The following is a 64,562-nucleotide window of genomic DNA, read 5'->3' on the forward strand; positions in this document are numbered from 1 at the left end:
TCCAACTTGATCATTTTATTCGCATTGCATATTGTATTGCATCCTCAATACATAGCATTTGGTTTTACTGTGCTTCTGTATTGCATAACCTGATTAAGGTTGACGGTATTCGTGGACTCGGTATCTGATATTTGGCTTACTATGTCTCCGCATTGCATAGCTGATTTACATTGCTTCCTCAGTATATGATGTTGGTTTATTATATTTTTACATCGTATAGCCTGGATAAGGCTGATGGTATTTATGGGCCTATCAGCATGTTTTCACATTACTCTGATATCGTATGATTTATGAACTTGTCAGTATTTCTGATATTGTATGATCGATGGGCTTATCAGTATTTTTGCTTACTCTGATTACTCTGGTATTGCTTACTTGGCACTTACCTTATGCATACACTTTCACCACCCACTAAGCTTTCAATAAGCTTATGCACGATAGATGCGTGCAGGTGGCGTTAGGTCGCAGCAGCGCTGAGCTTGGAGCATGCAGCGGACTTTTAGAGCTTTGATTTTCGATATATGTATTTTCCTTTCAACACTGTATTCAAATGTTCATATTAGTGGATATGTGATGATGATGTTGCCTTTGTGATTTTGGTAAAGTTGTGGTTGTGCTTCTTATGAGATAAATGTACGTTGGAAAATCCTCCTTGTAGGATCCCAGGATCGGAATCTGGCGTATGGGTGCTAGAAGTCGAGAATGGGGTACTACGGAGGCTGTCGACACAGGATTCAGTAATCGAAAATTTTTTGAGCCTGATTTCCGGGTTTGGGGCGTTACAGTATGACTTATGCATTTTGTATCTTATATGTCACGATCACTTTAAGCCCTAGCGACATCAGGGCTTATGGCCTTCACTGACATATCGTGGATGGCCAAATTGGATACCGAAAATATCTGTTCTAACATTAAGGCGCTATGGATGTCCTTAGGTAAAAGTTCATAAACCCTTGTGGTACCAATATGATGTTTCAACGTCGAGACTGAGTGGATAACATGAGCGCCTGAGTGCCGAATACCAGTAGGTTACGTCTCCCACTGTGTCGTGGTCGGTTGAAAAGGGGTGTGATCTTATCCGCCCGAGGGTAGGGGGCTGTAAGCAAGGTTGAGTTTGACCAGCTCGTAAATGGGTCCGCTATCGACGAGTCGGGTGGGCATTGGCATACCACTGACAAGGCGGATAGTGAGGTCTCTTCCACTCACTTGGTCATGCACGAGATGGGGTGATAGCCAGTGTTGGAGTGTATTAGACCTCGATGATGTTTCCATGATGAACCGTTTTGATATGTGGACTAGTTGAGGATTGACATGCTTGCGTTGCATCTCTAGCATATGACATTCGATCATATAGGCCTTACATCGCATAGCCTTGGTATGACTAACATCATTTATGGACTTATTAGTTTAGCCTTTCATCATTTCCGATTACTCTGACATTTCTATGCTTGGCACATGCATTGTGTACACATGCACGCACTCTCTAAGCTTCGTAGTAAGCTTATGCACATTCGTCATATACAGGTTATGCTAGACCGCAACAACATTAAGGTAGGAGCATGTGCCCGATCTTTTGAAATTTTGTTATATGATGTATTTTCCTTTCAGCACTGTACTCAAATATTATATTGGTGGATGTGGTGATGTTGTTTTGTGACTCGGGTACACTTGTGGTTATGCTCCTTTATAATAATAAAAAATTCACACTGAAAATCCTCCTTTTAGGATCCCAGGATCAGAACCTGGCGCATGGGAGCTGGGAGCCGAGAATGGGGTACTACGGAGGCTGTCGGCACCGGATTCGGTAGCCAGGAATTTTGTGAGCCCGGTTCCTGAGATTGGGGGCGTGACAGTTAGTGTTTGTAGTCTCAGATATGAAGGCTCTTGCATCTCGCCTAAATGTCATTGCTTTCAATATATTAAGGAATGGAAAGTTGCAAAAAAAAAAAAACTTACAACTTGATATAGAAGAGATTTTTCTTTATCATGGTTCATCAATGGTGGGACACAACAGAGCAATGAGTTCTGTCAAGTAAATAGTTAGGAGTTTTCTTTGACCCCAACTGGGCCCACTTGTAAGAAGCTTATAAATGGTAATAGGTAGATTTAATCCCAACAAAAAATGCTGGTTGTAATAATAGGGATGAAAACGATGAGAACCCGCCAGGCAACCTGAGACATTACAGCAATGATTCCCAGCAGCTGAATGATTGGAAAGACATTTGACCCAATTTGAAAGGGAGTGCTTGCATCTACCGCACTTTGATCAGTCGATGCTTGTACAAGAAAAAGGTAGCTTACATAAAGAATTGCACTTAGATATTATAATTGATATTTATCAATTTAAAGCACGTATACAAGGTCATAATATATTGCTACCACCAATTCAAGACTCCATCGTGTCCAAAAATAAAATAATAATAAAAATAAGCTTCTTACCTTGTGGATTATTTCATGTGCAAGGCTCCCAGGCTTTCATACGTCGGCTGTGGAGACTGACATGAAGTCAGTGACAAAAGCGAATAATATCCGGTCTTCATGTGATCTATCCATGAGACTTCACAAATTATTCAATGCTTTCCCAAGTTTATAAGCTGCAAGTGAAATTACTGATATGAAGTCAGTGACATATATGCATGATCAGAGCATTGTATAATAATAGTCTTGAACGTCATCAACAACAAGCTAGCTACACTTGATAAAGACAGATGCAGAACAAACATGTAATCATCTTATTTCATTCTATCAATATTTTCTACAGTTATTTCCTTGAATTGATGAAAAATCACATTTACCTAATCTCTCAAAAAAATTAGAAAGAAAGAAAGAAAAAAGAAAAATCTCATTTGCCTATTCCAAATTGAAATCAGAGATGGTGCCACTCCAATTTTGTTGGTAGTCAATGTTAAAGGAAATTAACTATGGCAATTCCCCAAAACTACTCCATATCAGCAAATAAGCTACAAAAAGACATGTATCGAAAAGCTAAAATCTCATAATACTAAATTAAGCTAGTAAATAGCAAAACTATGGCAATTCCCCAAAACTAATCTATGCAGTAGTACTGTGGAATGCATATAACAAATAATTGAAAAACAAAATTAGAGACGATGCAGAAGCAGAGATCTTAAAATAAAAAGCACTAAAACTAATCCCATTACTTTATATATTAAGGTTTGATGAGGGTCGAATATTGCATATCAGACCCCAGTTATTACCTGATTTTACGTACATGATAATGTTTAATGTCATATTTTAATTATGTTTTTCTTGCAGGGAGTAATTAGGAGCGTGGACTGAAAAAGAGTACTACAAGCATGAAATTAATGCTCCGAAGTCACCAAAGCAAGGGACAGACTCTAGAGGACGAAGATTGACTGATTCACACGCAAGGGATCCGAGGAAATCAAGCCGTTCACATTAAAGAGGTCTGAAAATGGTCCAGAATGCAAGATCACAGGGTTCCTGCCATCCGATTGGCTTGAAACTTCACACATTTGCTAGGGGCCATAAATAAACCATAAATATTAAATTTTAACCATTGGATATCTTGGAAAGTGGCCCAACGAACAGATCAACCCCTTAATTCCCTAAGTGGGGCCCACCTGCTATATAGATATGCCTCAACTTCGGATTCAACATCTTAAATGGGAAGACCAATTAAATGGATGGATTAGATTTCTCAAGAACATCGCAGTGGACCCCACCAGAATAGAGTGTGCATTGTGCATTATTTCTCCAGCAGTGCACGGAAACAAAGAGTCAGTCGAACTGACTCTTGACCGCGTCATCCTCTCTAAATAGAAATTTCCATTTTCGTTGTTGCGTAACGAATGGACGCTGTCCGTTTTGCGGAAGCCAGTGGGCCACCATCATGGCCCGTAAGAATGATCCAAGCCGTCCATCTTGTTGAGGGCCTCGAAAGGATCGAACCCAACTGATATTTTGTGCCCATGCACACATACGTGTGCGCTACAGAGGTTACAAGCGGATTGCCCTACGACGTTCAAAAAGATCTTAGTGTGATTGCTTCTCTGGGCTATGTCAATGGACATTTAAAACCAATCATTCCTAACTAAAATTTCGTCCTGAATCCAATGGACTGGGTGGATTTCCTTGAAAACACTCTTGTGGGGCCCACCGATCACGTCAGCACAGTCACGTGCGTAAGCTTACGCACGTTCGTGAAAAATGGATTTCCAGGTGGTTATGGCCCACCATCCTTGATCAGATGGAAGATCTGATCCGTCCATCATGTAGCTCAATCAAAAACGTCCCAGGAGACGTTGATTTTACGTACATAATGCAAGGAACATGGGACGTGGGAGGCTCCGATTTTTACTGCGCAAGAGTTATACACGAATCCGATTTTTATTGTGCGAAAGTTCCACCGACTCCAGCAGCTATAAAAAGAGCTGAAAAGCTTGGAGAGAGGGGGATTCGGGGGGAGAGCCAGATCTTGAGAGCTCGGCTGAGAGCAGCAGAAGGGAGAACGAGATCCTGAGAGCTCGGCTGAGAGCAGCAGAAGGGAGAACGAGATCCAAAGCTGGGGAGAGAAGAAAGAGAAGAGAGAGAGAGAGAGAGAGAGGGGAAGAAAGAAGGGAAGGATGTTCTTATTGTTTAAATTTTATTTTTCCTTCATTATAATTGATTTTATAGATTGCTAATTTCTTGCCTAGGGCTAAGATGAAGCCGGGGGTAGTGAGCTCGAAAGTCAAAGGGACTGTAGATGTTGACTCAGGCGCTTCAGCTGCAAGCACATGTACTCGCGCCTGCTGAGAACGGTTCAGTTGCGGTACCATAGGTCGTTGAGGCGGCCTAAAGCGAGGTGCAGGTGGCCGAAAAGATGGATGGGCTGGTGCTGACCGTAGAGGTGGGCTTGTAATGGCCTGAGGAAGCTAGCGATTGATCCTCTGAGGCGGCGAGAAGCTAATATCCCTCATCTTGGTGAAGCAATAGGTATCCGTGTGGCCTGACCTATTGCAGTAAGTGTGCCATAAGTTCGCTCGCCTCGTCGGGGCTGGTGGAGCCATAGGCCTGGGAGGTGAGTCTGTACGAGGCCTCTTACAGAGGAACGGCCTGCTCGGTAACTCTGGTCGTGGCCTAGGAACCATAGGAATGTGAGTGCGGGATAATCTGACCCCATCATGCTCCTCATGCAAAGACATGCCCACTAGCTCAACATAGGTGGATATGCTAGCGCAACACATCTTCGAGCGTATCTCGGGTCGCAGACCCTCAGAAAACTCCCGCATCCACATCGGCTGGTCGGCTAATATCAGGGGAGCATATCTGGCCAACTCCGTAAACATGTTCTCATACTCCGCTACTGACATCCCTCCCTGACAAAGGCAAAGAAATTTATTCTCCTTCTCATTACTGTAAGTGAGAGAAAAATACTTCTCATGGAAGCGTGTCTCAAAGGCTTCCCATGTCCACACATACCCTATGGGAACCGTCTGCAGGATGTTATCCCACCATAAGCTGCCTCCTTCTCAAACATGTAGGTGACCAACTCCACCTGCTCTACCTTAGTGCAGTGCAGCGACTTCAGCATCTTAGAAATGCGATCAAGGCAATATTCGGCCTCCTCGAGTCTGTGAGTACCCACAAATGTAAGAGGTAGAAAGCACTGGCATCGCTCAAACAAGCCACTAGCACCGACATTTTCGGCAGGGTGCACGGGTGGTACAGGTGTGAAACTACACCCATGCTCTGGGCGAGGGCTTCTGCGATGGTGGCCAAAAACTGTTGTTGTTGTTGCTGCATTGAGAGCATCATCTGCTCTAGCCTATAGTAGGAGGAGCCAACTGAGGCACGTGTAGCCTCGAGGTAGACGCGCGGTTCTGCTCAGGAACCGACGGTGCAACAGGTGTCGGCCCATTAGTGGGGCCAGTGGCCAGCTGCGAATCTGGCATAGTCTCGTGAGTCGGGCCCGAACTGGGGTCCATGTGGCTATCGCTTAGGGGAGGAGCCCCGTCAATCGAGTAGCCAAGTGTGAGACGTGTCATACTCTGTGTGGCCTTAGGTGGCATTTCCTATATACAACATAGGGTGCAACCCATGAGATTTAATATAGAATCATACACGCATCCATACATCATTCGCATTTCAAATCCAAGGAAGCTTCATGCATTTCATTTACTAAAATTGTCACAATACATGAGATGCAATATTACATGGATCATGACAGAAGATGCATGCGAGCTAATCTAAGCAAAGCCTTAAATACAAACACATCATCAACCTACTCTACTACTAAGCCCATCAAGGCTAAAACATAGAAACCAAGAAACAAGCAACAAAGCAAACTAAAAGACAACTGCATGTATGACTAGTCGTCCGAGTCTGGCGATGGTGGAGGTGCTCCCTTATCCTACAGACAACACAAGATAACCCTCAGGGTGTGAGATACTTTACCAAATTTTCACTTCATGAAGGCTTTGTTCTCGTCAAGCTTAGCTTGGGTCGTTATGATCTCCTGACGTAGGGCAGTCTAACCCTCCTCAAGTTGAGTCAAACGGGCTTCTACAGCAGCCCGATCACTGTCACGCACCTGTGTAGCAGGAGGAGAGCCCTCATCTTCCTCTTCCTGCTCTCCTTCTTCCTCTATCTCATTTTCTTCCGCTTCCTCTTCTTCTTCACTCTCCTCAGCCTCGTCGCTACTTTCCTCGTCCTCGGACCCAACATCGTTGTAGCGGCCCGATCTTCATGTTGGTGAGTGTGGTGTCATTTATGAAGCGAATCGGTACCACCACATTAGGGCAAAGTCCATAGCCGAACTCATGAGCAAGCTTGCATATGAGTCGACCAAATGGAAGTGAATTGGATGTTCTGGTAGAAGAGGCAGCCAGGACTATCTCTCGTAGGACGAAGGTAGGCAGGCAGAACTTGTCTCCCTGCCCAGCACGTTACAAGAAGTCTACCATCAAGCGTGTACACTTGCTGCGATTTCTCTACCTGGGATATACGTTGTACGTGAAGATGTGGTGGAGCAGGCGAAAGTTGTCGGCCATCTTGGACGCTAAGAGGGTACTATTTGGATTCCAGTGGGCCAGTCGGCCACAAAGGAATCACGTGCAGCGGTCTCTTTCATGCTCACTCCTGAAATAATCCTCGCTGGCGTGTACCTCACCACACGGTATTCCCATGAGCCGCGATATCAGACGGACGTCTACAACCGCTTCCCACCTTACCACGGGGATCTTAAATTATAGAGGCTCTACCAATGGGTCTTGTATATGGGCGTAGAAGGCTCGGACAGTGTTCGCAGTTGCCCGAGACTTGCCTTCAAATATGGGCCCCCATCCAGCATCAGACAGGCAGTCCATCAACGGATAAAGCCCAAACAGTCTCTCATCTATATGTGCTTCGAAGAGAACCCTACGGCCTTGAAATCTTCCATGTGACAGGTTCGTTAGTAGAGCTCTATCGAGAGGAGCCTGGGGATCGAGGTCTCACTTTGTCCTTATCTCCCGATCAATGCTTGTACTAGCCTCGACGCCTTTCTGCCTCCTTGAACAAGCAGGGCAGCTATGCCCGGCTTCATCCGTAGGAGCCCTCTTCTTCCCCATGAGAGAAAGATGTGTAGAAATGGAGAAAATAGCCGCCACGAGCTTAAAAAGAGCCATAAAAGCTAGAAAAACCTAGGAATATGGGGGATTTGGAAGTCTTGGAAATATGAGACACAAAGTTATGGACTTTGTGCTCAAATGAGTAATAAATAGGTAAAATGGAAATGATAGAAGATAGGGTTTTGAGGAGGATGAGAGAAAGAGTGTAGGTGGTGAAGAAAATGAAAAAAGATGATAGAATAGAGGGGGATTTGAGAGAGAGATGAATATTTGGGAGGTTTGGAAAGCTTGGAGTGGTGTGGGAGAGGGAAATGAAGCAAATGGAGTGATTAAAAGGGGTCCCACACAATTTTGTGGGGCCCACAGCCTTGTACACAAGCCGGCCCGACCGACCTGCATCGGCCCGGACCAAGTGGGCGGCGAGGGCTCATTGATCCGGTGATGGCATTGCCGGTCTCTGGTCTTTCCAGCAATGGCTCGCCCCTCCAGCAATGGCATTCACCACTTTTACAGGCCATTCACCACTTTTACAGTGGTATGGTCCAGTAGGTATTTGGATCTTATTGAGTTTTGGGATAACGTCCCTAAATGAACTGAAAAAAATGGATGGGCAAGGTGGGCCTGACACAGAAAAAGTAACACCCACTGCCTTACTAATGAGTGCGGGATCACCTGTGTTTCTTTTCACTGGCGGGCACACACGTCATGGTGGGATTTCCCCACCCGTGGGTTCTCGAACCCTTGACATGGTGTTGAAACTTTTGCGAGTCTCAAACAACACTTATGTGTTATATCCACGGGGTCTAGATTACTATAGAGTATGAGATAAAAAATGAGGCACATTCAAAGCTCAAGTGGACTACACCACGTGAAGCCGTGGAGTGACAAAACTACCGTTGAAACCTTCCTAATGCCAACCTTGAGGTTTATCTGTCATCTAAGCTTTTTATAATGTCAAATAGACCTGAATGAAAGGAAAAAAAAAAAATATCATATTAATCAGAACCTTCTATGGCCCCAGAGAGTTTTCAACAATAGGCATCGATTTCTATTGTTTCCCATAGCGTAGCCTACTTAGCTTTGAATCGACCATGTTTTTGGTCTTATATCTTAGAATGATCTACAAAAAAAAAATATGGACAGTGTGGATCTAAGAAATATATCATCTTGAGGCTCACCTAAATTTCACAGGAGAAGAAATTTCGTTGCTTGCTGGGTGGTGCAGGTAGAAAAGAAAACCGGAAGTGTTGACATGTGGAACTTCCGTAGGTCCTATCATGATGTATTTGTTAGATTCACATCGTCCATCCAATTTTTCACATCATTTTCAGTTGTAAGGAAAAAAAAGAAGCAAATTTAACGTCCAAGTGAGCCACATTACAGTAAACAATGGAAATTGGACTCCTACCATTTAAAGGCCACAAAAGGCTCTAATCAAGCTAATATTTGTTTTTTCCCTTCATGTAGGTCTTTGTGACCTTATGAAGATGTTAGATGGCAAATAAAACTCACAGTGGACCCTAAGAAGGTTTCAACAGTAGTCTTTCGATCCCTATTACTTTATGTGGTGTGGTCTACTTAAACTTTGGATGTGCTTCATTTTTGGGCTCGTGCTCTAGGATGATATAGAAACACTGATGGAAAGTGTATACCTAACACATAAATCATGGTGGGGCCAGAAAAGTTCCACACGTTAAGAGTTGCCTTGTGTAATACCTAATCTCTTTGAAAGATAGAAAATCTGTGTTTTGTGAATTGGTGTCATCAGCAATGACATGGACCAATGAGAAGCGATGACCCCGAATTTATCTATGCCTTCAACATAGATGATCGGCACTCAAACTAAAATGTTGATTGTTTTCCTATCCATGCCCACCTAAAGAGTAGGCCAGACTGATTGTTTTGGCTGGGCCTTCTACCCTGTAGAGCCATCTTGATGAACCGCTCGCAAAAAGACTCATAAATAGAACGTATGTATTTGCATAGGCATGTCTTGCCTACTTTTACATATATATTATATCACAGTATATCACTACAAGCTTTGAAAGTTCTGTTACAACTGAAAAGAGCCCCACACAAGTAAGCATAGTGATCTAAGAGGTGGATTGTGACACGTGCATGCATGGCACACGTATGTGCGACATCCACTCCAATCATTAGGTAGGGCTGATCGAGCCGGCCACACTTAGTACGACTGAAATGGATGTTTCACAACGAAAACCTACATGTGTGGCCCACTTGATTAGTCGACCACCATTGATTTTGAGACATTATCTTCACGTTGAGCCCCACCTTCTACATGGCCTGGATGTCATCCACTTGTATGGCCACGATATCACCATGTCCTCTCTTCTGCATTTTCTCTTCCTTTCTTGATACACACATGCCCGGGCTTAGATTGCTGCCGGAGCTTTATAACTCCGGTAGTGTATGTACGGATCCCATTTCCTACCGACGATAACTGGATCGCTCTAGTCTTTCTGATATGAACCTTTCGGCAAGGGGAGCGTTTTGGCAACCGAACGATTGTAACCCTGCATGCACTGTCCAATCTTGGGATTGCATGGAGGCGGGAAGGAAGATCAACGATGAAATCTCCGTACTTATCTGTGGCTCCTTGTGACCAATTCAACTTCCTTCTTTTCCCGCCAGTTTTGCATGCGACACCTACCAATGCACCTTCAAACATTGCAAGCGTAATGTTAGATGTGGGTCACTCTAACTTGCACCGCGGGTGATGATATAGTTTCATTTGCAGTCCAATTCTCTAGAAGCACTATAAGTTGTAAGTGCTACTAGTTGAATTAGGATACTTGAATGGTGTGATAAAGGATTTGAACGGTTCATTAGATTCAACATACATTTTATAGGCTACCGCCCAAAAATCATAGTGATCTCATCATTCCATCAATCAGGTGAGTAGCTCATGGAATGGATGGTTGGACCGTTTATGTTAAAAAAGAAAAAAGAAAAAAAGAAGTATGGCTTGTTTGGATTGCAAATTATATCACTAATGTAATATAAAATGTCATCATTATTGATTTTATAATATTTGTTTAAATAAGTAATTCAGCAGTCAAATGTAGATGTAAAAAGAGATTGGATTATTTTTTTTAATAATTACAATTTTACATTGCATCCTAGTGAAAATTTGTAGTACAAACATTCATATTAATATATTTTTCTTGTTAATTTCATATTTCAATAATATAAAAGTATCATCATTATGATTTTATCATGTTAATCTAAACACAAGAATTATTAATTAAATTAATTTTTTTCTTGAAAATAAATATTATAATTTATAATTATTACACTTTTACAATATATTACTAATGTGATTAGCAATCCAAATAAGACCATAATAGAAAATTCAGACATTGATTTTTTAGGACGCATCATGAAGACTAGAAATTTCTATTGCTTTCATAGCATTATAAATTATAGTGCCCATAATTGCATCATTTCACTTGAATATTTTCAACTGATCTAAACTGTCCATTAAGCCTAGAAACACATTCGATGGGGTTTGATGTGTCGCACTGATCAAATGATGTAATCTATCCTCGATTTGTTTTTATTTTTATAGCCATTCATTTTCAAGCCGTGGATTAGATGGTTAAACTTGCCTAACTAAAGGAGTTCTTCAGAATCATACGTATTCCATAATAGGTCTTAACAAATGAACTGATCAAATTAATTAGTGGAGAAATATTTATGTGAATGACCTTAACCATCCGTATTAAAGGCTATCGATAAAATGGTTATATTTTTCATATTAGCGTGATGTTTGCATGGTAACCCATACGTGGGTTGCACCTAATGAACAGTCTAGATCAATAAATTGGATTGTCTAAGTACCCCAATGCAACTAGGAGCACCAAAACATTGCTCATGGGTCACGTATGGTTCTAAATAATCAACTTTTATTTATCAGATAATCCTGACCATCCTATCCATTGCTCGGAAAATGGATGGCCATGAGGGAAGATCACGGATGGATCAATCGATTGGACCATTCAAGTATATTGGAGATAAGATAGGAATGGTTAGCAAAACTTGAGTTTGACTCCTTCAATGGAGTATGCTTTCCAATCTCTCCAAAAAAGTGTGCCTACGCAACTAGAAGCACTTCAAGTTACAGTTCATTGAGAGTCTCTTACTGAACGTAAACGTTTAGAAAGATGTTTCTGCTTACAATGCATAAATCATGTAAACAAAAATAAGCTCCTATTTTCCATATACAGATCATACTTATCAAATGATTTAACGATTATATCAATAGCATGTAAAAATGGACGGTCAAGATGGCTTGTATAAAAATAGCTACAACCAAAAATTTTAACCATCGATTTATTGGGGCCTGTGATGGACAGCTTATGGTTCCAAAAACTAACCTAAGGCAGACAATTCCAACCATCTCATCCATGGCTTGGAGACTGGACGGCTATAAGAAAGTGGGCCAACTTAGGAATGGATTAGATCATCTGACCTTGTAATTTCTACGTGCCAAGTCAGGAAATGTTCTCCTGACGTAACGGAGTGTTCAGATTGATTAATGGAATCAACTCAGACCATTCAATTTGGTGGGCCATCAAATAGACATTTAAAAACAAAATTAGTCATTAATCCAATTTCAACGGATTATATCTGAGGATTAAGATCATCTAACTAACGTGATTGTTAGGATTCGGTTCATCCACAACGGGGTCCATGAATGGGTGGTCCAGATTGACCTACATGTATGCTATACATAGAGTAGATATGCCACCATCATCAAAGAAATCATGATAAAAACTGCACGCAAGAACAACTATTCCAAGTACACAGAGGTAGGAGAGGATCCAATCTACCCAGTTTTATATTCCACAGGACGCATGTGTACAAAGATCCCAGCCGTTTATTCGTTGTGACACCTCACGAATGGATCGTGGACCAAAATCACAACGATCAGAAAATCCTAGCCATCAAATATATTTTGTACCAGTTTTTAAATGGATAGGATGGTCCGATCATGACCGTGTCCACAGTAAAATGAACACATAACCTCAATATTGTAAACGTGGTATGTGTTCGATGATCTGAACTGTTCATTTATCATATGTTCCACAAATGGATCATAGACCAAAAGTACAACAATGGTCTGGCAATCCTAACCTTCAAAAATACGTGTTAGAAAACTCAACGACAGTATTTTAGTAAATTTTTGTGTACCACTCTTTAAAAATATAGAACTGTCTGATTGCTGCGAGTTTTGGCTCATGCCCAACTCACAGACGTCCCCAGCGAACGAACGGTCCTGATCATCATACACGTTTGCCACATGCGGTGTAGATTGAGAGGATTGTCTTTCTCTCCAGCACTTATAAAAGACGATGAAATACAAACCTGGCACATGCAATGCACGACTCTCGACTTCTCCAGGCAAGCAAGCCTCGCAAAGGACCGTACCGGTGACCAGCACGGACGAGAGCCTCTCCTCTCCATACCCAGCTGTCCGTACCATCTCCTCTTGTACGGACAGAAGGTTATCCGGTTCGACGGTCGAGAATGCTGCCCATGGGCTGACGAAGAAGAAGAACACGAGAAAGGAGAAGCCACGAAATCCGGTCATACTTCTTTTCTTTGTAAAAGAAACACCGAGAGAATGAGAGGCTCGATGTTGGATTTTATAAGAAAATGTATTATGGAAATGCCCTTGGTATTACTTCTAATTGCGAATGTAGGGCTAGATGGGGTAACCTGGTTAAATTACGGCAATGCCCTTGTCATGTTAAAAAAAAAAAAGAAGAGAGAAAAAAAGGGAGTTTTGTGTAATTTACATTGGTTGATTGTGATCAACCATATCAAAACTTGAGTGGGCCACAAACCACCGTTTATTTAAACCATCGATGTTATTGGAGAGGCTCACACGCATACATGCTTATACAGGCTTTCGCTTGTTTTTAAGAAACTTAGGTTCTAAGTTATTAGAATTTAATGTAATATGAGCCGTAAGGGAATTTACTTTGAATATATAACGATGACAAAAACTAAAATTCTATATATAAGTTGAAAGAGTTTTGATCCTTACCATATTCTTTGAAGCATGCGAAGGTTACTATCCTAAGCACACAACTAAGAGAAAAATAAGGATAAAGCAAGTCCAGAGAGATCTACACCATAGGATGTGTGGACCGCATGATCATAACCGTTCATCTTCAACCCAAACAACCTCAAAGGACATTACATATACATGTTTGAACACTAATCCAATAATATTTGATTTTTCTTAACTTGATGGCCATTAGTTAAATGATAAAAATCATCTATGTGATTTCAAACATAATCCAATCAAAATGTTTATTATTATTATTATTATTATTATTATCCATTGTAAAGATGGCCTGTCGCGAACATCATGGCCATCTATTCATCAGTTACATGTTCTTAGATTCTCTACAGTTAATTGATTTTGATTGTGTGGTCAACCTAATGAATGACCTAGCTTGATTTTGTGCTATGTGATATTTACACTGGAATGCATCTTTTTTAGATGGGCCACAATGTCTGAAACAAGTGGATAGCCTAAAAATATTCATCCAAAGTAGAATATCGGAATTAGAATTAAAAAGGACTATATGCTTGGGAAAATGACCTTTTAGTTGTTATTTTAACATCCCATAAACTAGCAAGCTTTATGACCAACTTATGTGCCTACATGGCATACATGTGACAGATCCAAGCCGTACGTAATGTATTTCTTACTGTGTAACACCCTTTCCCAAAACTCAAGCCATTCTGCACATCAATGGGCAAGAATGTTAGCTTCTTTTTTATTTATTATTATTATTTTTTTTCTTTTTTATCTTTAACATTCATTCGTTACATTATATGTAGCCCACCTTTTCAGTGGACAGCCATATATACCCCAAAAGCATCTAAACAATAAATAATGGATGAACTGGATCTCACACGTGGGCATGAACTAGGGTGTTTTCTCAACAAGCATGGGTACATTGTGGTGTGTATAGCATCCAACATATCCAACGTTACAAAAATCAAATATATCTAACCATCAGCCGGGCTACTATCTACATTTGATGGTTTTTAGACGTCATTCATTGTTTTCAGCTTAATTTTTGGGTATTCATTATCATAGTAGGTCAAGTTCATACAGGTTGGTTGACATACACACAACAGTGTGGGCCCCACATAAGCTATAATGTGTAAGCTGGAGCACAAGCACCGAAACAAGTAGGTAAATAGGCAGATATATATATATATATAACATAGATGAATAACCAGTGCAGGCAGCTGAATAACCAAAAAGATAAGCCTGGACGCGGGCTTTGGTTTTTTTTTTTTTTCGTGCAAAAGCCCTGATACCGTATATGGTTGTTTTGCCAGACCCGCTTTGGTGGGTCCCTGGTTATGGCCCCACCATGACGCATTTTTCTTATATCCAACCCATCTCTCCGCTTCACCAGATAATTTTAGTCATAAGCTCAAAAATGCAGCAGATTCAAATCTCAGGTGGCCCACACCACAATAAAAAGTGTTGATTGAATGCCCATCATTTAAAACTTTTTGGGAGCCACCAGAATTTTTATATGACATCCAACCTGTTAATAAAATCACAAAGACCTGGATGAAGGGACCACACAAATATCGGCTTTATCCAAAACTTTTTTGACCCGGCCCCAAGAAGTTTTTAATGGTCGACACCACTATTTCCTGTGATGTGGTCTACCGGAGATTTGGATCTGCTGTGTTTTAAGTCTCATGCCCTAAAGTGATCTGGCGAAACGTATGGACGGGGTGGATATAAAATACATACATCAAAGTGGGCCCCACAGTTGCGGGGAAGCACCGAAGCCCTTTCCACCTTAAGGGCTCACGATAAAAATCAAGAAAAAGGATATTTTAGTAATTTTATGAAGATTAGGGGTGTCCCACCTAAGGGGGCATTTATGTAGTTTGTCATGAAAACAAGGACTGTTATCTTGCTTCTCCCTAATTCCTAACGAAGGCCTTATTATTCCAAAAGATGGTGATGACCGTGGGTTGGTTGCCTACTTCTCTCACTCGTCAACTTGTATACCCAAACATCAAAGTCAAAAAAGCTTTAGGAATTGCCACGTGTCTACTCATGCAGGTGAAGAAAATCTCTCTCACTTACGCAACGTCAGCATTTGTTTGAAGAGAATGGGATGCTTTTTCTTGGAGGCCTCTCCTACCTCTGCATTGGAAACCTACTGCTGTTTCTGATTACCTAAAACAGGAATTGCAGGAATAGAAAACCAAAAGATTGCCAACAAATATTGAAATCCAGACCGTCCAAGTCATATGGTTCATTGTGGAGAAGGTCAGTTCCTGATTGGACGGTTTTTGACCTTCCAATCAGTACGTACAATGTCCACGTTCGATGGGTCAAAAGAAGGCTGGAAGGCATGCCCGGTACCCAGTGGATGAGCCCCTGTACTATGGCTGAAAGTCAGGCGGGTTGAACCTGACCGACCGAACATTGCGTTGGGCTCAGGGAAGATGTAATGGGTTCAGGCCTAAGCTTGGGCCATACAAACACCGATAAAACTTGGGTTGGGCTTGGGTTGAGGTCTTGGGTTGTCTGACCCAACCCGAACCTGATGAATATATAAGTTACTTACAAATTATAATTGAGAGTAGATAATCTATGTTGAAGGCACAAGAAATTCTAATGTCGTTAGGTCTCATTGGTTCATGTCATTTTCGATGACTAAGCTAATAAGATACGCCGGATTTCTCTATCCCAAATAGATTGTGCGCTACACAACACGACTTTAAATGAGTAGTTGTCTTATATTTTATCTTGTGTGTTAAAAAAATATTCCTTACTATAAATAATTACATATATAATTAATAAAATCATAAATACAAAAAATAAGACATATTGAAATATAATATACTAACAGAATAACGAAACTAATAGCATATATCCACTTAGCCAACCCGACCGAGCCCACTTGGGTTGGGCTCAGGTTGAGAATTCCTAACCCAAGGTTTGGTTGGGTTAGGGTTGAGGTATACGAACCTTGGGTTGAGCACCAACCCAACCCAACCCAAACCCGCCCGACTTTCAGCCCCAGCCACTACCATTTTCTAAAATGTTGCTGAATTATCACCAAATGTTCAGGTCAAGTGTCCTCAACATGGATACGTGGCAAACGTATACGATCTGGAGTCTCCTTCTTTTGGGTCCCGTCATGAAAGATCTCAATGATGGTACAATCTTAACCATCCAATGGCTAACCAATTGGACACGCAAAGATCGCCGTGGGACGGTAGTTTTTGTATGGGCCCATGCAGTAAAAAGCTCGCGGGGTCACACCATAGGAAGTCTGCCTGACATCCACTCCATCCATCAATTGTGGTAGCTTATATTATAACGTAAGCTTAAAAATTAGGCAGGTTGGATCACACCATAAGAAAAAATAGAGATTTAGGTACCCACCATTGAGACTTCCTACTGGAGCCCCACAGTTTTGGATAGGCTGACAGATGCATTAGTCCTTCATCCTGATGGGACTCATCTTATAAAGGGATTGGATGGCATATAAACATCAGGGGGGCCCCAAGAAGATTTCAATGATAGGTGTCCCATTCCTACTATCTTCCGGGGCATCTGAAGGATTGGGTGGATGTAGTAAGCATCAACGCCACAGGGCTTCTTGTTGTATGAAATTCTCTTCCGTCCAACGAGTGCCATATGGACACACACCTACACTACATCCGACTAGCCGCTTGATTTATGTTAGCTTATCCAAGCCATCCATACGATGGGTTTCGCCATAGATGGATGATACCCAAAAATGCATTCAAGATTAGATCATTTCACTCTTTTTCTTTGAATATGGAAGTCTCCTTGACAGGTTTTTGGTGGAATGTTGGTAAGACCTTCTAATATTATATATATATTTGTTTTAGGGTGTCATCCTTGATCCTTTTACTATTGGCCATCATAGGCTTGGATCATTATAACATGGCCCCAGATCCAAGGAAATTTCAGGTTTTTGGTGGAATGTTGGTAAGACCTTCTAATATTATATATATATTTGTTTTAGGGTGTCATCCTTGATCCTTTTACTATTGGCCATCATAGGCTTGGATCATTATAACATGGCCCCAGATCCAAGGAAATTTTGTCATGAAAATGAAAAATTATTTCCACTGCTTGTTTTCTTACCAATTTTAATGAAATTGGTTTGATTTTCTATTCTTATTGTTTAGCAGCCCATTTCATTTTGGTCTGTTTGTTTGGTGGGAAATGGGATTCAACGAAACAAAGGAAATTAATTTCCTCTAATGTGACATGGCTTGTGAAACCCGAGAGGAGAGAGAAATTTGATTTTCATATATATCCTCGTGTATATTTCCACAGAAATGAAAGGCCATTTCCTTTTCCTCTTTTTTAGGTCTTTTTGTGAGAAAACTCTGACTTTGTTCATGACATTTACATCCTGTTTGTAAGAAAACTTTCAATTTTTTTCCATTAACCATTTCTCATTTTCATCGAAATCATATATGCTATAGCAAACTGGTCAAGTGGATTATTATTTTTTTTCATAATTTTCCTAGAAATAATGTTTTCGTTTCCTCGTTTACTTTTTTGTTTCCACCAATCCAAATAAGCTCTAAAAATTTATGAATCGATATACTTATCTATTAGCATCTGCTATCAATGTCCCATCTCTTATTGTCTCACATAGTTATTTCAGATCCCAAAATGAAAATGCACATGGTTAGGGCAACTAGTGATGGGCCCCACATGGCAATAGACATAGTTAAGATCAATTAACATCGGTCTCACATGGTTAAGATCATTGAGTGGCCCTAAGTGGTAATACACATGGTTACGATAGACTAGAAATTGCTCGCATCGTTAAGATCATCGAAAAGCGAGACCTATGAAGAAATACACAGTTAGCACCAACAATAGGCCCACATTGTTAAAATCATTTAATGATGGACCATGTGGAAATACACATGGTTAAGATCAACTAACCATGGCTCCAACATTGTTAGCATCATCTACTGATGGGCCAACATAGAAATATACATTATTATGAGGACTAACGATCATCAAATAATGAGCCCAACAAGAAAATACATGCCATGTGCCAACATAGAAATTCACATGGTTATGATCGACTTACAATGGACCTCATATGGTTAAGATCATCAAACAATGTACCCAACATGGAAATACACATGGATATGATCTACTAGCTATTGGTAAGTGGGAGAGGTGGCAACCTGTAGTGGGGTCCACCTGCCCTACAATGCCATGAAGAGAGGAGAGGTTGGGGTTCATGCACCACTCCTCTCTCTCTCTCTCTCTCTCTCTCTCTCTCTCTCTCTCTCTCTCTCTCTCTCTCTCTCTCTCTCTCTCTCTCTCTCTCTCTCTCTCTCTCTCTCTCTCTCTCTCTCTCTCTCTCTCTCTGCCGTGTGCATATACACGTGCGCGTGCGTGCTTATAGTGCCTAGACCACACAAAATGCATACTCTCACGTATGTCTATACAGCAGACTGTTTGTGCACTCACATCTCTATTTAGTAGACTGTACATGCACTTGCCTCCTATTTTACTAAGAGGTGAGGGGACGAGATCATAAGACATTACATGGAATCTATCGATTTGCATTTGATTGATACCATGTCATTGGCATACCATATTTGTCAATGAATTGGAGAGGTGAATTGGCTTATCTTCCAACATGTTATTGATTTAAGGATGCTATTAAGTTTTGCGTAATGGTATTTTCCCACATGTTGTTGATTTAAGCGAGCCATTGAGTTCTACAATTTGACTCCCAGACTTGGTCCACCTTTAATATCTACCATCTATCTTGTGAGGCTAGCCTCTGATGTGGACCATTCCATGTGTTGATCCACCTTAACCCTCTCTTCAATGCCAATCATTAATCGTGTGGGGCTTAACTTCAATATAGACCATTTAGCTTGTAAGGCCTACCTGCAGATATGGGTTATATATCCATCATGCAGGGCCACCTAATTGGACGTGGGCTGTCAATCATGCTGGATAGATATATCCATCATGTAGGGCTCACCTTTAATGTGGACCATCTATTATGCAAGGCCCAACTTTGAAGTGGACCTTCATCATAAGGGTCCAACCTTTGATATGGACCGTCCATTAAGCAGGGCCCACTTGATGCGGGTTATCCATCACGTATGGCTCAACATCAATGTTAATTATCCATCATGTGGGGCCCACTGTCAATGTCACTGCAGAGTCCACCTTTGATCTGGACCATCCATCGTGTGGGCCCCACTTTTGAAGTGGGTCGTCCATCATACAGAGTCACCTTGGATGTGGGCCATTCATCATTAAGGGCTGGTCTAGCAAGGTATGATGTTTACAACCATATGAGTACAATAAATCAAAATGGCAACTGTAGCCGTAAGAGACATCAATATTACTATCCTCTACCCTGGGTCCCACCAGAAGAACAGTCCAAGAAAGCATACGCAGTGGCTTCACATAGAGATAGAAGCTAATATAGCCTCCTCAGCAAATGGATAAAGGAAGAGGAATAGTCCCCCACTTTTTAAGAATCACTTCATCCACTCTTTCCAAATCAATCTAAACTGTCCAAATCATATGGGCATGACCCATTGTGGTTGAATAAAAGCGAAGAGGCTACTGGATCACGTATAGCTAATTAATGTATCTTCTTGGTATGAAAATGGGTGGGGTTGTTCAGATTGTCAATTGACCCGCCCAAACCACTTTTTAGGTAGGTTTGGACCGAATTAAATGGATGTTGGGTGGGATTGAGTTAGAAAGGAGGCCCCTTCAAGGAAATGGAAATGCAAAGTTGTCTGTAACCAAGGGTTAACCGTTAACATCGTCCAATGAACAAGCGCATATGTGTCAGATCTAGGCCTGCAGTGAAAAGCAAATGTTCGGCTCGAGTGGATCCCTGAATGTGGGGCCCACCGTAATTTATTTACCTTAGATCCATGCCATCCATCTATTTTGGCAGTTTTTTTTATGGGATAAGGATAAAACTAAGCAGATCCAAATCTCAGTTGGACCACACCACAAGAAACAGTGGTGATTGACCATTAAAAACTTGTTGTTGGCCAAAATTTTTTGATCAATCTGATATTTGTGTGGTCACTTCATCCATGTGTTTGTGACCTTATCAACAGGTTGGATGGTACATAAACATTTCAGTGGCTCCAAAGAAGCTTTTAATGGTTAGTATTTAATCACTACAGTTTCTTTGGTATGATCCACTTAAGATTTGAATCTGCTTCATTTTTGGTATAATACCCTAAAATGAGGTGCCAAAACGGATGGATGCAAGGAATATACATCAAGGTAGGCCCTACAGTCAGGTTTCCACCGACCTTGGTGGATACAGGGATCCACGGAAGCCGCGCCCGGGTGAAATAATGTCTTTGCCATTCTTCACTGTAGGTCCGTATCTAAGGACGCGGTTTGGCTAGTGATTCTGCCTGACTGTCGGTGCTCTATGGCCCCACCATGGTGTATGTGTTTTATCCACGCCGTCCATCCATTTTTCCAGATCATTCTACGGCTTGATCAAAAACTGAGGCAGACCTGAATCTCAAGTGGGCCACACCACAGGAAAAGAGTACTGATTGAATGTCCACCGTTAAAAACCTCCTAAGGCCCACTGTAATGTGTATTTGACATCCAACCTGATCCAACCTGTTGATTAGGTCATGAAGAACCGGATGAAGGCAAAAAAAAAAAAAAAAATCAACTTGATCCAAAACTTTAGTAGCCCCCAATGAGCTTTTAATGGTGGGCGTTCACTTTTTCCTGTGATGTGGTCTGCTTGAGATTTGGATCTACCTCAATTTTAGGCTTATGCATAAAATGATATGGAAAAATGGATGGATGGTGTGGATGAAACACATACTTCATGGTGGGCCCACATAGCACCAACCAGTATACAGTGGTGGCGTTAGTAGCCAAATCGGGCCCAATATATAACTGGTGCACCTAGAGCATTATCAGTCGCCGTGTCAGGTAGTTCATTTTTTAAAGTAAATAGGCCAAGCTTGTTGTAGACACCCCATCTTAGACCTACGAGCTAATCAAGTCGGATGGAAATTCTAAACCTAACCTAAATCATAAATCAAAAACCTAATTTAAAACTCCAGCTCTAATCCGAACTGTAAACCATAAAGGTCTAAACCCTAAGAATCCCAACTCAACTTAACCCAGTCCAAATCTAGTTACGACCCAATCATGACCTGGTCGAAATCCTGTCAAACTCTGAGTCAATTGACCCGACCAGCCAACCTAGTCAACTCATCATACCCTAAACTGGGCCTACATCAAGCCCACATCCAAGCCCATTCAAATTTCAGAGCGAGACATCAATGCAATATCGCCAGAGGCAAGGCTCCCATACGTGTAAGAGAGCTCACCTACCAAAGTAGGAGGCCCCAAGTGATGTCGGTGGCTCACAGGGAGCCACCAGCCATGTAGTAGGTCTCTTGCTAAGGCAGGAGCCCTATACGTGTGGTGTTTTTCCTTTTACGACCTCCAACCCTTGAGATCTTGTCACGTGGTAGTATTGAATATAAACCCTTCTAGCCCCTTTCAACCCTAGACTTTGTGAGAATTACAAAAAAAATTGGCCTACTGGCTATAAATAGCCCTCTTCCGTTCTCATTTGAACCATCTAGAGGAACCAAGCCATCCAATATATCATGTCCCATTCAGAAATCCTGTAATCACCTCTTAAGCCCCTTAGCCTAGCCACTTCATCCCCTCCACCAAGGAGAGGAGAAAATCCATAGGAGAGAGTCCACCTCAGGTCAAGCATAGCCTAGCTAGCTTCCTGAGCCAACAAGACGCTAATCCTAGTTGCTTAACTCAATCCTACAACAATATCATCCATCCAATTGTCAAACTTCGATTAGCTTCATCTAATCCCAACATTAGCAGTGTGCAACATCTTTTCCCTTCTCAACCCCCTTGCTTCTCTTCCATCAGCATTGCATTACATAGCACTAACACTGCGCCAAAATCGCAGATTTGCGACGGACTAAATCCGTCGTAAAACCAAATAAACAACGATTTTGTTCGTCGCTTGGTCCGTCTTTGTTTATAGAGTCACTCTCCAACGAATAAAATTCGTCGTTTAATCTGCGACAGATGAGGTCCGTCGCAGATTACTGACGAATAAGATCCGTCGCAAAAAATAAAAAAATCCGTCGCTCAAATTCGGAAAAAACCGAGCTATTCGTCATTTAAAATATTAGCGACGGATAAGGTCAGTCTCTAATATGAGGAAAGTGCCGGACAGCGTCGTCCATTGCCTAACTTGTTCAGAAATTAGCGACGGATTTGATCCGTTGCTAAAATATCTGTGAATTTTCTGTATAGCCAAACAAGCAAATTCAAAAATTCAAAAATGAGACTGATATAGCCAAACAGCCTGATATAGCCAAACAAGCAAATTCAAAAATAGCATGGTAGAAGACATTTCACATACCTTCTTATCACCACTCAAAAGTGAGACTTTTCTGTTAAGCATGTTGGCTTTAAAATTACAACCCAAGATCCCACTTATATTATCTATTCTCCAGTCCTATGCAACTTCCGCTACTGTTTGAAGCACAATTTTCTCCAAATCAAGAGCTTCCACCTGATTGAAGAGTAGAATAATCTTCGTGAATTGTATATGACCTCGAGTAATAACAAATGGGAGCTATTTACAATAACAAAAACTAAATGGATGTACACAATCTGTGTGGTTACCTTGCAGATCCATCTACTAGATGACAAGTCAAGGGTTCCAATGTTGAATCCTGCTATTTTGACACTGACAAGTCAAGGGTTCCATTGTTAGTCCTGCTCCTATCCATTCATAAAATGGTCCTGCATTCTAGTGGAGAAAACAAAAACAGTAATCAAGGAACAAACAGGTGCATCTTCAAATAACAGGGAAACATAGCAATCCTGTTTAGGAGCTTCTATTAAAGAAACTGAGAATTAGAAGAGTGGATACATGTTCCCAAATTGGAAGATGGGATTAAAGTAATAGAACTTTAGAGGTAGCAAATAGGATTAAAGCAATTTAAGACATTGGAATTTGACTTTCAGACTCTTGTCCAAGACGCCAACAAAGTAAAACAGAGTTGCTTTCCACATGTCTCGCACGATTTTATCAATGTCAACATTCATCCAACCTGTTCTGGCACAAGCCAGTGAACTGACAGCCTGCAAATACCCTTCTCAACAGGTTAAAAACAAAACACAACAAACACAGAAGACAAGAATTATCAAAGGACATGAGAGTACCAATAAATGAAATGGTAAACGTGTAACTCAAATGTCAATGGACATGAGAGTACCAAGAAAATTTTGATGCAGATCCAAGGGCCACCATAAGCTGAATTATTGGACTTCTCGTTTTTGCTGATTTCAACATTTGGAAGAGCAGTGGCTACTTCTAGGGCCTATTTGGATTTGCAGAAATGTAAATTGAGGAAATGACATTTCCACTATTGCAAGTTTTCCTATTTCCTAGAAAATGACATTTCCACAACTTTCCATGGCATTCTTTGATAGAATAATAATGAACATAAAATGCCCAAAATCATAACTCGAAATCACAGGAGAAATCCACATTTGTAGTGAAAATATAGCTCCTTCCAAGTTGAATTATTTAGACATGTATCTTTTTATCTAATATGACTTTCAATTAAAAGCATTATTATACAAATATTAATTATATGGGGTGCATAAACACATTGAGACAAATAGAAATATGTGGAAGCTACTTAAGTAGAACATAATTAGTAATAAAAAAATAAAAGATAAAGATAAATTAAGGTTTTCTTTAATAATTACTAGGCATCATGATGAGTCTTAACTCAGCAAATTTCTAAGAACAAAAATGAAAATAGAATTTGCTTCTCAGAAAGATTCTACTAGATAATTCCTAAATTTATTAAGGAAAATCAATCAATCATGAATTCATGATTTCTATGACCTTCTTTGCATATATAGACTTGACATGCACAAGAAAAAGAAAAACATCCATGGTGACTACTCATAGAAGCTGGCGTGTTTATTCCACTTCGAAATATATACCTTCTACACCTACATCAGCTTGCTGGTGTATTGCAGTCCTGGTGCTAGTTTCACCATGGCCCTTGCAATGGAAAAATAGTTTAAATAAGTGTTTCCCAAAGAATGATACTAATCACAAGAAGAAAATTAAAAAGTTGAATTTTATTACCAAGCCTCACATTCATTACTTCGTCCATTCAAGATGGGAAATGAGTGGTAGAACGGATGGATTATCTAGTCCATCAAAAAATAGTTTAGATAAGTTTTTCCCAAAAAAATCAAATAAGAAAGGAAGACATTCTTGTACCTTTGTCATTACATCATCCATTACCAACATTTGTATCTTACTCAACAATTCAACAATGTACATATGCAAAAACAGGAGGCAACGTCTGGTTAAAGGCATGACTTGTTAGTGAAAAAAAACAAAATTTGAAAAAATAAAAATAAAAATAAAAATAAAAAATAAAAAATAAAAATGAAAAAGGTAATTCAATATTGTTGAGAGCAAGTGTATAGAAATTAACCGGGGTTCAGTAACCTCAATCCCACTAATTTTCTGTTCCCTACAACCATTTTCGCTCTATTTTCATACATCAGATCAACATGTAAAACATTTGTAACTTCCCTCCAAAATAAGCATGTAAAATAAACAATACTTTTTATGTGTTGCACAGCCAGAAACAAGAACCATGATGAACCAAAAGCAATTCATGCACATTGAGTTTTTTTCGATAAGTTAATGGCACTATAAAAAAATAAAAATCTAACGCAATAAGCTTCAGCACATTCAATATTGATGAACATTAGAGCTGGCAAAATGAGATGGTGTAAGATCATCGTGCAAAAATGAGATTGAAAAAGGTACAAGAAAGAAGAGACTTCATCTACCATTTTTGGTACAAAGGTTTCGAGGAGGGTAAACGAGTCGCAGACCATTCTTCTTTACTACATGATCAAGATCATCGTGCATATGACCTATCCACATGTCAATAAAGAAGCAAAGACTTGAGATGCAAGAGACCTTTTGGTAGGTGAAAGAGGCAGCCAATGGTTTCACTGCCAAAGACCAAACATTTATATAATTCCATAAGCCAGCACTAGCAAGTAAACCAATCAGACCACAAATTGATGTCCAAGCACACACAATAAATTACAAATTAATAAACAAATATACTGGGTAAGATCGAGAAGTAAACAATGTTACAGACATTCTGCATGGTGCATGGAAAATTTGATGGATTTGCAGTAGAACTATTTCTCCCACAGTATCATTATTGTCATTTTATAAAGTCTTAAATTAACACATTTGAGCATTTTGATACAACATAGGAGTAGGCCCCACAATCTGTCCGATCAAAGGTTCTGGCCCCACATTCTACCTGGATGGTTTTATGGGCCCTGATAATGGTTATTAGGTCATTCCACTCTATTTGAGAAAAAGCATATATAAACATGTGAAGTATAGAGATGTGAGATATTTAATTACATATTTTTAGATTCAATTGTCAGCCTCACTTGAGTCTTCGGACGAGCATATGAAAATTTGCAATCCTTGTGTTGTTGCATTGGGGTCTATCAAACAAAAAGTAAAAAATAAATTTAAACTCAGTATACAAGTCAAAAGATCAAGCTCAAATAGAAGCTGAAGACGACAAGAAAGGATAGTGTAATTATTAGCAGGACAAGTTCAACCAAGAAGTAAAGCATTGCACCATGCACAGCTACTAGCAGTACAATGGAGCCCAGTAGTATTTCTATTAGAAAATATTATAAAGAAGGGGGATGTCATCGGTTTCACAAAATTAACCAAGAGAGAAACAAGATATATATATCGTCAACCATGTACAAATTAAAAAATAAAATCAAGAAAGAAAAGAAAGCAACTTCTGAGACTTAGAAAACAGTCCCAAACATATGTAGTCCTTAATGCTTATGTCCAAATTAACCTCAGTGAATGAGGTGCTGCTATGGAGTACCGTGAATTTTTTTCCCAAAACTGGTTGTAACCCACAATGATCTGTAAGCTTGATGCTACAATCAGTGCTCCTTGAATTACTCTTATGGTTTGCATAAATCTCTGGATGTCAGAAATATTTGGATTAATTTTACCATGCTGTTAACTTAAGGATACGAGAATACCTGCTAATTACAATTCCGAATGGAATAAATAGACAAGCAGCTACAACGATCTGATTTGGGAGCATTATCAATTAGTGATAAATGAATGTTCAGCAATTAAATTCGATTAAGCATCCAAATGCATCCGAAAGCAGAATTTCTCTAGGAAGAAAAAAGAGGCCTGCACAAAAATGGCCTGCTTGTTTTAGCTCTTAGATAATTAGACTTTAACTAAAATTCATAAGGTAAGATACTAAAACAAAGTTTTTATTTATGAAAGAAGATTGCATTTTTCTGATCATCAAGATAATTATCTTGATGATTTGAAACAAAAAATGGGAGAATGAATTATTGTCATCTCAAAACCATGAGGGAAGCATGAGCATTATTAGAAAAATGACAGGATCAACTAAAGCACAAACCCATTGCTGCAGTGGTTGCATTGAACTTTTCACTTTAACAATAACCTTCCAATTTTTCCATTTGGAACCAGTGTGCTGCTCCCAATCACTGAGTGTCCTTTTCTCTGCCTGGCAAGAACCACACCGACATACAACTCTAGAACAAGCATGCAATAAATATTAAGAAGCAAATGGAATACATCTCCAAATCAAAATGTAAAGTAGATGAATACAATTAGTATAATATTTGAAAAGCAAGGTATCAAACTCCAGACTTAACTTAGACCAACGGGTCAGTTAAGCAGACCCAAGGAAATCAATTTGAGTTGGGCAATTCTCCTTTTTAATCATGTACAAAAAGACAAAAGGGATTCATAGAACTAGGGGAAAACAATGAAACATTTGAAGGTTACAAGTGGAGACTCGGAAAGTATGTGCCTTCCACACCAAAACACACAACAATTATCTCGTTGGGTAGCATGAATGGCCCATTGTTGTTATTAGATCTGTTTTACAAGTTCAAACATCTATTAGTAAGAAAATAAATAAGAACTTGAGAAGAACATCCAGCAAAGATATTGAATCCCACATATGCAGGCATCGACCAACTTCTGCAAAACAAAACAGGGATCAATAGAAGTCAATAGACAGATTTAATTTGTGGCTGCCTCTTTTCAGTGTCTGATAGTTCAAAATTAAACTTTGCCTTGCAATTTGGGGTACATCTATATGATGATCTGGACCATGGCCAAATCACTATTGGAATCATGAAATGGATGGTTTCAATATGATCTAGGTGACCCACTTTTCACAATTACATGGAGGCATGGAAAATTCTGTGCCTCCCAAGTTGAGGAATCTGCTTTCAATTTGGTTACTCTAGAATGGTAATACTTCAACTGAAATTTTAATCTCTTACTGCCACTCTACTCATGGGTACACCCTTATTTTTTCTACTTCCAGCGATACGACGCACAGCTTTCTACTATTGCATTTCCAAGAGTAGAAAAAAGGGTGCATCTATCATAATAGAGAGGGTGCAAATATTGTCTCCCTTCTCTAGCCTCTACATAAGTATTGACTCTTAGTTTTATTACAGTTTTCTAGGTTGGTTTCTTTAAATCTCCTCTCTTAAGTAACAATCTTTTATTTTCCCAAAGAGAAGAATTGAAGAATACACGAACATAACACACCCAAAGGCATGGAAAATTCTGTGCCTCCAAAGTCTGACTACTGTGATTTCTGAGCTATAGATCCCTATCATTGATTGCCTACCATATTAAAGGTTCTGGTTGTGCCATAGAAACATCCCATGTGCACAGAGGACACGTTGAAGCTGAAGGCTAGTGGGGCCTTCCGTTTTTTTGTTTTTTTTTAAAAAAAAAAAAAGAAAACAAAAAAAAGGCCTCCGTACTGGTCTTTCAGTCCTTTCATCAATAGCCAGGGTCATGGCCTTGCAAGTGCATAGAGAGAGAGAGAGAGAGAGAGAGAGAGAGAGAGAGAGAGCTGAAGGAAAGGGAAAGAGAGAACAACCCTCTTTTCTAATGCCATGTCCTAGATCTGCCTCATTTTTTAGATGAAGTCCAAGTAGGAGCCAGCATAACAGATGTACAGTTAAGATCTGATGGGTCTTCTTGTTCTTCAAAACACCTTCTACCCATCTCATGATTTGAGATAACCGAAGAGATCTCGGTGTTCATATCAGTGGTCAGCCCTGTTTCTTGTGAAATGTTAACCATCTCCCTCTCCGTTTTGCAATTCTGTTTCATGCTGGATCCATGGTTTCCGAGCAAATCCCTCAAGATGGCCTGGTCTTGCATCAAACCATTAAAAACTCCACTCACACACATGCATTCTCATGCATGGCGACTAGAGTCAGCAGGGGGTTGATGCTAAATCCCTAAAATCCTCAAGATCCCTAAAATTCTAAAATCCCCAAATCCCTAATTTGTAATATCAGAAAATCCCCGATTCGGGGTCCACATTCAAATCTGTAAGCCCTAAAATCCCCAAATCCCTAAATGAGGGTCCACATCGAATCAGGAATTGGTATTGAGATTGAGAGAGATTGAGAGAGAGAGAGAGAAACCTCACGGTCGTGAATGAGCTAGCCTTCAACCGAGCTTCAGAGAGAGAGAGAGAGAGAGAGAGAGAGAGAGGGCGTGCGTGGGGGCGTTCGGCAACAGTATATCTGCGGTGGAGAGATTAGAGAGAGGAACAGAGGAGGGAGAGGGTGCAAGAGAGAGACAGAGAGGAAAAGGCCGCAGGCTGGACGCGGTTTGGATACTGACGTCATCGAGTTCTGTGGGCCCCACTATGATGTATGTGTTATATCTACACCGTCCATCCATTTTTAGATATCATTTTAGGATAAGAACCAAAGAATGAGGCAAAATCATAATCTGTAGTGTACCCCACCAAAAAAAAACAGTGGGGAGAGTGATTCCCACCGTTAAAACTATCCTAAGGCCCATCATAATGTTTATTTGAAATCCAACCTGTTCAAAAATTTAAAAAGACATTAAATAAGGGAAAACACAAATATCAGCTTGATCTAAAAATTGTGGCCTTTAGAAGTTTTTAATGGTGGGCGTCACTGTCCCACTGTTTTCTGTGCTGAGGTCAACTGGAGCTTTGGATTTAACTCGTGCTTTGGATATTGCCCTAAAATGATCTCTCCAAATAGATGGAAGGTGTGGATACAAAACATACATCATGGTGGGGCCCATGGAACTTGCTGATGTAACGTTAGTAGCTAGTCTCGCTACTTCCCCTGATACCAGCCCCGTGGCTGGTGGTCGGTGCTATGTGGGCCCCACCATGATGTATGTATTTCATCCATTACATTCATCCATTTTTAAATATCATTTTACGGTTTTATTCCAAAAATGAGAGGTATATAAATCTCAGCTGGACCACACCACATGAAAACAATAGTGATTGGATATCCATCATTAAAATCCTCCTAAGGCCCACTGTACTGTTTATTTGACATCCAATCTGTTTATTAGGTCATACAGGCCTAGATGAATGGGAAAAACAAAAATCATCTCCATCCAAAACTTTTGTGGCCCCCAAAATGTTTTTAATAGTTGACGCTCATTCAACCTTGTTTCCTATAATGTGGTCCATTTCAGAATGGGATATACCTCATTTTTTATCTTATCCCGTAAGATGATCTTTAAAAATAGATGGATGGCATGGATGAAACACATACATCATGGTGGGGCCTACAAAACACCGACCACCAACCATTGGCCGGTGTTAGGGGGAGTAGCCAATTTGTTCCCTTATTTGTGGTGTGGTCCATTTAATCTTTAGATATCATTTAATTTTTGGATAATTCTCTAAAATGATCTCAAAAAATGGATAAACGGTATGGGTTGATCCCAAATTTTTGATAAATCTAAAACTCAAGTGGACCATGCCACACGAAACAGTGTGGAATAATGATTTCCACTTTTGATACCTTCCTTGGGCCCACAATAATGTTTATTTGCCATCCAAGCTGGTCATAATATCAAAAAGATATGAATGAAGAGAAAACACAAGCATCAGCTTGATCCAAAACTTCTATGGCCTCCAAGAATTTTTCAATGGTAGAGGTTCAGTCACACTATTTCTTATGGTGTGGTCCACTTGAGCTTTGGATATGCTTCTTTTTTGTTCTTTCGACCTCAAATTATCTGTTAATATAGATGAACGGAGTGGATAAAATAAATAAATAACGGTAGATCCCATAGAGTTTACTTTGGTAAGGGTAATGAGTAACTCACCTAAATGTAGTGGAGAGGGGTTTCCTTAAAACATTCATAATCATATATTGGGCCTACCTAAATGTGATTCACATATCCAACCCACTCATTATGTGTGTCCCACTTGGATGAGGGGTCAGACCAAGTTTCAGCTGCATCCAAAACTCATGTGGGCCCCACCAAGTGCTTTTATATTTTTTAGGATGTCTTCACATGGTTTTAGATGGTATGGCCCCCCTGAGTTTCATATATGGATGATTTTTGAGATATCTCATAACCTAAAGGGGACACATCAAATACACGGTGTTGATGTTCGACATACATAATGATGGGCCCACAAAACTTACTAACATCAATTCTTAGGTTCTCGCAAGGTCAATAAGTTAGGTCGTGATTTTGACCAGAATATTTGACCCATTTTATATATCTGGTCCATTTACTCTATTTTATTGATCAATACCCTCAATTTGACAAGTTAGTTGCCCCGATTAAGCTACATTTTTTTTGTCCTAGATAAATTTCAATTTCCATTTAAAAATAACATGTTTTTCAAAATGTATATTTTTTACGATTAGTTTTTCTTTGAAAACTTTTAACAAAATATCATTTTTATTATAAAATATTTCAAAAAAAATTAAAATACAAATTCTAAATTTTTATTTTCAAAATCTCAAAAACTTTCTCAAATTTTATTTTATTTCCTCAAAAATTCCAAAATGGCGATTTTTTTTTCTTCAAAAGCATCATTTTGTTTTCAACCTTTCAATTTTCTTTTTTAAATGATATATTTTTTTTTTCAAAATCTTAGTGTTTTTATAAATAACTTTTTCTTTTAATTTCAAATTTTGAACATTTTCAATTATTTTTCAAAATCACAAATTTTTTAGACTTCTTTATTTTTGGTTTCAAAATGTTTGTTTTTTTTGATAAAGTATCAATTTTTTAATATCGTTTTATTTTAAAATTTTCAATTCTTTCTAACTTCTCCATTTTTTTAAAAAGCATTTTATTTGAACTTGTGAATTTTTATCGAACTTATCAATTTTATTTTATTTTTCAAAATACAAACTCTCATTTTCTTTTTCAAAATATTTTTATTTTTCAACATTGTGAAAATTCACATTTTTTAAAATATTTTTAATTTTCTTTTTCAGGATATTATTTTTTTCTCAAAATCAAAATCTTTTTTTTTTTTTCAAATTTATCAACTTTATTCAATATTCTTTTATTTTTTCCCACAAAATAGATTTTTATTAAATCACGATTTTTTATTTTGGTCAAAATCTCTTTTTTTTTTCTCTAACATTGTTAAATTTTTTAAACTTCTCAATATTCTTTTTCATGTGATATTACAAATCATTTAAATATTAATTTTAAATTAAAAAAATAATAATAATTTCCACTCATTTGTTATAAAAACAAAAAATATATATATTTTTTTGCATTCAATCAATTGTTAAAAAATAATCTTATATACAAATAAATACAATTAAACCACTGAAATTCTATTAAAAACAATTATTACACCACAAAAAAACATAAATTTCCACAATATTCTTAAAAAAAAATGAAAAAAATTAATGTTTAGGGCAAGAGTCCTTTTATGACGGACCATGATCCGTCGTAAAAGCAGCTGAAAACCGTCGCCAACTGGTATTTTGGATGGGAATTTGCAATTGAACATATTTTGCAACGGATTTAGTTCGTCGCCCATTTACGACGGACCAAAATCCGTCGTAAATATGTTGTAAATCAGATTGTAGCGACGGATTCTGGTCCGTTGCGAAAATCCGCAACGTTTGGACTACGAATTTTCGAGACAGACTGGCTTAGCGACGGACATTTTCCTTTAGCGACGGATTAAATCCGTCGTTAAACCAAGAAATTTTTGCAACAGACAAAAATACGTCGCAAATTTACAATTTTGACAGTGTAAGCACCTAATCAATTTGAGTGTATGCTTTGTGGCTCACCGATATAATGAGATCCTGTCCATAAGAAACTCTGATCGATTAGTGTACGCACGATAAGTGGGCAGTTAAGGTGGATTTGTCGAATTGAAACTATAGGCGGTTGTCGGCATTGCCCAACACAAACATTACATGTATAGTCTTGCATACATAGCACTTAGTACCCGATCAGTTCAAACTTATGCTCTAGGACTCGTCGAGTCAATCAGATCTTGTCCATTAGAAACTTAAACTGGTTGGTTTATTTCCTTAACAAGTGGGCAGTCAAGGTGGATTTATCTGGCCAAAACTACAGCTTGTCGTAGGCATTGCATTTGATACAACATTACACACACTCATGCATCATTAGCATGCAAGTACTAACCTGATTATCAAGACTTTGAGCGATTTATGAAGTAGAGACTATACATTTATATGGGTAGAGGGGGTGCCTAACACCTTCCCTCTATGTAATCGTGGTTCCTTACTCAGAATCTTTAGCTGTAGATCAAATAGTCATTTTAGAGCAGGGAATCCTCAGATTCTCTATCCTAACGTTTCTACAGGGTCTAACCGATTGTGGAATCGGATTAACTGGCTAGTGAAAACTATAGTCAAATATAAACTCTTTCCAATCACCCCACAAACACATCCAAACCCATCACCTGCATGAGCATGGTCCACCATTTGGGATCTAGTGTCCACACTTGTATTTGGACAAGTAGTAGTTTGGTGTCTTGGGTTAAAAATGTGGCCAGGTAGATGGGTCAGGCTCAGGTTTGACCAAGCTAAATGGACAGTGAGTCAAGCTTGAGTTGAAAATGCGATGTACAAACATATATGTATTCACTTCAACCCAAATTCCATTCTTAAATTCAAGTGCAACTGTGGTGGATCTGGTTAGGTCGATCGAGCCTAATTATGATTTAATGAGATGGAATGGGTTGGACCAAATTTAATAGATTTTAAGTGGATTGAGTGAGGCAATAAGATTGGAATTCTTAACCCATTTAGTAAATAGGTTAGGCTTGGACTGCTACCACTTGACCATAATTCTAAAACTCGGTGACTTGTCTCGAACCTAATCGAGTCAACCTGATTACCAAAAATGGAGTTGTTGCTGCCAATTCAATCAAATAAGGTTACGCGTGTGAATGAGGGCCTGAAAGTGCAGTTTTAGTGCCACTACGCATTTAATGTGCGGAATATGACGGAGCTACAAAATGTGGACTAAGACCTAAAGGGAGGGTGATTAGAACCAATTAAAAATATATGCTTATTAAAAACCACAATTGCCTAGTTTAAACTAATTTTTTAATTAAACTAAACTAAGTAATGTAACTTTTAAGGCTTCCAAGCTAATAGAGGGTCCAATCACATAGGCTACAAAGGATATACAAATAAAGCAACTATCGTATAAGATAATGTACATGTGTGTGAGGGATATGTTACCTATCAATCCTAGCATTCATCTAATCATACAAGCATATAATTAAACATTCAACATCCAAGCATAATTAAACAGATGCGCAAATCACAATCCCAAACACAAGCATGTATAGTGGTTCGGTTACGTGCTTACTCCACTCCCGGCGGACCTACTCAACCCATGAGTATCCAGGATTTCACTTTAGAGATTTTGAATCAGGTTCACCTCTATCCTTTACAGCCCTACACGAGGACTCTAAATTTATGTCTTACATAAGGACAAAGATCCTACACAAGAAACCGACAATTTAGGCTCAACACATGAGCCAATATCCTACACAAGAACCTAGACATTTCGGCCCTACACAAGAGCCAAGGTCATACACAAGAATCTGGATTTATGTCCTACACAAAAGCAAGGGTCCTACATAAGAACCCAATGCTCTAAGCCCTATATAAGAGTCAAGGTCCTACCATTAGAACCTGGGATTTATGCCTTACACAAGAGTAAGGGTCATACTCCTGAACCTGACACGTATTCTCCCACCAGAGGCCTACGAAAGGACTTCAGTTAGTTTTTCCTTAGGCTAATTAACAACCTTAGTTCTATGCAAGAACCACAGATTTAGGCTACACAGGCCAAGGTCATACACAAGAACCTAAATCGAGTTTAGTTAAGTAGACTCTAGCACTCCAACCTACACAAGGAAGGAGCGCAACTTCTGGACTCTAAAAATGACAACTCACTTATTTGATTGAGCCCCGTTGACGCACTTCATAGGTTACTTGATCTCCGCTCTCCCATGCTTCGATCAGCTCCTCGATGCTCCCCAGATCATGTTACTGCTGCTTCACCACGGCTGCAACTCTACGATCAATCACCTTGCATATTGTGCTCCATTGAGGTGATCAAGGTGATGAGAGTGGGTTGCATCTCCTACAACTAATGGGAAGTTGTTTATTATAGGGGATTCAACTAGATGGGTCTCCTAGAAGACTTGAACAATGATATACCAATAAGCGTAAGTCTAATCTCTAGGAAATGGAGGAGTTCAAACACATCTCCAATGGTGAGGTTGGAATCCTCATTAGAGTTGTAATCTCAAGGGAGGTTCTCGAATCTCAAGAAAATAAAGGCATATAGTGAAGGATATGCCTATGGGATCACCCTACTTCTAATTGCTCTAAAAACCCATCATCCAGCCTAAGAACCGAATGCCCTTTATAAACAGTTCGAGCTCCAACGAAAAAAAAGGGGCAGAAAATGGCTCTATCAATGTCATCGAAGGGTCTTCGATGCCATCGACGATTCGGTCGATGCTATCGAAGGGTTCCCCGATGCCATCGAAATTTTCAGACAAAATTGATGTTTGTTGATAGATAAATCTGGACTCATTTCGATTGCATCGACCTAATCTTCAATTGCATCAAATATCATCCTTCGATACCATCAAAGGGGCTTCGATGCCATCAAGAAAGTCAATGAAAAAATCTAAAACCTTATTGGACAAATCTTACTCTCAATCGATGCCATCGAGGGGACATTAATGTCATTGAAACTTAAGTTTCGATGCCATTGAAGGAACCTCGATGCCATCGAGATTTTCATATGAAAATTCAGTTTGGTTGATGGACAATCCTGACTCTCGATCAATGTCATCAATCAGGTCTTCGATGCCATTAAAGACTGTTTGATGGTAGCTCGGTGCCATCAAACACACACTAAATCTGTTACACAACATATTCGCACCTCTTCTAGCTTTGTTTATCATGTTTTGTTTGGTCTCCTAAGGCTAAGGAATGATCAAATTAATATACCTATTGGGTCAAGATCATCTAGAGGCTATAAGGTTGCTTTGGGTCAAGGGTTAGGGTCACTAAGGCTACCTGTTTACCTGTTCTTACTGCCTTAATGCTTCTACTCCACTGTCTTCAATCTTTGCTTTCCAAAGGCTCAACTGAGAATATAACACAATGAGTCACATGATTGACAAAACATGGTTCAAAAATGAGTACACTAACATGGCCTATATTCAATTTTCGTGTATGGGTATGATGCACAGGATGAAAAAGAAAGTCGGGATATGTAATTTGTAAAGTGATCAACTACCACAACGGGCGATCTTTGAAAGGGCTAGACAGACGGTCATGGTGCATTGATTGGGTCCACTCTTTCAACCAAAATTTGTAGTCTTGCTAGACAAATCAACACTCAAGATTTCGTCCTTAATTGATGGTGGAAACATATTTAACTTTAGCCCCACTCCATTACGATTAAACTTAGACTAAGGAAACTTCCTTTTAAGTAAGATTAGGAAGCTAATTTCCTTTTTTGTGCGAGTAACTTGGATGATGAGATCTCTCAATTGGTCTATGATCTTTGATATTTAAGACGTTTATTAGATTGAAAATAATTGAATATGGACAATGATTAAGTTTTTCCTCACAATGGCCACCAAAATCAAGGGTTTAGAGTATGTTTTGGTAATTGGGCTACTTTTAGTATGATATAAGGGCTGAAATTTAACGCGTACGATTCTTTTATATTAGATAGGCATGGGATAAAATCTCATATTGAACGGATCATGGGAACTATAAGATTTAGAATCAAGAGTCTAGTTAATGGCTTTTTTTTTTTAAAAAAAATTATTATTTTTGATCTGAGTGTTTTGAAAAATCAAATGGTTCTACGTGCTTATCATTCGGGATATTACCGTTTTATTCCTCTTGACACTGGGGTCTAACCAAATAACTTAACGTTGAAAAACACCCCGTCAACCATTGAGCTATGCACTCGAACCCTTATTTTCTAATGCGCACAATAAAGAGACGGTTGGAAAAAAATGTCAAAATGATTTATGTAGATTGGATTTTTTTTTTTTTTTGGTTTGTTCATCTATAAGTTAATTTGTTCATGATCTTAATCCATGCACCCGAAGCTCACTTGGACTTGCACTTTGTTCCATTAAGACACCTATGTAGTGAGCATCTGGATTCTTCGATCATTGATCTGGGCCATTTAATGGGTGGTCCCCACCATGGATGGGCCATGATATAAAAATAATAATTGCACCAATTTGCCAATCCTACTCAGGCCATCAACAAATCCATCTATCTTACCTGATCGAGCTATGTATGTTTAGTGGATCTATCTTACCTGATCGAGCTATGTATGTTTAGTGGAAGGAGCACCATGTATCTTCTTAACTCTATAATTCTATACGGTATTAAAGGATCAAACCTACACCCCAGCTAGAAGATCCTAATATATATATATATATATATATATATATATATATATATATATATATATATATATATATATATATATATATAGAAAAGCCTATGAAATAATTTTAAAACATAAAACGACTTTTACCATAAACATTTTTTTTCAAAAGGAGGGGTCACGCCCCTATATCATTGATAATATGAATAGAGGATGAACAGACCAGACTTTCAAGTGGGCTCCACAAAATACATCAGGCCTCACCTATCATATCGCCTAATTAGCGAAAGCAAAATGGAAAAATAAAAGGTTATAGCTACCCTGAAGAAAATAATACTTCAAACCGGCCTCTCCTACCAGCAAAACATGATCAACTTCCCAAGCGAAACATCTACTGAGAACCTAAAAAACTGCACGACACTGCTACACCGCTAACAGCCGCATAATCAAGTTCATTATCTTGCAAATAGGATGTCTGTGATACTTTAGAAAAAAACCAGGGAGAAAAGGGGTTACGTGAATCCTGGAGGCCTGGAAACAAGCCTGTTGTACCTTCATGTTTTCTTACCCTTTCAATGGTTCTTCATATTGGATCAAGCACTACAACAAATTAGACTTTTGGCGGCGCTCACAAGCGCCGCTATAACTCTCTAGAAGCGCCGGCAATTCTAGATATGTCGCTAAAAGTATTGGCGGCGCTAGATAACTTCTATCAGCGCCTTTCTGAGCGCCGATAATTGTATGTTTTTCCGACGCGAACAAGCGCCGGTAAAATCACTTTGAGCGCCGCTAAAAAGGTTTGTGGACACTTTTTCTTACGAAAAAGCGCCGTAAGATTTCTATGGATTTGAGAGGCCCTAGCATGCCAGTAAATTTTTTTTATTATATATAATTCAATCAAAACCTGTATTTTTTAAATATTTGAAACATAAAAATGATGCAATACAAATAAAACTGAATATTAAACAAAATTTATATTACCACACAATAAAAAAAATATATATTACAATAAATGGTCTTGAATGTAAATAAAGAAATAAAAACAAATCCTCTATATGGTCTACTCCTAGCCCCTCGTGTTGAACTCATACCTTGCACTCACAACACAATGGGCACCTTGCACTCCACCACTCGGTACAGTTTATTTATAACATTAGATCCATTTGGAGGTAGCTTCATTTGCCAAGGTAGGGATTCAGGAGATTGCCCATGGTGTACGAGATACACTTTTTTTCCTAATAAATTCAGGGAAAAACACAATTCCTGTAGTCCTGTTTTCTCCTCCAAAGGGCTATGGCCTCACTTTGTGATATTGGCTGACTTCCTCCGATCCATCTCCTCCATGGGTGAGAAAAAATGCATATTATGTGATAGGCAGCAAGTAAAAACCTAAAATGAATTTTCCAATGCATGAAATAGATAGTATAGATATACATGATGAGCACAAAAAACACTTCTGTCCGCAAATATTATAACCAAGATACACGTCGAGCAGACCAAAGGGAATGTTCCCAGTGAGAAAAGAATACCAAACATAACAGAAAGAAAAAAGACAGAAAACTTGGAAAACTACTCCTTACAGTGAACTATTAATTTATCTGGAATTGTTCTAACAAGTTGGTCAGCTGCAAATTTCCAATCAGCAGCACTGCAAAAGAAAGCAAGAAAAAAAAATCCACTGTGAATGGTTAAGAAAAAAGAAGATTGAATTTGTGAAATACCCAAAAATAAAAAATAAAAATAAAAACAAAAATCTGAGTTTATAGTTGGGTGGACAGGCCTCTTTCCACTAAGCATGCTTGCTGCTGATCTTCTCACAAATGAGCTTTCTGCAGCCTGCAAAGTGATTAACCAAGAGCATCATCAGTTTTAATGTAATTAATATACTACCCAACATAGAGAACACAATTGATCACGCACCATTCAAATATATGCATGCACGTGTACATATATATACACATACATGAAAAAGCTTATGATTTCAATGACAAAAGAAAGACCTGATAGGGAACTAATCAGAATGATGAAAAATAAGAAAGTATTTGCACGCAGAAGCCCGAAGAAGGAACACTCATAGCAACACAATGTAGCAGTTGCTCTAAAAAATCAGCCAATTCCATGACAAAGATCAACCAAAGAAGACCAATAAATTCAAGCATTGGGTATTACAATAAGAAAATAAATTTTGAAGCTTCCAGTCAGCATCTCACTGCTAGACTTTAGCAAGAGTGAGAAGCAAGACAGCCAATATTCCAAAACATGGTAGGAAGTTTGGGTAATGGTTTCTATTTCAGCTGTATATTATTTGGGCACTCACATATGCCAATTCTGGATTCAGATAGCATGGATATGCTTTTCTAATTCAACTACGCTAGTTTTTGTCATCCCTTATCTTCATATCATTCATTTCTTCAAGCAACCTATCCATGCTGATAACATTTCCACTTGTGTTTCTCAATCTAGTCGAAGGCAACACACTAGCTGATGCCATTTGCTGCAAATGGGGAACCAAACAGATCTAGTTCCAGTACATTGCAGAATCACCTTTTTTTATCTCAATAAAACCCAATCCTTCACCTGCTTTTATTTTGTAAATATGTCTTACAAATGAACCCATGTGAAGTAAATGTGTCATCAGTTATATGTGGTAACTTGTAATTAGAATGCATTGGAAATAGACAAGCCAAAATACTGGAATTGTTTGCGAGATGAGATTTCGGTCTCATCACACATCCATAGGCCCCATCTTTCGTTCTATGTTTTTAGGACCCGATTGAAAACTTTGAAGAGAATGCATTGCATTTCAAACTAATTCTTGCTTAGCATGTGAACACGATTAAAAGAAACTAAAAAACAATCAAAAGAAAGCAAAGAAGTAAACATTTTTCAAGATTTCACACCTTTGCTGCATGGGAAAATCCAGATTGACGAGCTGAATTTCTTGCTATCTCACAGAGATCACAAGCAGTGAGCTTACATACTTGAAAAAGTATCACTCTTTAAGTGACCTGACCATGGATGTTTGGACAATATACCAGGAATTGAAATCAAATAAACCTGTGCGGCGACACTATATTCCAGAAACAAGGAGTTGTTGCTCAATCCGGTGCAGATCTTGATGATATATGAACTTCCTTAGCAACTTTGATGATATATCGGCCAAAAATCCTCACTAAATCCTCCCCAGAGGTGTCGAAAGAGAGATTTCCTGCAAATAGGGTGAACAGATGTTTGTGTGGGGGTTTTGAGTGCACTTGCTGCCATCCGTCTGTAGTCATCTTCTTCTCTCATTCCATCTATTCAATTTGAGATGTTACTACCATGTCGAAAGAGAGATTTTTCATAGTGGTGCACTCACCCACCCTAACACACACCACCCATATCTTGAACCAGTTGATTAGGTTAGAGATCCTTTGGTACCAAGCAAAATGATACTAGAGTAAAAATGAGAAAAATGCTAACGAATTTGCTTTTTCCCTTGGACTTTAACCAGCAGTCCTTTCCCACATTAGGGCCAATCTCACAAAGGCATCGGTGATACATTTGTAATGGGGTAATATATGTTAGCCGTAGGTAGAAAAGCGCCGATAATTGTCACTTATCTTGTAGTGACATTATCACCCTTAACCAGTGATAGCATTGATACTAACCTGTTTTTGGGTGTACACAGAGAGGTGCCTTTAGCAAATGATTCATGTGTTTGGACACCTAAAATGAGACAATGTTTTCGTGAGAAGAATGAAACAAATGCATGGATCACGGATATCAGAATCCTTGAATGCTACACATAGAAAAACATTCCACAAACCTCCATATCCAGTCTCGGATATGTATACGAGAAAACAATCTCTTCAACACACCGACGAAGCCCCTGTGCCTGAAACACGGAATGATTGTCAAAGAAAATGGGCTTAGAAAAGCAAACACAGATCTAAAAATGCCTACCAGATGCAAAGATGCACCATACCTTTTGCTTCCCAGACTGCAACGCGTGTTTTAATTGCTCCCATCGGACAACATTAAGGTCTTCTTTTGAGATGGACCGTCGGTTTTCCTGCCACCTTGCCTGTAGCTCTGTAGCAATAGCTGCAAATATTGCACTATTACAATGTAAATAATGCTCTTTCCAAAAACGAGATTTCCTAGCAGACAGAAACATGTATCATGCTTATTCAAATAAAATCATTAGAAATGATTTTTGAGTTGCATACTTTCATCAGGAATCATGTCAAGGATCTTTTGATATTTCTCTTCGGATGCAAATAATTTCTGCCCACCAAGCAGTTTCTCTTCAAAAAAGACCTTCAAGACATCTGTATATGATCTCCTGCACCGCATGCAAGTATCTTCGTAATGAAAAGAGCTTAAATGACATCTTCTCAAGTTCCTTAAATATGTAAAGCAGATCATCGAGACTTACGCCAGTAAAGGATGCAGAGCTGGACCCATCAAAGACACTTTCTTATTACTATTTTCATTTCCCTATAACAGAGACTACGTCAGGGAGTTCCATGACATTGGGTCCTAAGAAAGATCTGGTATGTTGAAATTATTGACAGTTCAGTTATTGCTACCTTGTATACCCTGAAGTAGTCTGCAATAGCTGCCCTCTGTTCATTAGTCAACCTGAAGAACGGTGGCAGAATAAACACCATCTCAATACGCGTACAAAGGTCATGGGCAGATGAAATTCATGTGATGATATACATGGATCAAGAAGGAAAACTTGCACTTACATATCTTATCAAATTCTGTGAAAGATCGTCCCTGAAACATAAAATTTCAACAATTCAGTCATATAATCTGAAAGTTTCAGATTTTAACGTGGGTAACATACATATGAAAATGCTGAAAATATCAACATAAAGCAATTAGAGATTACACTGTCAACAGAATTTTGGATCAACCCACTTCTCAACCTGTAAAAATGCTGAAAATTTCAACATAGTATTGCTGCATTAAAGAAATATGGAAGAAAATGATACAACTCACCTTGACGCTCAAGCCTTTCTCCCTCCTCCTTTACCCGGGCTTGGGACCGGCAATGCAAGTAGTTGCATTGGCGGAGTTAAAAAAGGGGCTTAAGATCCATTTGGTTTGATAAAAAATTATATTCATAAAGATTGATGTGATGACCAAATGGAGCTTAAGACTTATAATACTTACATAAATGTAGTTGTTCTCCTTCGCTTGGCTTCCATCATCTAACACTGCCACAAAAAACACGCTAAAAAAGGTCAACGCCATCCTATTAATGTTGTAAAGAAACATGGAAAGAACAAGAGTTGCATTGAGTTATAAAGAAAATTGATAAGAACAAGAGTAAATCATGTTGGCTAACTTGTTGATTTAGTTACCCAACCTGTCATATGCATTGGATCTTAAGTCAATCCAAATTCCAAAATGAGAGTTAAACACTTTCTATCCAAAACCAATCACACATCAGTCCTAAACCCATGCACAAAACATAAAACATTTACGAGAGAGAGAGAGAGAGAGAGAGAGAGAGATCCTTTCATTTAGCTCAATCCATCTCTCCTTAAACCTACAAAACAAAACAATAAAAAGAAATTAATTAGTACTCACAATCTTTTGTACAAAAAATTCTATTATATTTGAAAAAAAAAATCTTACCTTATACAAAATAGAGGGCCAAACAATACTCGTTCCAATAGCATCCCCAATTGTTTTATATCGTCCATAGGGTCTTATCAAAACCTCCTCCCGTACTATTGCCACATGAATTAATACTTCCCAAAAACCAATTCCAAGTTCGTGCCCCCCTACTTTTGTGAGCGGATCCTTGCTCAAAACAATTCCTTTAGCAATAGTAACCCCGGGTTTGACAATACTTGTAAGAAGAACTCTAGTCACATCCTACAAAATAAAATTCACTATTTGACAAACTGCATTGTATTGAATAAACACTCATCCGTATACCACATATAATTAAGAACACAATAACATCAAAATATAATAAAAGAAATATTCACTTGGTATAAGGAATTACCCCAGCGCTAGTGCAACTCGTGGTCTTCCCCTTATTCGTCGAGTGTTTCTGCAAATGATAAATCAATATCAATCATTAAATACCAACTAAACTATATATAATCTAGGACATAGTGCATATGTAAATAAAGACATTTATATAATATAATTACCTGAGAGTTCACCCAATGGCTTGATGGTGAGGACGGTTGGTTCATGTTAGAACTAGCTGCAACACTGAATACTATGGGTGGGTTATTGTTTGCATTATTCATAGTGGCTATCAATTTCATCAGAGTTTCTTTCAAGGAAGAAATTTCAGCATCTCTTGCGGATGAGATTTCAACCATAGTTTCTTTAAGGGATGAGAGTGCGGCTATATTTTCTTTAAGAGAGACTATATCAGCATGTAGTTCCTCATATCTTTCATCTCTCTTCTGATCAATGGAAGTCATCCTTTGTTGGCTGGATGTTGCACCCCACAAATCAGATGGAGATGGTCCTAACCCATGAGTGCGGACACGACCATACATGTCTTCTCCCATAACTTGAGATAATAGATCATCCCTTACCGTGCTACTCTGTGAGGTCCCGGGTTGCTGAGATATTTCTTCATTGAGTTTTGTCTACAATAATAATTATCACATGGTAGCAGTTAATGTGTAAATACTCTAGCTACTGCTATACATTTATATGGAGCTCTTCTTGCATGTAAATACATTAACATACCATTACTACTGATGAGGCCTCATCCACAGGCATTCCATCTTTGCATGTATGAGTCAAGATAAACATATCTGCCCGGCTCAGATCCGACCCATTGGCCCTTTTCCTCTATTATTATGCAAACAAGTTATATAACACAAATATACTAACATGATTAGTCAGGTTATTAATAAAATTTACCTCTTCCTCACGAATTCGCGCAAAACTTTTCGAGCCTACCGCGTGGTTAATCAGTTGTTTCTTCCGATTCTCTTTATTTTTTTTAGAACGAACCTATATGTGACACACAGACAGTAAATTATAAAATATCAACAAAAGATTTTGTATAATTCTATAATTGAATGAGGCATACCTTCCCCTTTTCAGAGTTCCAAAACTGAACGAGAGTCTTCCATTGATCTTCTTGGACCCGCCCATCAAGATCTGTGAGCAGTTCCTCATCAATCTCATGAGAAGAGTAGTAGAGTTTCCCGGCCATGTGCTATGAGCAATACTCATTGTCTTGAATGGATTGAAACCATTAGGTGCTAACCTAAGTCTAACATTGCGATTATCCGATGAAAAGGTCGGATGGTAGTGGTTAAAAGTTTTTCATGCCGGGGAGTCATCCGGATGCCTTAACATTCCATCTTGGGTGCGACACTTGTAATGCCATTTATAAAAGATGTTGTTTTAGATGACATATACAACCTCTAAAGCCTTAGTTTCAAAGGAAAACGGCGTAATATTTTGGCTAAATTTTTTCTCTCTTTGGCAGTCGAAGAAGTCACCTCGTCATCTGATTGATGTTCAAATGTTTTCTATTTGGAAGCACCACATATACCACATGATTGCTCATTAACAGCCTCTTTCCAATACAACATATAATCATTGGAACAAGCATCAATTTTATTGTATTTTAGGCCCAATTCCCCAATAATCTTCTTGGTTTCATAGAAAGACCTTGGTAAGGTTTCACCTTCGGGAAGTGCATCTTTTAGCAATTCAAGTAACATCGTGAATGACTTGTTACTCCATCCACCAAGGCACTTTATGTGATATAGTCGAATAACGAAAGAAAGCTTACTAAACTTCTTGCAGCCTGGGTACAATTCCTTATCGGCGTCTTCTACTAATTTGAAAAATTGTTGTGCTTCAGTATTAAGCCCCTGTGTAGGTCTATATGTTGCATCACTCTCTTGATCATCCGGACCCGAAAAATCAAATGCATCATGTAACAATTCGTGCATATCATCGTTTGGATCCAGATTAGGCATAGAAGAAGACGTGGCTTCCCCATGAAAATGCCAATGAGTATAACTCGTATTAAATCCGTCACACACGATATGATCGTATGCTTCTTGTCGAGATACCCAGAAGTTGTTATTGCAGTTCTTACATGGACATAGGATCCTCCCTCTATCACTTGTATTTGTAAATGCAAAGTCTAGGAATTCCTTAGCTCCACTTACGTATGCATTGCTTACCCTAAACCATTCAATGCAATTGGAGGACATATCAAACAATGAATCTTAACCATTGGGCCACAACAACTGGAAGAAAAAGTTATTGAGATACCTTGACAAATGAATCCAACTCTTATCCATCACTATGTTCCTCGGCTACTTCGACAAGTTAGTTGAAATACAACGTGAGCCCGATAAAGCTTCCTAGGAGAGATAAACTAGAATGGGTATAAGAGAAATTTAAGGAAGAGTACTAAAGAGACAAATTATAATGAAACAAGCACCATTATTGCTCACCCCACAAGCAACGACGATTTAGGCATCTAATAGAATCTCTAATGGTATCTTTAACTGACTAACTAAATCAGTCACCCATCCAAGACTGGATAGATTGTAATATTTTCATGTTCCCATTTAAATGCCCACACTGAAATTCCGACAGCATCTCCCCATGTCTCTCCGAATACGTTGATCTTGCATTTGATTCCCATGTCAAGTATCCACATAATGTGAGGATATTTGATATTAGAAATAAATATAAGAAACGTAACCAGAGAGAAAAGGATAGATACAACGCAGAACTAGCATGTGCATTTAAATCAGGTAACCAAAAGCATTCCAATCTATCCAGCCTTGAATTGTCCAAACGTGGGACAATTTGAGAATTTTTATGCCTCCAAAAGCACACTATATCTATGCTTGGCCACATAAAAATTCTCAAATGGGCAACTGATTGTCCTATACTTAAACAATTACATAATCAATCACAATTGGCATTCATCATCTAGCTAATGGTGCTCCATCCACAATAGGAACCGTAATTTGATCGGTCCAGATTGGCGTGTGTGTATGCTATGGAACTGGGAACCGTCATACACCGTAATATCTTACGGCAGAGCGGGTTCTGAGGAGTTACAAGTTGGGCCTCTACTCTCTAGGAAAACACATAAATGAAGCGATAAAAATATAAATTAAGCAAGATCAATTATTTATGGAAGAGATTGATGAATAATACCTGGCAAACAAATGGAGAGAAACCCGCTGACTTACTTTGTAGAGCTATATAGGAAGAGATTGCTTGTATTGGTTCTAAGAATCAAAGATATGCAATTTGGAAGATCATGTTGAATTTCATCTAAAGAGAGGAAAAAAATCTACAGCTGAAATTCTAGAAGATACTAACATAGTAATTTTGTCAGGCTATAGTAGAAATGAAAATTCTCTTTCAATTTTTTCAAATCTTGTAGATGAAATTTGGAAGATCATGTTGAATTTCATCTAAAGAGAGGAAAAAAATCTACAGCTGAAATTCTCTTTCACAAGATACTAAAATTTATCTGTATCTTTGATGTACTCGGCATCTTTAAATGAAAGTTCTCTTTCAATTTTTTCAAATCTTGTAAAAATTTGTTGCTTCATGCATTTTCTGTAAGAATACAGATTCAGCAAAAGAATTACTGTTTCAATGTAATTGTGTCATTTCGCTACTTCAATGTAACTATGTCATTTCCCTTATTATGTGATGTACTTTGCATCTTTAATTGACATTTTTGTGGTTCTATTGAGATTAGTTGATGTAATTCATCAAGTTCAGTCTAGGTGATTTTATTCTTCATTAAAAACATACAGTTTCAAATCTCTATTTCTTACTTAAGACCAAAGCTTCCTCAAGGGCATCTTCTAGCATAAATAATCTAAATCCAACTATAGCTTCTTTAGATTAAAACGGTTTGAATCTATGTTCTTCATATTCCAAATATCACCTCAGCAAAATAACTGTTTGGAGTAAACTGAATTATGGTTAGATGATAGATGTTTTTACACTAAAAGAATTGGCTTGGCAGTATCCAAATGTCATGATAAGGTGAATACAATATTACTGGATTTCTATATTCCCACACACAGTCTTCATTCGTATCACACACAAAATGCATTGCTAACTTACAAGATAATTGTCGCATGAAAGATCCAGCAACTTAGAAGATGCACAGGCCACATTCAACGGATTTATGGGTATGTATTCTGGAAAATCTAATATTCCATTAAGGATTGATATCTTTATATTTTCACTCTTCATTATCACTTACCCGACAAGGCTAATTTAGTTATTTGAACATTTCAGATTGGGTGGTGACAAAATTACCTGGAATAACTCAGGTTGAGTATATCTATAATGAGTCTCTGAGTTGAATTGAATGTTTGTAGAGCCTGACTATTAAGTCTTCTAGCTGATCATATTGGGGTGGTCTACCTGATGCACAGCCTAGATGTAGCACATGTATGCCACATTCTCATGTGTTAGAATGTCTGTTGTCTATTGAATTAGCAAACCTTAAAAAGAAGGGTGTAGCCATGAAAGATGAAAGCTCACCTTTCCTCCAAAATGGAAGACGAGCAAAGAGAACAACAGTTGGAATTCCCACAATGTAGAAAGCTCCAAGGTTAATGAGAGCACTGGTCTTTTGCCACCCTCATCCTATAGCAGTTCCTAAATGATTGAAGAATTTATAACAGCATGTGACTGATTCAAATTGAGAATCTTCACAAACATGAAAGTGAAAATGACTAAAATCTATTATAAACATGATTGTCATGAGCATAAATCTAGAACTCACTAAGTTGACACATTTGAATTCCCACATTGATGATCAAAGTTTGAAATTCCAATGGGAATACAGAAGCAGTTGGAAGCTGAAAACTTCAACAATGCTTCCAAAGCATCACCAAAAAACAGAGGCCAGAAAAGAACATTCAATTTTGGCCTCTATCATGTACTAAGACTCCAATCTAGTATTGTGCTAGGTTGCCTCATTGAGGAACCATCAAAGTTTAATTTCCACCACCCAATCAATGGGCAAAACCACTTGACAAAATTGCACAACAAAAAGCAAGAAGGCCCATCTCAAGCAAAATTAGAGAAATAAATTGAATATCACCTCCTTGTGTTGCTTCCTATACATGGTCCAGGAAAGCTTTGACAACTTCAGCTGGTTGTGGAAGTACCTCTTGCATTTTGAATTTGCAAACAACAGTTAAGGTAGATCCCAAATTAGAAAAGGTGACAGCAAAAGTGAGATACAGGCATATGAATGAAATATATAGAATACAAGCTACCATATTGTGATATGCTACATTTTGAAAGGTACTGTTTGCAGGCAAGTACAATCCAATACAAAATACACATTAATATACCCATAATGTGTGCATCTTTTTTTTCTTTTTAATGGTACAGAAATCAGAAAACCCAAAGCCAATTTACCTTTGCCTGGTCCGAACAGAGAAACCAAACATGTCATTTGCCGCAAAGCTCTTCGTAGGATGATACTTGAAAAGAATCTATAATGACAAAAAAAAACATACATCATCCACATGTTTTATTAGCCAGGCATGCCTGCTCCACAAATGCATCAACATATTTTCATGGTGACAGTTCACATACAAGATTAATGTAAAGAAGTCATATCTAGAGGTCGTATCCCCTTTGAGAAGGATGAGTATTTCATGTTGTGACGAACAAAAAAGAATGCAGGTTAAACAAACCAAGAGCCAAATACATATTATCTAATCCCCTTAAAATCTTGAATAGTACAAGTATCTGAAGCAGATGGTTTCACACCCAAACTCACAAGTATCTGATGCAGATGGATTTGTAGGCACAGTGGCATGTTTGGATGCTCAATTATATTGTATTGAGATAAACAAAGAGTGAATTTCCAAATTGGCATGGCACCATTCTAATTCATAGTAATGGTGGAAGCCCAAGTTGCAATTCCATGCAATTCGAGTTGTGTACCAAATAATTTTAAAGGTCATAGCAGCAGATATGGGGCCCAGTTCCACATTGTTCAGTTCCTTCTTTATCAGCTTGATTTATTACAATGCAGTTATATATATATATATAACTAGCCATTTCTCAGACGAACATCATACATATTCTACTATGAAATGGTTGGTTTTTCTGAGCAAAAAACAAGTATTGCCCTTTTATGCACAAAAAAATAAAAAAAAAATAAAACAAACAAACAAACAAACACAATACAATCAAAGTAATAAAAAAGAGGGATGAAAAGGAAAAACAGAGACAATCATAGATCCAGAAAACATCAAGTACCCTGATTATATTTCCACGCCTGAGGAGCAGAACAACCTAATTTTCAGGGTAGAATCGTGGGCCCTGGAATACGATCTAATCAGTGTGGTCCACTGGATGCAGAATCTGGACCTCTCATGCATGTGCCCATGTGCAGATGTGTAGGGGTGCTGCATTACATCGAGTTCTGAAAAGTTCTCGTGAATTACGGTAAGAAGTGGGCAGTTAAGCGTTCCTCTCTCTCTCTCTCTCTCTCTCTCTCTCTCTCATATATATATATATATATATATATATATATATATATATATATATATATATATATGAAGGTTTTAACTAATACCTTTGAACTTGTGAATCAAATCAACACCATCAACAACCCTGATTCGAGAATCTGCAGATGTAATAAGCACTTCTAAATTAGGGATTCGACCATGCAAATCCCTAAAAATGGATTCGACAATGCAAATCCCTAAAAATGGATTCTACAACGCAAATCCCTAATTAGGGATTTGTATTTAACAAAACATATTCCTAATCAAGTATTCTAAAATAGATCATACCTGAGAATCTGAGAATCACCAGCAGCAGAAGACCAAACTGCAGCAGAGTGCAGAAAACAGATCCAAAACCCTAGGAAACAAGAGAGTGGCAGATATAGATATTACGGAGAGTTCCCAAAGCAACCATGAGAGAGAAAGAGGAGAGAGAGAATGAGAGAGTCGTGGAGTTGCAGAGAGAGAGAGAGACGGGTAGGAAATAGGAGATTCGTGGAGTTGCAGAGAGAGAGAGAGAGAGAGATGTAAGAGAGTTTTTTTCTTAATATGGTATGAAAACCAGGGAGAAAAGGGGTTACGTGAATCCTGGAGGCCTGGAAACAAGCCTGTTGTACCTTCATGTTTTCTTACCCTTTCAATGGTTCTTCATATTGGAAACTGCAGTCCACAACATATATACTGGAATCTATAGTTTTTTTTTTTCTCAACAGTAATCCAGGTTAGTTTTCCATTCCATCGTTTCGGTTTCCACGAATACAAACACAACCAACGAAACTACATGAGATTTATATTTTAAAAGGGTAAAGATGAATATCCCAATACAAATAATCGTATTTACAAGCTCCCCTCAGGTGCAAGGATGATAAAAAACGATAGCAAAAATATGTGGCAATCTACATTTTCGTTTTCATGATAGGCTGTACACACACACACACACACACACACACACACACATGCACACTCCGACCATGGCTGTGGCTGCATGCCTTCTTACCATTTTTTTTTCCAACCCTTGGAAGGAAGATGTGAAATAGGTGTACCCAAAGCTCAGTTACACCTAGTTGCAGTTGGAGACATGGGCTGTCCGTTAATGGAATGGACATGCCATTTAGTCCAGCTCACTCTTCACGGAAGTCCTGCCCCGGACTGGACGGACTCGGTCTAGTCAAGGGCTCTGTGGGGCCCACCATGATTTATGGCTTTTATCACTCCGTCCATCCATTTTTCTAGCTCATTTTACGGCAGGAGCCCAGAATTGAACCACATCCAAATCTCAAGTGGACCATACCACAGAAAACAGTGGGGATTGAACGCCCACCGTCAAAAAAGGGTCACAGGAATTTTGGATCAAACTGATTTATGTTTTCCATTCATCTAGGTCTATGTGACCTTATGGATGGATTGGATGGCAAATAAACATCACGGTGGGCCCTAGGAAGGTTTCAACAGTAGGCATCATTATCACTAATGCTTCTTGTGGTGTGGTTAATGCCGTTAAATGATGGCAAAATGGGTAGATGGCGTGGATAAAACTCATACATCATGGTGGGCCCCATAGAGTCCCTACCTATCGGCTTCTACTCTTCACATGCACTACAAGAAAAATAGGCATAGCCGTCGGTTGGGGTTATCCTTTGCCCGCAGCCAGTTTTACCGGCAGCTGGTAAAGGGGCTCTAAAATGAAAAACGGGATGCCCACATTTGCGCTCGCCCGATCTACTCTCTCTTTTAAAATGAAGAGAAAAAGACTCTCTCTCTTTCTCTCTCTCCATTGCAGAATCGAGGAATAATTAGTCAAAAACAGTAAACCTAACCCTAGAAATCTTTCTCTACACACACACACACTCTCTCTCTCTCTCTCTCTCTCTCTCTCTCTCTCTCTCTCAACCCTAATTATTTCAAAATCAAGGTTACTGAAGACTAAGGTTTTTGGATGTGAGATTGTTCGGATCTGTCATGGTCGATCTTCCAAGCGACGCAGCGGCAGCAGCCAGGGCTTCTCCCTGGCAGCGCTGAACAATGGTAGTACGGATGTGCCGAAGCTGACGGTGTCGGGATCGTTCAAGGGGTCAAGGAGGTGGACATCGGTCCAGCCGAGCCTCGACGTGGATGAGTTCATAAATTTGCTGCACAAGTCGGATCCGGTCAAGGTGGAGTTGAATCAATTGGATAATGAAGTCAGAGGTGGGCTAGATTGCAATTGTGATCCCAGTGGCTTTGGGTGGTTTCTTTGATTTTTGGGGGTGATTTGAAATGGCATTTTCCTGAATTGCAGATAAGGATTGGGAGTTGGGGGAAGTGCAGGTGGAGATCAAGGCATTGAGGTTATCAGAACGTTTGAGAGAGAAGGGGGTCGAAGAGGTATTAATTTTAATTTATTTATTTTGGGATTTTCTATATTTGGCTATCAGGCGTTTTATTTTGATTTAAAATCTGGTTTCAATTTTAGATTTATATGTAATAGTGTATTACATTGTGTTTTTGGATTTTCGGTAATTGGCATTTTTTAAATTTTTTTCTTTTTTTATACGAGGTTTGCCATCTCGTGCACAATATGAAAGGCGGATGTTAATGCAGCAGCAATTAAAATAATCATGGCTGGAGCTGGGTGTGAAAATGGTAGTAAAGTCGAAGAAGTAAGAAATGGCTTTCATATTGATATATTTAACATTGTTGCTTTGTGGAATAAAACTGCAAATCCTATATAAAAGAGAGGATATGTGGCTATTAGAGTCTTTTTTCTTCACTTTGAAACTGGACTTTATGGAGGATGCATTTTTTTAGGTTTGAGACATGTCCTACCATTTCTTTACTTAGTTATTATTGAGATTAATGCCCCTAAAATTGATTTATCAGATTTTGTTATGCCTTTCTTTTAATAAAAGATGTTTGAGATCCTATCTTGATCTCTATAAGTTTATTTACTGATTTGTTGTTTATGGATCTTGAACTGTGGTTTAGTTTACCCATATTTATTGTTTGGAATATCATTTGGTAAAAAGATGGTCCATTTAAAGAAGTGGACAGCCTGTAGCACAATACAGGCAAATTTACTTGTGTAGACAGCTAGATCAGAATAATGCGGTCTATTTTTGTTTTTATTTATTTATTTATTTTTATTTTGTGTGTGTGTGTGTATTTTCCTGTAGTAAGCATTATATTATATTTTTGTTTCTTCCTAGGTGCTTGTGTATAGTTTGCAAACCATGGCATGTCTTTGTGGAATTTTCAGTGAGTGGGAATGAGCTAAGTGAGACATCATTCAAAAAAAGAAAGCTCTGCATGGATGAGCACATCTCTCATGGGAGGGCAGAGCTCTCGCCTTGATCAATGGAAGGGATTGGAAGCTCTAAGGCATTTGAGAGGAGAAACAAGAGAGCAAAAATCTTGCACCATGCCCGAGACTTGTAGGCAACAGGATTTTGAAAATGCTAAAGAATATTTGCTGATTCACTTTGTCTCTTTTGCAGTCACAGCACTAAAAGATCTTTTTAGTTTCCTGAACTTTGTTTTTGGATGATCCAATAGCCCCAATCTTTATTGGGTTTTCCAATTGAATGTAGACAAGTGCTCATTTTTTATACAAACTTTTGTTAATCTTCCATCTATATGTCATGAATGGGTTTCTAGTTGCCTTGACTTGTGGACTATGGCCCATGATATCAACAGTCTTGATAACCATAGACATGAATCACATGTACAATGGGGATGTCGTAGTTAGCACTTCATGAAACTCCATGAAGCGTGCACATTGCAGTAACATCCCTCCAAATCATAAACATGCATTGGAGCAAAGCCACGCATCCAGAATAACTCAATCAACTGTTTTGGTTTTCAATACATTTCTTTGCCCAATTTTGTCAGTATTATAGCCGAATTATTTGAACTGAGAAGACTTGCTTGCTTAATCAGGCTGCGTCTGAATCTTGGGATATTTTTGTCTGCTTCATTAGTATAATTTTGCTACCAATAGTTGGAAATGAGACAGAACATGCTAGTGCAATCATATTCTCTTTCAAGAACAAGGTGGTATGCAAATACTTTTGATGGTATTTGGAATCTATTACTATCTCATGATTATTCTATGTATTAAAGATCTTGATCTCTAATGCATTAATAGAAATCAAGATTTCTAATACATAATTACCGTTAGCTAAAATGAGATCAACTCATTTTTTAGGCATCTAACAAATAGGGACTCACTAGATTCTTGGCAGTTATCTATAACCATGGGGATGATGGAATCTAGGATGCAGACATAGTTGTCTTGGAGGGAATGGTGTATGACTGTGTTTTTCTTCTTTCATATTGGACATGTGAAGCATCCCGAGGTTGCTCAGTTCTTGGGAGGGAGGTTGTATGACTGTGTTTTTCAAGTATTTGGCTCTGTTTTCATTCAAAGAAAGTAACCTGTCATGAGACAATTTCAAGTTTATTTGGCTTTCATGTTGTTTTGCAATTGCTTCCCTCAAGGCATGATTAGATTGCAATTGATTCCCTCACTACTCAAACAAAGTAACCATTGAGTATTAATTGATGAGCTCTTCTCAAGAAAGTACTAATTTATGAGTCTCAACAAATCTACAGTTTGCTGAGGCTCCCAACTTCATACATGTGGTGCTTGTGGTTTGGTGATCCAGACTGTTGATCTGATGTGGCCCCCGTGGATTGGATATGTCCAAAAACCCCATATGATTGGGTGCATAAAAATAGGCGGTTAAGATAAAATTATTTCAACAGCCCAAATCCAACTGAAAGAAAACCAAATTAAATGGAGAGGATCTTCCAATCTAGGAGAATTGGGGGTGTCATAAACGATGGGACCTGTCAAGTCAACAACTCAATCACCAACTATGTGCCCCACATGCATGGACTGTGAAGCCTTAGCAAAATGTACATTTGTTGAGGATTTGTACTATACAATTCATCTTTAACTATGGCCAACTGAGGATTTAGTTATCAATGCCAACATAGAGAAGCTAGATACGCGAGGGCCTGTGTCAAAATTTGTCCTTGAGAATTGAAAACCTGGGAATTCTGTGCAAAGCCTAAGGTTGAGGATCATATAATGCCTTGAGAGCCGTAGATGAATAATTTGTAAATGATCTCACATGTTTTCTTATATGGAGGGTGTTTTTCTTTTGTTTTTGTTTTTTTTTTTTTGTAATTTATACACATCATACCTTTTATTTAGCTGGTTGTTTATTCAAGTAAGATTTCAACAAATATTTGAATCATCTTCCTCAGTAACATTTATACACATCATATCTTTTATTTAGCTGGTTCCCTTTCTATTGAGCCTTGTCAAAAATTGAGATCACGTTCATGCCAGCTTCCATGGATAAAATCTGATTTTTATATTTTGCTTCTTGCTTGTGCCAGGCCAAGAGTGAAGAGCTAGTAGCCAAGGTGCATATTTTGACTGAAGAGAATCAGGCCCTAAAGAACGAGATTAAAGGCTTTCTGGAGAATGTGAGAAACTAATGTCTGAATATGGACTATAATGGTTTGCTTTTATTACTCTCTGGTTTTCCACCTTGCTGGTTTCTTCTTTCTTTCTTTCTTTTTCTTTTTTCTTTTTCCTGACAACTTTAAATGGTTGGTAGTATAATAGTTTATGCAGAACCATTTAGGTAACTAACCAACAGCCGATCACCAACCTGATGTTGCAAACTAGTCTATTTAAATACTTTTACCTTAGAAAAATATGGAATTCTCTCATTCTAGCATGAATTGCTGATTGGGTTTGCATGTCTTTATCTCCATAGCTCTCATCCTTGGAGATGGACTCTATAACTTCATCAAAGTACTGTCTTTCACCATCAGAAGCTTCCATGGTAGATTGAAATGGAAGGACCCTTAGAACAAGTAAAAAACCATGACAAGGGTTCGAACTGCTTCACATTTGATATTTAGCCATCTGCATCTTGTGTGACGTATATCATGTTTCCAATGCCTTGCTTGAAAAATGCAGTTGTGTAGTGCCTATTCCTTCACAACATAATGAAATTGGGTTGTATGTTTTTGAAACTGAATATCAACTTAAATAGGAATGTTTCATCTGTGTAGTTCGTAGTTACTTGTTTTCTGGATACTTCCATTGTTGTTATTTCCTTGCACATGCAAACAAATGCTTGAAAGAATTATTCTTTTCACTGGCTGTGTAGATCCATATATCTTCTTGTATTGTAGCTACTTTTAATGGTTGACTAAAATAATTTTTTTATTATTGGTGCTATGATGTCCTTATTCATTTTGCAGCTCTTATCTCATAAGATGTGAGAACATTTTGTCATCATCGAACGTAAATGTAGACAAAAGGTTTTATTCCAGAGTGCCAGTTCAACAAAAATATCTATTTCTTTGTTCCTTGACAGGATAGATGAATCTCAGCATAGATTTTGACTTCCTAAAACTTGGTGATGCCCTGTTTTGAATGGTAGCTGACACTGGATTTTGTTTTCTGAAAACTACTGTGAATCCTGATTTTTCTTATTTCTTATTTTCTAAATGTAAACCTCTATTAGAGACATCCCGGAATGGATATCTTGCAGCGATTTCAGAATCAAGTTTTTTATTTTTTTTCCCTCAAAAGGGGGTTGCCCAACTCTTTGGGAAACCCAGATTCATAAAAAAATGGAGATTTACAACCTGGACTTAGGTTCTATTGCAAGCGGTGGTTTGGACGGTAGCAGTTGCAACTCTCGTCTGTTTTTCATCTAAGACAAACATCTTAGTTATGGTGTATAGTCATTTTTTACTGAATCTAAGCGAATTGTTTGATCCCCAGCTATGACAAATCTTAGTGCCAACGCTGGTAGGTAGGCCAACACAACTGTCAGTAAATCCCGCATTGAAGCGGCGGCTGGCACAACAGTCAGTAAATCCTACAAAAGGAGAAGGTAGGCATGGTTGTCAATGCTTTCTTTCAGCTCTTCTTTTGGTTATTGTCTATAGCCACAGTAATTGCCTGTATTACTAGTGACTTTTCTACCATGTATCTCCCAATTTATCTGCTTGACCACTTCGATTATAACTAATCCCGTATTAGCTCTTGAAGAATAAATTAATGTCTGTCTTTAAAATTCACATTGTATTGTCTTCTTCTTCTTCTTTTTTTTTTCCTTTCTTTTTGTGCAGCAAGTGAACATGTTTGTTTTAACTCTACAGCTTCTTGATTCTAGAATTCCCATTCTCAGGCCTAACCGCTGGTGATGGATTTGTCTGTGGCCTGCTGTTGGATTCAAAACAACCCTACTGTTGGGGCAATAGCATATACATCCAAATGGGTGTCCCTCATCCAATGGCTGAAGAAGCTTCCTACTCAGAAATCAGTGCTAGGGACCACCATATCTGCGAATTGAGATTGCTTGCCAAAGGGACGTATGCAAACATCTCCATGGTTGGGCTTAGAGAAGACCAGACATGAGTACAATCAAGAGAGTTTTTGCACCAACTTGGTATGTGGCTAATATTGCACTCAATTGCATGTGTGGCAGCCAATGGGTATCTGATGAATCCAACCCAATGTTAATACATCTGGGTCTCATTTATGGGACCCATTAAGCAATTGGGACTGGTTCAGGTCTCAACTTTAGGACCTGATTAAAAATCAGGTCTAGGAACTGTCCAGTTTGGGTCTAGGTGGTTTTAATAGTAAATTATTTTTTTTTTCTAATTTCACTTCTAGCACTTTATTTTTTTGGTTGAATGTCATATCATCTCTTTCATTAGATTGGTTTTGGTCTAATCTTTCAATCATTCTCTAACTGTTAAAAGGAAATAAATTTCCATCTAGAGTTGGTTACGAGTGTAGTTTTCTATGTAACTGTTAAAAGGAAATCAATTTCCCCCTCTCTTTTGGTGACTCAAATAGAAGAAGCCATCTCATAATTGAGGTTTTGTTATAACCTGTGTTGTTTTCTAAGTGCACATGTTTTCATTAGTATATTTATATTTTTACCAATCTATATTTTCTTTTAAGCTTTGATTTCTCGGTATCTTATGCAGGTTGCTTCAAATCATTATGGTTATTCTGTTATTGTATTTGGTGAACTCATGGAATTCCATGGAACTGATTGAATGGAAGGAGCTTTTGTTGTTCATACAAGTCATGTTTCTAATTTTTTGGATGAATTGGGTGTGTGAAATTGTATGGAACTGATCAAATGAACATGGAATTTCTATTGGGTATTTTTCTCATTTGCTATTTCCTAGTTTTTGAATATGGGTTCTAATTTCTGAAAGATGATTATTATACTGTGATTGTTTTCTTTTAACAGGAAGAAACACCGACTCCTCAGAAGGCTGTAGACACTACGGTCATTGGATTCTCTGCAAGTTGTAAGAGTTCATGTCATACCTTTTAGTAAATTTTTTTTATTTTTTTGAATTCTCCATAGACGTTAAGTTTTCTTCTTGTTGTTGGTTTTTTTGGATTCTCCATATGAAATTATGAGAAATCATGCCTAAAACATTTAAAAGCATTTGTTGGAGTCCACCTAAGTTTTGAAATAGCCTAAAATCTGTTGTGACCCCTTATCCAAGTGACCTCTTATCAAAGTCACAATGAATGGCCTAGATGTTTAAACCGCATCTCGTTGGGTCCGCTATACCAAAAAAAAAAAAAGAAAAAAAGGTTTCAATGGATGTGCATCCACTCTTAACCATTGTTTATGTTGTTGCTCACCTAAGTTGTGGATTGGCCTCATTTTTAAGCCCATGGCTCACCATGAAAGGGTATATCTAATTCATGGGATAGATGTCTTCAAATTTTGAGGATGTGTTGCAAGAAGAAAACCTTTACTTGATTACTGAGGTAAGTTGCTGATTTTTTATTTTTATTTTTCTGTTGATGAAGTATATTAAACAGCATGATTTAGGTCTTCATCAAGTTGCTGATACAGTTACATTTGTTGCCAGGCTATTATCATTTTGCAGAAATATTTTAGACCAATGAAATTTTAATATGACTGAAATGGACGAACAGCTGAAGGAAGCTGGTTGTCTTCATTTTCATTTTCTAAAATTTTGTTTGTCTTTTGCTTTTGAACATGCATAGAATCCTACAAGGAATTGGGAAAATACAGACCAATCTTAGACTTCTTAGTGACATTCTATTTGGTTGTAAACAGGGGCACCTTCTGTGATTTGAAGCTTCATCTCATCATCAATAATGCCAAGTTTGCTCTTTTAAGTCACTAGATAAAACCCAAGATTTCTGCACCCATATTCACTCTACAACCGTCATTACCGTCTGACTGTTGCACCCTTCGTGTATTCCAGATCATATAAATGATGGGCCACATTCAAATATTGCATCAATTGCAAAAGTAGATATAACATTTACATACCAATTCATGCATTAATTTTGAATTCTTTCCTCTCTAGCTTTTCTTAATATACTGATGAAGGCATTGCCTTCTTTTATCGTGATTGGTTCATATTTAAAGATCCTTCTAGTGTTGTTGTTACAACCCGGGCTGAAAATGTAAAGATTCTTCTTTTGCGGGTCACAGATATCTGATGTGGTTGATGAGGAAGTATGAAAGCTGGATGAAAAGTTCAAGGGAGTCATGTTCGAGTTCGTGTTCTTGGCTTTAGGCATCTATAAAGATTGATAATGGATGTTTTAAAGGTAACCTAGTTTATTTTCCCCTAAAATAGCAAAAAGTGAGTTTGGTCCAGTCCCATCCACTATTGGTCCATTAGATCAGCAGTTTAGATTATCTACATGGACCCCACTTCTCCAAAATCAATGGTCATAGAATTACTCTAGGAAAAAGCTATATAGCACTATGCAAAAATCACGCTGACCTGAAGGTCTCAACCATCTGTACATTGGCCTTCTTTTAGGGCTATTTGGTTTTGCATATAGGGCTGTATTGCATTGTTATTCAATATGGCAGACGTACAACAGCGGATGTACACTGTATCGAGTGCCCTTTTCGTTTACAATCAGATTGTTTGGGAAGGACTGGCTTTGCACATGTAATTAGTGAATGTTTGCATGTTCAATGATTGTTGAAGGATCGATCTGAAATGGACGGTTAAGCAGACCACATACAATACGAGGTATGGACCTTGTCTTTGCCACATACACTCATTACACCATCAAGCACCAGGTTGTATCCATATGGGTCCCATCATGGTTTATGGGTTTCATCCAAACCATTAATCAACTTTTATAGATTAACATACAGAATGACACCCAATTTATCGGCCTATCTTGGCAGTAACATTTCTTATAAGGATCAATCTGTCTGCTTTTATAGGCCCTTCATCTGGCCCTCCATGATGTAATCAAAATATAGGATACAAATATCACTATAGAGTGGGCCAATGGAGGTTTGTACTGCTGGAGATCCATCTACTGATGTTTGTGGCTGATCGTGGATGCAACATTAATTGAGGTTCTGCTTTCACATAGACACAGCACAGACTAAGCCACTACAAAATGACTGAAAATGAAAGATCTGATTACCAAATGAAGCAAACAAAACAGAGTCGAAAGAAACAGTACACATACAATACGATAAATACAGATAATGTAACGATTTAGCCGTAAGCTTAAACACACACACACACACACACACACAGAGACATATATATATATAAAAGACAGTCTCAAAAAGACAACGAGGAAGTAGGTCCTAAGCTTTCTCCACTCATCAGAAACTTGAAATAAACCATGCAATTACTGCGTATATAAGCATGACTCCAATCATAATTTTGATGATGCCATTCATAATCCCTTCGTTATCAGTATTTCGAAACATGTCCGAATTCGAGACGCCCGAGTCTTGCACTCTATTTTGATGTCCGTCGGTGCCTGGCGGGGGCTGAACAGGAGCAGAACCACCTTCAACTCTTCCTGACAGTCTTCCTGTCATGTTTGATGACGTCCTGTTATGTACACCACCGGTGTTGCCCGACCCAATTTGCTGCAGAGTGGCCTAATAACATGTAATCAACTTACTATTATACCTCAGATACAATGGATGAATCTGATAGAAGCCAAAAATTCCTAAACTTGTCTTCAAAATTTTTCGTTTGCAATTTAGGTTCATACCTTGAATGTGGTCCACTCTCTGATAGCCTCACCGTGCGTTCCGAACGATCAGTGTCTGGACCTGCTGAATCTTTCAACCTGTTCCCGAGCATCCTCCTAGTTATCATATATTCCTGGCACTCTACCCACAAATACGACATAGTATTTACTCATTTCTACCTACAAACAAAACACATTGTCAGAATTGATGGGCATTGTGTGCTCATGGATTATCCTAGGTCTTGTGCTTATGGATTATCCTGGGTCTTATATAGAACTAAGAACATCACTTGTGGTCATGCAGTATCCTCAATTTTCTTACCTGAAAAAGGCTTTCACTTTAATTACAAACTCCTCTCAAATATACCCATCCAAATGATAAGGTAAACAATTTCGTGCGTGATGTGCATATATATTTAGATCCTCTTCAGAATAAGCAGTATCCAAACGTAACCAAGTATGATTACATGAAGTCAGACTGTGACACCACAAATATGACTATATGAAGAAGTAATCATCTTTGTTCATAATATTTATCAATAGTTGATTAGCTAGATGGCACCCTTGCGATTGAGGTGTCAGTATGTAAAAGATAGAAGCTATAATATCAGATATGAATGAGTTATCTTAATAAGAAAATAGAAGCATAATCAGCTAAAATTTCAATCTGAATGGACTCAGAATCAATCTGAGGCATACATCACACCAGGTTCCTGAATTAACGACTGAACCATCCAGTGGACAATATATCAATTGAACAAAAGTGAACAAATCTAGTCTGCAAGTCTGATACAGACATCACAGCATGTTCCTGCAATGTATTTATAACCTACAGTGGACAATATATCAATGAATGAGAAGTGAAGAAATCTGGTCTGCAAGGTAGACATCACAGCATATTCCTGCAATATATTTATAATCTATAGTGCACAATATGTCATATGAAGACAACTCTAGATATCTAGTCTAATAGTCTGAAGCAAACATCACAGCAGGTTCTTGCAAAATCTTTATTATAACCTACAGTGGACAATATATCAGATGAAGAAAATCGAATATATCTGCTTTGATAATCTGAGGTAGACATCCCAACAGGTTGCTGCATCATATAAAAGACCAATAGTCTATCTGTTGAACATAAAAGGATGATCACAATTAGTAGATTTAAATAAAAAGAACTGTTGGGATGGTCCGACCATCAACACCATTAAAATCCAAAATTAATTGTTAGAAGAACAACACAAGCAAGACTAAATCCCACAGCATCCAAACCCATCCAACCATAACATTTATACAGGAAATTTAAGAAAGAAAAGTAAAAAATAAAAAATAAAAACAACGAAACAGTTTCATCAAGAACCCATAACCAAAGTAGCAAAGGAAAAGTTTTTTTTTTAAAAACCGAACCACTGCGTTCAAGGAGTTTTTACACCCACTCCTTACGCCTCTCGTCACCCATCTTCATGAAAAACCCAGCAGTGACAAGGTCTCCCTGCATCATCCGTGCAACACGCAGTTGATCCTAAGGTTTGAGTCCCTCTACCTCTTCAAGTATGCTCAGAATTTTCTAAACTCGGGTCATTTTCTTGCCCTGGGATATTGTAATAGTGAGGGACTTCACGGCATCATCCACTTCACCCATTCGGTCGCCGATTACATCACTCGGTTTGCCCCTTTTTGGACGGGACAAGCTGGTAGCAGTAGAATGGGTGTTCTTGGACCCCCTGAGGTATCCATGTTTGTTGTATTTACCATATTCAACCGATTAGATGTATCATTGACATGAGGGGCTGAACCACTATCGTGGGCCTCGCCAGAGTCTGAAGAGAGGCGAATTGTGTAAGTCCCATATTCGTCTGTATTAGAGTCAGAATTCAACTCATTTCTACTTCGTCGGCGACCCGAAAGTGGTGATGAGTAAGCTATGCTCGCAAATGAGCCATGAGTAATGTCATTCCCAAACATGAATGACAAATCATAGTATCTGTCAATATGTTTGCCACACACCTTTTCAGTGAATGGGTTAGACTGCGAAAAAGTGAAATACAATGTTACAAACCGAGTGTAACGAATAAAACTGAACGAAGAAACAAATAAAGATTTTTTGAAAATTACTTACAGCTATGTACCCATCCCAGACTTCGTCTGTCGCCGTCACCATTTTGTTTTCACTATCCCATCTAAATCCGGAGGCATTCAACATATCTTGCATGGCCCAAAAGAATCTTTTTAACATCCACGATCGGTTAGAAATATATTTGTTCTCAAGATCAACACCACATCTATCAGAAATTTCTGTTATCGTGGCCTTATAAGCCTCCGGTTTGAATCCCATATCACTTTTCCTCCCGAGGTTTACTTGTTCCACTAGTGCATCAACTAACGCATTGTCCATATGGTCTGTCCATTGAATTCGCCCAGTTTTCCTACCAACTGAACATTTACTTTTACTACCAGTTGTCAGATTTTTCCTACTAGGGCTACCAATAAGCCTAGTTGGTGATGTTTTGTTTTTTTTTGGGGGAGCATGTCTCACATTCCGGGGAACCCGTTTCACATAAACACCATTCTTCCTTGTACGTACTTCTTAAGAAATTCATATTACCTACATATTAATAACAGTTAATGGGAATAGAAATAGTTAATATAATAACTTAATTGCAGTTTAAACGAAACCAAATAAAGTAAAGATTATGACATCTTGAAATATAATAGGATAGCTACTGTTAACCTGGTTTGCAATCAATATTAAATTTAGTGTCATAGAAAATATCCATGCATAATCAAGTACCTATCAGATCCAAAAAAAAAAAAAACCCAGTTCAAAATCCGACCAACCAAACACAATTTTTAAAATAAGACAATTTACTATTACAGAAGTAACATAATACATGAAATAGAAGCAAGGCGAAGTCAATGACACTGTCGGGTTCAAGGCAGACTGTCATCTCACAACCTATTTGCGATGTCATCCCACTCTTATCTTGCTTTATCTACCACGCGAGATAACGCCTGATCTTCTTTGGTCGTACTTACGTCCATAGGAGATGGCGATATGTCATCAGCACTGTCTGTAATATCCTCAACTGTTTCTGTAAATCCGTCTTCACTACGTACACGGATGAAGTTGTGTATTACACAACATGCTATAACAATCTCTACTTGAGTTTTAAAATTGAACTGTGGTGCTACACGGAATATAGGGAAACGACGTTTCAAGAGTCCAAAACAACGTTCAATGATATTTCGCAGCTGTGCATGATGATAATTGAATAGTTCTTTCTTATTTATAGGCTTTCATCCAGTATGAAACTCATTCAAATGATATTTGATACCTCGATAAGGTGCCATAAACCCAGGGGAATGCGCATAACCCGTATCAACGATATAGTACTTCCTTATACAAACCAACGATGGGTATTAC

General features: G+C 38.4%; 5 protein-coding genes and 2 long non-coding RNA genes across 9 annotated transcripts; 2 read left to right on the forward strand and 5 right to left on the reverse strand.

Annotated features, from left to right (window-relative positions):
- Positions 1–9,663: 9,663 nt before the first annotated feature.
- Positions 9,664–13,202, reverse strand: LOC131220426 (uncharacterized). Its single transcript, XM_058215341.1, has 2 exons — positions 12,963–13,202; positions 9,664–10,253 (listed from the first exon to the last, which is right to left on the reverse strand). The coding sequence occupies exons 1-2, from the start codon at positions 13,186–13,188 to the stop codon at positions 9,910–9,912; spliced, it is 570 nt and encodes a 189-aa protein (XP_058071324.1). The 5' UTR covers positions 13,189–13,202; the 3' UTR covers positions 9,664–9,909.
- Positions 13,203–41,192: 27,990 nt separating this feature from the next.
- Positions 41,193–42,219, reverse strand: LOC131220004 (uncharacterized). Its single transcript, XM_058214981.1, has 6 exons — positions 42,139–42,219; positions 41,985–42,046; positions 41,776–41,891; positions 41,532–41,650; positions 41,373–41,441; positions 41,193–41,272 (listed from the first exon to the last, which is right to left on the reverse strand). The coding sequence occupies exons 1-6, from the start codon at positions 42,217–42,219 to the stop codon at positions 41,210–41,212; spliced, it is 510 nt and encodes a 169-aa protein (XP_058070964.1). The 3' UTR covers positions 41,193–41,209.
- A 232-nt stretch (positions 42,220–42,451) lies between these two features.
- LOC131220427 (uncharacterized) lies at positions 42,452–44,391 on the reverse strand. Of its 3 annotated transcripts, XM_058215343.1 has the most exons (6): positions 44,282–44,391; positions 44,125–44,178; positions 43,726–43,781; positions 43,575–43,622; positions 43,199–43,441; positions 42,452–43,109 (listed from the first exon to the last, which is right to left on the reverse strand). In XM_058215343.1, exons 3-6 carry the CDS (start codon positions 43,768–43,770, stop codon positions 43,104–43,106), a joined length of 342 nt encoding a protein of 113 aa, XP_058071326.1. In that variant the 5' UTR covers positions 43,771–43,781; positions 44,125–44,178; positions 44,282–44,391; the 3' UTR covers positions 42,452–43,103. The 3 variants fall into 3 exon arrangements, 2 of the variants coding, with proteins under 2 accessions (XP_058071326.1, XP_058071325.1); XR_009158576.1 differs by lacking the exons at positions 44,125–44,178; positions 44,282–44,391 and having other exon boundaries at positions 42,452–42,774; positions 42,927–43,109; positions 43,726–44,076; XM_058215342.1 differs by lacking the exons at positions 44,125–44,178; positions 44,282–44,391 and having other exon boundaries at positions 43,726–44,076.
- A 653-nt stretch (positions 44,392–45,044) lies between these two features.
- LOC131220005 (uncharacterized) lies at positions 45,045–46,509 on the reverse strand. Its single transcript, XM_058214982.1, has 3 exons — positions 45,836–46,509; positions 45,160–45,745; positions 45,045–45,056 (listed from the first exon to the last, which is right to left on the reverse strand). Exons 1-3 carry the CDS (start codon positions 45,862–45,864, stop codon positions 45,045–45,047), a joined length of 627 nt encoding a protein of 208 aa, XP_058070965.1. The 5' UTR covers positions 45,865–46,509.
- A 5,429-nt stretch (positions 46,510–51,938) lies between these two features.
- On the forward strand, positions 51,939–55,982 carry LOC131221174 (uncharacterized). The gene is made up of 3 exons (XR_009159061.1): positions 51,939–52,272; positions 52,364–52,724; positions 55,857–55,982. It is a non-coding gene; the product is annotated as an uncharacterized LOC131221174 (long non-coding RNA).
- A 922-nt stretch (positions 55,983–56,904) lies between these two features.
- On the forward strand, positions 56,905–58,646 carry LOC131221175 (uncharacterized). Its single transcript, XR_009159062.1, has 4 exons — positions 56,905–56,990; positions 57,288–57,548; positions 58,099–58,278; positions 58,371–58,646. It is a non-coding gene; the product is annotated as an uncharacterized LOC131221175 (long non-coding RNA).
- Positions 58,647–62,623: 3,977 nt separating this feature from the next.
- LOC131220428 (uncharacterized) lies at positions 62,624–63,362 on the reverse strand. The gene is made up of 2 exons (XM_058215344.1): positions 63,258–63,362; positions 62,624–63,166 (listed from the first exon to the last, which is right to left on the reverse strand). The coding sequence occupies exons 1-2, from the start codon at positions 63,348–63,350 to the stop codon at positions 62,792–62,794; spliced, it is 468 nt and encodes a 155-aa protein (XP_058071327.1). The 5' UTR covers positions 63,351–63,362; the 3' UTR covers positions 62,624–62,791.
- Positions 63,363–64,562: the final 1,200 nt, after the last annotated feature.

Source organism: Magnolia sinica, chromosome 12, assembly GCF_029962835.1.
Source record: "Magnolia sinica isolate HGM2019 chromosome 12, MsV1, whole genome shotgun sequence".
Lineage (NCBI taxonomy): Eukaryota > Viridiplantae > Streptophyta > Magnoliopsida > Magnoliales > Magnoliaceae > Magnolia > Magnolia sinica.

What these genes read in the sequence shown, in the direction of transcription:
- LOC131220426 (XM_058215341.1), bottom strand. Translation starts at nt 13,188, where the DNA reads ATGACCGGATTTCGTGGCTTCTCCTTTCTCGTGTTCTTCTTCTTCGTC. An exon ending in TCGTGCATTGCATGTGCCAG is followed by an intron (nt 10,254 to 12,962) that starts GTTTGTATTTCA and finishes CAATGTTTGAAG; the next exon opens with GTGCATTGGTAGGTGTCGCA.
- LOC131220004 (XM_058214981.1), bottom strand. Translation starts at nt 42,219, where the DNA reads ATGGTGTTTATTCTGCCACCGTTCTTCAGGTTGACTAATGAACAGAGG. An exon ending in ACTACTTCAGGGTATACAAG is followed by an intron (nt 42,047 to 42,138) that starts GTAGCAATAACT and finishes TCTCTGTTATAG; the next exon opens with GGAAATGAAAATAGTAATAA. An exon ending in ATCCGAGACTGGATATGGAG is followed by an intron (nt 41,273 to 41,372) that starts GTTTGTGGAATG and finishes GTCTCATTTTAG; the next exon opens with GTGTCCAAACACATGAATCA.
- LOC131220427 (XM_058215342.1), bottom strand. Translation starts at nt 44,007, where the DNA reads ATGACTTCCATTGATCAGAAGAGAGATGAAAGATATGAGGAACTACAT. An exon ending in GCCATTGGGTGAACTCTCAG is followed by an intron (nt 43,623 to 43,725) that starts GTAATTATATTA and finishes TATCATTTGCAG; the next exon opens with AAACACTCGACGAATAAGGG. An exon ending in CGAGTTGCACTAGCGCTGGG is followed by an intron (nt 43,442 to 43,574) that starts GTAATTCCTTAT and finishes TTTATTTTGTAG; the next exon opens with GATGTGACTAGAGTTCTTCT.
- LOC131220005 (XM_058214982.1), bottom strand. Translation starts at nt 45,864, where the DNA reads ATGGATAAGAGTTGGATTCATTTGTCAAG. An exon ending in AGTTGGATTCATTTGTCAAG is followed by an intron (nt 45,746 to 45,835) that starts GTATCTCAATAA and finishes TGAATGGTTTAG; the next exon opens with GGTAAGCAATGCATACGTAA.
- LOC131220428 (XM_058215344.1), bottom strand. Translation starts at nt 63,350, where the DNA reads ATGCAAGATATGTTGAATGCCTCCGGATTTAGATGGGATAGTGAAAAC. An exon ending in TCTGGGATGGGTACATAGCT is followed by an intron (nt 63,167 to 63,257) that starts GTAAGTAATTTT and finishes ACTTTTTCGCAG; the next exon opens with TCTAACCCATTCACTGAAAA.